The 72,089-nt window shown below is 32.4% G+C and overlaps 1 protein-coding gene across 2 annotated transcripts; it reads right to left on the minus strand.

The window, feature by feature from the left end:
* Positions 1-574: 574 nt before the first annotated feature.
* LOC127704695 (uncharacterized) lies at positions 575-32,819 on the minus strand. 2 transcript variants are annotated; one of them, XM_052208832.1, is made up of 4 exons: positions 32,429-32,819; positions 30,464-30,556; positions 30,003-30,089; positions 575-1,567 (listed from the first exon to the last, which is right to left on the minus strand). In XM_052208832.1, the coding sequence occupies exons 2-4, from the start codon at positions 30,552-30,554 to the stop codon at positions 1,137-1,139; spliced, it is 609 nt and encodes a 202-aa protein (XP_052064792.1). In that variant the 5' UTR covers positions 30,555-30,556; positions 32,429-32,819; the 3' UTR covers positions 575-1,136. The 2 variants fall into 2 exon arrangements, with proteins under 2 accessions (XP_052064792.1, XP_052064791.1); XM_052208831.1 differs by having other exon boundaries at positions 30,464-30,559.
* Positions 32,820-72,089: the final 39,270 nt, after the last annotated feature.

Below are 72,089 nucleotides of genomic sequence, written 5' to 3' on the forward strand. Positions count from 1 at the left end.
CTTACCTAAATTTTTGAATCTGCAGTACTCTTATATCGTTGCTTTTTGTTTATTGTTTTTGAACCTCGTACCGATCTTTTGAGTTAAGCCAGTTGCAACTGATTTTTTATAGTTTGTTCTTATGGTGTTCTGATACACCACTGTGCCTGTTCAGGGGGGTTGAGCGCTCACACACATGTTTAACCCCGCCACATTCTTTATGTGCTTGCCCAAAGTCAGGAGCCTTAAGTTCAGTGATTGTCGTTGGTTAACGTCTGTCATACTTGTTTTTCGCAATTGTTTTGTTATAAATTAGGCAGTTAGTTTTCTCATTTAAATTGTTTCACATTTTAAATGTCGGAGCCTTTTATAGCCGACTATACGGTATGGGTGTTTCTCATTGTTGAAGGCCGTACGGTACCTATAATTGCGTATATCAACTTCATTTGAACTCTGGTGGGTGATTGTCTCATTGGCAATTATACCACATCTCCTTATTTTTATATACAAATTTTTCAAATCTGGATTTTTATGCCTACAGGGTAGAACATCATAAGATCAAAATAAAAAATAAAGGATGAGCTGTAAACATTAAAATATTAATAAATATTAAATTAATTTACAAAAGATACATACATCAATGAATTTTAATGTGCGTATTGTTATGCGTTTACTTTTCTACATTGGCTAGAGGTATAGGGGGAGGGTTGAGATCTCATAAACATGTTTAACCCCGCCGCATTTTTGCGCCTGTCCCAAGTCAGGAGCCTCTAGCCTTTGTTAGTCTTGTATTATTTTTAATTTTAGTTTCTTGTGTACAATTTGGAGTTTAGTATGGCGTTCATTATCACTGAACTAGTATATATATTTGTTTAGGGGCCAGCTGAAGGACGCCTCCGGGTGCGGGAATTTCTCACTGCATTGAAGACCTGTTGGTGACCTTCTGCTGTTGTCTGTTCTATGGTCGGGTTGTTGTCTCTTTGACACATTCCCCATTTCCATTCTCAATTTTATTATAAATAAATAAATAAATAAATAAATAAATAAATAAATAAATAAATAAATAAATAAATAAATAAATAAATAAATAAATAAATAAATAAAAAGAAAGAAAAAGATAAATGAATACAATTGCATTTATATACTGTTACAGTTGTTTAACATTGACCACCAGTAAGATCTTTGTAAATATGATCATCATTCGACCAGTCAGCAGACACTGTTTGATAAGTCCTGTTGTCCTCGTCTTGTGTGAGATGATCCGTCTGTATGTTCTGAGATGATTCATGCTGTTGGACAATTTCATAAATCTCGTTATTTATTGTACGTCTCTCTATTCGTGTGGCTGACCTTGCATGCGTGTTGTCCCGAACGTTCTCACGTGTTTCATAAATTTCAATATTGTCATTGCCAATGTTGTTTATTTGTTCTTCTCTGTATTCTATTGAAATTGTATGCTCCTGATTGGCGTTATTCACAATATCATTTAATTTCTTTAAGTAGACATAAGAAAGGAAAACTGTAATAAAAACGATGACACCACTTCCGACCATACCGACTACCCAGTATATGGCTTCATTCTGAAAATCTGAAACATTTACAACTGTTATGTTGTATTTCAAAACAATTTACAGACATAAATTCGTTAAGCTCAGTATAAACATTTTGCAGGCTTGTTTAAGTTTTGATTATTTTTGGTCAAACTATCAAAATAGCGTTTAAGTAGAACTAAATTCCGCTTACGGAATAAGCGATAATATGTGATAAAGATAAAGATAAACACCTTCTCCCACAACATAGATTAATTTCAGCGAAACTCTCATAGAATCGTTCGTATTGAATGACACTGTGGATCTCCTATTCTTTATGCAAATTATGCTTGGGTATACCCATATCAAAACATGGACATAGGACATATTCAACTTAACAGAAACGTTCCTATAACCCTCTTAACATAAGAGTCTTTTGATGACGAAACACATATCGTATTTTCGCACACTATTCATACAAACTTTGTTTAAATAGACATTGCTGTTTATAACAGAAAATTAGCATACACACCTGACTGTTAATAAAGTCTGGCTTTGTACTACCTTTTAGTAACTGCGAGTACTCTCAGATCTGTACTTTGTGTTTTTGTTATTTGTTTTTTTTTTGTATCGATCTAACGAGGTTATCCTTTTTCATATATATTTTTTAGTTTATTTGTTATTTTTTTTGTTTTGCACCACTGTCCCAGGTTACGGAGGAATCCTGTGATTCGGTGGTTGTTGTTTGTTATTGGTTTTTCTTTTGTTGTTTTGTTCATAAACCAGGCCATTAGTTTTCTTGTTTTTAATTGTTTTACATTTGTCGTATCAGGGACCTTTATAGCTTTCCGGCTATGCGGAATGAGTTTTGCTCATTGTTGAAAGCTGTGCGGTTACCCATGTATGGCTGATAGCTTCTACGTCACGTGTTCTCGTGTGGAGAGTTGTCTATTGGCAATGTTTCCACATCTCTTATTCTTATATAAAAACCTAACGACGAAGAATACTATAGAACTGAATGATCCCTTTTTTCGCTTCATACACAATGTTCTTCGGTCAACGCTTTTACACCTCAATATATTACGAAAAGTAGCATTCAATACGTAAATGAATGATACCCATTGGAATGTTGAGATAAGTGTAAGAAAGATTAAATAAAAGGGGCACTCCATTAGAAAGGCAACCTGTTTAACCTAGTTTAATGAAGCAGAGTTTTTCGGAAGTGAATGTTTAATATGTTTGTTGATCACGGCAATATGGCTTTTGGTGGAAATCCTACACCAGAAATGCTTGCAGAGGATAAATTTCATCTAAGCACAAAGGGAATTGCTCAGTTAGCTAGCAATATAAAACGAGCCATACACTCAACATTGGGTGTTCCATTACCCACCCGACAAGATCGCAGTCGCTCTCGTATCAACAGAGGACGTGGTAGAGGTTCCAGAGGTCGTGGAAGACCAACAACTCCATCCTGACATTAATTACTACTTTATAAAAAAGAATTTCAATACTGGTTTTGTTAGTCAAGGCAATATAGTTTTTTTGTGTGTATATGTAACATTATATATTGTAACGAAATGTGGGTCCCCTGAAATGGAACTTGTTTCCCCTAAAATACACCTTATCGCTAATCCCGGCTGACCCGGCCGCTTGAACTTTTGACGCATACAACAATCACTTTTCCATTGTGGCGTCAGATATTTTGTTTTATGACGTCAAAATTTTACGGGAACCTGTGTGATATCCAGTAATGGCGGACAAATAGCAATAAGGTGTATTGTGTGATGACGTTGTTTAAATCTTACCGATAATTGACTTTTCTTATTATATATTTCTTGTATAACTATGTTTAAACATTGATAACTCTAAAACTTTTTATCATTCTTGCCTATGTTTTTACATAGGAACACCTGTGCATTGTGTACTTAAAATGACGTACAATGACGTCATTATCTATTTTGGTAATCACCAGTTCCGGTTTTGGTAATTTAGGTATTTTCCGAAATGGTAAATGGTAAACCAAAATGGTAAATGGTAAACCAAATCGGTAAATTGGTTTACCTAAGTATTAATACGGCGGAGAATACAGATAAGTCTTTAGCACGATTTTACCCTGGGCAAGTAACACACGTTAATTCCATGCTATTTTGATATACGTACAGATACCATGTACCAGACCAAGTAGTTAACCAGACAGCCAATACTATTACAATGTCAGAGGAAACGACGTCCGTATGATGTGGGTTTGTTAATTCCTTTACAAGTTTTTGGCATTGAATTTTATTTACCATTTGCCGATTACCAAACTACAATTAGTAAACTTTCTGGGTATATTTTTTTTCCGCTATCCATTTTCTTTAATTCACGATAGAAGGTTAATAAAGTATTTATCTGTTAGACTAGAATACTGTTAAGTTATTTGATATTTATATGTATTGTTGATATTTAATGCATCTTAAAGTTAATACAAGTTGATTTTTATTCAACGAGTCTGTTATTCTTACAAACATCGAGAGTTACCATACAAAAACCTATACTCCAATCTACCCTTTTATATCCGAGTCATTACCTTACCAGAGGAACCAGACTAACCAGTATGTATTCAGAATACCAGAGTACCACATAGTACCACGATACCAGAGTACCACGCTACCAATTAAAGAATGGTCACCAGTTATAACTTTTATTTCTTATATACTCGTACATTCTAACATAACACATTCTTATAGCAACGCACTAAGGGATAAATATTTATAGTTTACACTAAGGCCCGACCGCTCGGTTTTCGTTACAATATTACAAAATATCAAAGGTCATAGATATATATATATATAGAACCTTATCAGTTTCAATTTCAATTTTGTCTATTCTAAAACAATTGACCAGTATAATTATATTGTTTCCTTTTGTTAGTATACTTTTTTTGCAAAGGTTAAAATATAATAACCTATATCATGTCATTTTCAAATTTAAAAATGTGTTTTTGGAATGTTGGTGGACTCATTGCAAAGGGCTATGACAAAACTTGTGACCCCTTGTTCATTAAGTCAATAGACAAATATGATATTGCATTTTTGGCTGAGACCCATTTAGGATATAACTCGACATTAAAAATTATTGGGCCATTCCACTATCATCCTATCTGTAGAAAAGTGACCAAGTATAATAATAGATTTTTTGTGGCATTGCAATATAACGAAAACCACATGTAAAAGATCATGTTAAAATATTGAAAAACACTAATGCTGATTATCAGTGGGTGAAGTTAGATAAAAACCTTTTTATTTTCAAAAAGACCTGTTTATATGTGTGGTATTTTTTCCACCCAGTTTATCCTCTTAAACTAAGGGTCTTGATGTAAATGTTTTGGATTGCATTCAAAAAGATATTACAGATACATTTGGAGATGCCAATTTCTTCTCTGTGGAACAAGCCCTGATTATATCATGCAGGATGATAATAAATTCCTACCCTTGTTTAAATCATATCCTATCGACAAAAACATTACAGAACGTAACAATAAGGATGTAAAATTAGATACAAGAGGAAAGGAATTATTAGATTTTTGTATATCACATCAATTGAGAGTACTTAGTGGAAGGACATTTGGTGATTTACAAGGCAATTATACATGTTTTACACCAAACGGTGAAAGTGTTGTTGACTATACTGTCGTGTCAGAGGGTGTCCTGAAAAGTATTTTATATTTTAGAATATTAGATTTCAAACCTACTCTGTCAGACTGCCATTGTATGTTACAATGGGAATTGTCTGCTAATTATTGTATAGAAACTCCTATCCCACAGGAGCACTGTAATGTTTCTCCAATGCCAGTAAGGTATATATGGTCAGAGGATTCTGAGCTATTATTTCAAGAAGCATTATTATCATTACAAACAGACATAACTCATTTTTTAGATAAACCTATAATAAATACAATCACAAATATTAATGCTGCAGCCAATAAACTGGCTAATTTTTCACTCATGCAGAAGATATCTCACTTAAAAAAGCTAAAAAACCAAAAAAAACCTACAACTAAGAACAAAAAATGGTTTGATAAGGATCTGCGATCTATGAGACAAAAATTTATGAATTATGGAAAGGTTTTAACAAAATATCCCAAAGATCCATATGTAAAAAACTATTTTTACAAACTCTATCGTGAATACAACAAAAGTAGAAAAATAAAGCAAAAAACTTACAAAAATAATTTATTACAAGAACTTTAAACACTTCATGAAAACAATCCTAGATCATACTGGAAAATGCTAAGTGATTTACAAGGAAAACACACAGATACAGATGAAAACTGCATTAAACCTTCCAGATGGTTAAAACATTTTCAAGGATTGAATGAGGGAAAAGAACATTTTCTTTCAAGAATAAATAAACTTGAAGAAAAATTAAAAAGCTTGGAAAATGTAAAATGTTTCAACGAGCTTGATTTTCCAATACCTGAGAGTGAGATTGCAGATGCCATATCAAAGATTAAAAAGAACAAATCTCTAGGTTTGGATAAAATCACAAATAACATGATAAAATGTAGTCAGTCAGCTCTCTGTTTTAAGAAGCTATTTAATGCCTGTTTAAGCTCAGGAACATACCCTACAAGCTGGGCAGAGGGTTACATAACACCATTACATAAAGCACACGATATTCATGATCCGAATAACTATCGTGGATTGACAATTACAAGCTCGATAGGCAAATTATTTAATTGTGTTTTAAATTCACGTCTTGATAAACTTTTAATTAAATTTAATATCATAGATGAGTGTCAAATTGGTTTTAAAAAGAAAGCAAGAACTTCTGACCATATGTTTGTTTTAAAAACCATTATTGATAAGTATTGTAGTTCAGGTAATGGAGGACTGTATGCCTGCTTTGTTGATTTTCAAAAAGCATATGATACTGTTATTCACACTGGTATCAAATTGAAACTCTTGAAAATAGGTGTTGGATCTCTTTTCTATAATATTATAAAGAATATGTATGCATTGAGCAGATCATGCATAACAAAGATAAATAATAACATAACAGAAAGTTATGGTGTCAAGATTGGTGTTAAACAGGGCGATAACTTGAGTCCTAATCTTTTTAATATTTTTATTAATGATTTGCCAAAATACCTGCAGACTATAGATCATACTATAACATTGAACAACCGTTCAGTTCATTGTTTAATGTATGCAGACGACATTATTTTACTATCAAATTCTCCGGAAGGACTACAAAAGAAACTTGATTTACTTGATCAATATTGTAATGCTTGGTGTCTAACTGTAAATACAAAAAAAAAAAAGTATTGATTTTCAACAAGGCAGGTAGACATATCCATCATATATTTAAGATTAAAAATGTGTTGCTTGAATGTGTAAATAGATACAAATATCTTGGTATTCACTTCTGTGCATCAGGATCATTTTCCTTTGTGCAAGAACAGAAGAAGAACTCTATAAAAAAAACCTTAAAAGCATACTTCAAATTATCAAAATATTTATTGTCTCTGAATCCTTCTGTTAAAACTAGTGTGCATGTGTTTGATCATACAGTTAAACCAATTCTATTATATGGTTGTGACGTGTGGGGAATGTTTAACCCGTTCACATCTAAAATTAAGGAATGGCTTGTTAACCTTTCATCAAATTTATGATAAATGTCCTGCAGAAAAACTGCATTTAAAATTCTGTAAATATATTCTTGCAAATATAGCTGTTTTATCTGAATTGGGCAGACTTCCTTTATATTACAATATTGTAAAAGCTATGGTTAAATACTATAACAGGTTAATGAGAAATCAGTTCATATCTCTACTGCTAGATAGTGCCTTTCATGAATACAAATTTTTGACTGATGCCAAAAAAAAATCTTCATGGTATGTTTGTTTAAATGTGATGTTAAAAATAATTAAGTCTGCTAACCCAGTGAACAATAAAAAATTACTAAATGTAAATAGTAAGTTTATTAAGAACTGTTTTTACAAGAATGGGAACAGACATTACAAATACATGCTGGTAGTAAACTATGCTCTTATGTACTTTATAAAAATAATTTTGTCTGTGAATTTTTTTTTATCTGTAATCCACAGTGTTGATATTAGAAAAAAATCTGACAAGGCTGAGTGTTTCAGCACACTCCCTGGAGATTGAAAAGGGAAGGTATCAGTGTATTCCTCGACACGATAGAACTTGTCCCAGATGCTCCAGCTCTGAAGTTGAAGATGAGTTACATTTTCTTCTTAATTGTACCTCTCTAAATAATGAGAGAAGCAAATTAATACTTTGTTGACTATTAAAGGTCAGTTTATTTGGTTAATGAGTAATGATAACAAGGATATCTTGTACGAAATGTGTGCTTTCATAAAACAGAATAAAAAATACTCATAATTTATACCATTTTTTGTGTTTTCTGTGTAATTTTGTATATTTTTTTTCTTTCTCAGAGCATTGGGACAAGTTGTGCTAGAGGCTGCATCCAAATCCAAATAATTTTTGCACAAAAATTTTACACAACATGTTGCTATGTCCTTTAAGCACCTGCCCTTGGTGACTCCTGCATTTGGATAACTGCATAATAATCTTGTCTACAGTTGGGTGCAGACCAAGCATTACATAAAGTAAACGCAGGTTAACGCCGCGTGCACATATTTCGTTAGTGAACTTCAATTTTCGCGTTTACTAGTACACGCGCGTTTACTATAATTACGTTAACGCGGTCAAAATGGAAATTTCTAATGTCTACCCGAGTAAACGGGTGTTTACTATGTGTCCGTTTAGTCAGTAGTAAACGGGCGTTTACTTCAGATTTCACAAGTTTATTTTTACGTGCACTTAAAAGTAAACGGGCGTTTACTACAGATTTCACAAGTGTATTTCTACGTGCACTTGAAAGTAAACGCGCGTTTACTTTTCGCGTTAACTGATTGTGTAAATTAAGAAATAAAGTTTAACTTCGTGTTCATTTGTACATTAATTTTTAATTAAAACGACTTGTATCTTAATATTTTATGTACAAGTGTTTCAAACCAGAACAATTCAAAAACACTTTTAATTCGAAATATTAACTTTTATTAATTACAACAAATCAGTTCCAATAATTTTCCCGAGTAGCAGATTTTCTATATTTTCTTTTCAAAAGTTACATGTACAAATATCGAGGCAAATAGAAAGGTTACACATCGGATAAATATTTGTATATGATGGGATATAAACATCATGGTATACGTTGCTTCGTTCCCCATTTTTAACAGTCTCTTCCTAAATATAACTCTATGCATTTAATACATGGATTTTTAATCGTGATTCACCTTGTTTGCCTTGGATTTACATGATTTAAGATTCTGTTTTGCCAAATGTTCGATCGAGACAGACTTATCCATAACGATTATAAATGATATCTGGGACGTCCGAAAAATATACTCGTTCTGAACATGAAAAAAAATATTTGCCCCTGGACGTTAGGCTACAAACGAAATCTATCAACTGACATAATATATTAACAGTACACTTTTCCAAGAAGAGAACTTCTTATACTTTAGATACATGTTAACTCGTACTTTTCATTATAAACTACTTTAATCAGTCATGTCAGTGTTGGATGATGCCGTTAAATATTATAGTTTTGTTTTAAATACAAACCATCCCGAACTACTGACTTAAGTGACAGTTCATTATGCAACTATAAAGATTTCCATAAAAAATGCAAATATGGTCAATTTTGGTTGATGCGGACAAATAATTTTTTTATATGAGTCAGTCTAAGGTATAAAAACACTAAATTTGTTTATTATTCAATATTTTGAATAAAAAGAGTACATGCTGGCACTATAACTTGATGCGAACAAAATTGTGTAGTCATTGTTTTCTAATATTACTGTCATTCGTTTTATACAGATCCTCCTGACCTAAAAATATAACTAGTTTACTATGCAGCTTTATAGATTAGCATGATATAGTGCAAATATAATCAGTTTTGAATGATGCGTACCAATTATTTTCTTATACGAGTCAGTCTGAAGTATGAAAACTACTGATATTTCCTTACAATTCAAAAGTTTGAATAAAAACAGGACATTTTGGCACTCTCAATTGATGCGAACAAAATTTTGTAGTCATTGTGGTCCAATATTGCTATCATTTGTTTTATACAATCCATCCTTACATAAAAATATAACTGATTTACTATGCGATTATAAGATTTACATAAAAAAGAGCAAATTGGGTCAGTTTTGGTTGATGAGGACAAGTAATTTTGTTTTACGAGTCAGTCTGAGGTATAAAAACTACTGATATTTGTTTACGATTCAATATTTTGTATAAAAACAGGACATTTTGGCTTTCTCAATTCATGCAAACAAAGTTTTGTAGTCATTGTGGTCCAATATTGCTATGATTTGTTTTATACAATCCATCCTTACATAAAAATATAACTGATTTACTATGCAACTATAAGATTTACATAAAAAAGAGCAAATTAGGTCAGTTTTGGTTGATGCGGACAAGTAATTTTGTTATACAAGTCAGTCTGAGGTATGAAAACTACTGATATTTGTTTACGATTCAATATTTTGAATAAAAACAGGACATTTTGGCACTCTCAATTGATGCGAACAAAATTTTGTAGTCATTGTGGTCCAATATTGCTATCATTTGTTTTATACAATCCATCCTTACATAAAAATATAACTGATTTACTATGCGATTATAAGATTTACATAAAAAAGAGCAAATTAGGTCAGTTTTGGTTGATGCAGACAAATAATTTTGTTATACGAGTCAGTACTAGTCTGAGGTATAAAAACTACTGATATTTGTTCATGATTAGATATTTTGAATAAAAAGAGGACATGCTGGCACTATAAATTGATGCGAACAAAATTTTTTAGTTAATGTTTTCCAATATTGCTGTCATTTGTATCATACAATCCATACTGATATAAATATATTACTGATTTAGTATGCGACTATAAGATTTACATAAAAAAGAGCAAATTAGGTCAGTTTTGGGTGATGCGGAAAAAAAAATTTGTTATACGAGTCAGTCTGAGGTATGAAAACAACTGATATTAGTTTACGATTCAATATTTTGAATAAAAAGAGGACATTTTGGCTTTCTCAATTGATGCGAACAAAATTTTGTAGTCATCATGATCCAATATTGCTATCATTTGTTTTATACAATCCATCCTTACATACAAATATAACTGATTTACTATGCAACTATAAGATTTATATAAAAAAGAGCAAATTAGGTCAGTTTTGGTTGATGCAGAAAAATAATTTTGTTATACGAGTCAGTCTGAGGTATGAAAACTACTGATATTTGTTGGCAATTCAATATTTTGAATAAAAAGAGGACATTCTGGCACTATAAATTGATGCGAACCAAATTTTTTAGTCATTGTGGTCCAATATTTCTGTGATTTGTATTATACAGTCCCTCCTGACCTAAAAATATATTTGAATTACTGTGCAGCTATATAGATTGACTTGATAAAGTGCAAATATGGTCAGTTTTGGTAGATGCAGACAAATAATTTTGTTATACAAGTCAGTCTGAGGTATAAAAACTACTGATATTTGTTTACGATTAGATATTTTGAATAAAAAGAGGACATGCTGGCACTATAAATTGATGCGAAACAAATTTTTTAGTCATTGTGGTCCAATATTTCTGTGATATGTATTATACAGTCCCTCCTGACCTAAAAATATAACTGAATTACTGTACAGCTATATAGATGGACTTGATAAAGTGCAAATATGGTCAGTTTTGGTTGATGCAGACAAATAATTTTGTTATAAGAGTCAGTCTGAGGTATAAAAACTACTGATATTTGTTTACGATTAGATATTTTGAATAAAAAGAGGGCATGCTAGCACTATAAATTGATGCGAACCAAATTTTTTAGTTATTGTTTTCCAATATTGCTGTCATTTGTATCATACAATCCATACTGATATAAAAATATTACTGATTTAGTATGCGACTATAAGATTTACATAAAAAAGAGCAAATTAGGTCAGTTTTGGTTGATGCGGAAAAATAATTTTGTTATACGAGTCAGTCTGAGGTATGAAAACGACTGATATTTGATTATGATTCAATATTTTGAATAAAAAGAGGACATTTTGGCTTTCTCAATTGATGCGAACAAAATTTTGTAGTCATCGTGATCCAATATTGCTATCATTTGTTTTATACAATCCATCCTTACATACAAATATAACTGATTTACTATGCAACTATAAGATTTATATAAAAAAGAGCAAATTAGGTCAGTTTTGGTTGATGCAGACAAATAATTTTGTTATAAGAGTCAGTCTGAGGTATAAAAACTACTGATATTTGTTTACGATTAGATATTTTGAATAAAAAGAGGACATTTTGGCACTCTCAATTGATGCGAACAAAATTTTTTAGTCATTGTGGTCCAATATTGCTATCATTTGTTTTAAACAATCCATCCTTACATAAAAATATAACTGATTTACTATGCAACTATAAGATTTACATAAAAGAGAGCAAATTAGGTCAGTTTTGGTTGATGCGGACAAGTAATTTTGTTTTATGAGTCAGTCTGAGGTATGAAAACTACTGATATTTGTTTACGATTCAATATTTTGTATAAAAACAGGACATTTTGGCTTTCTCAATTCATGCCAACAAAGTTTTGTAGTCATTGTGGTCCAATATTGCTGTAATTTGTATTATACAGTCCCTCCTGACCTAAAAATATAACTGAATTACTGTGCAGCTATATAGATTGACTTGATAAAGTGCAAATATGGTCAGTTTTGGTAGATGCAGACAAATAATTTTGTTATACAAGTCAGTCTGAGGTATAAAAACTACTGATATTTGTTTACGATTAGATATTTTGAATAAAAAGAGGACATGCTGGCACTATAAATTGATGCGAAACAAATTTTTTAGTCATTGTGGTCCAATATTTCTGTGATATGTATTATACAGTCCCTCCTGACCTAAAAATATAACTGAATTACTGTACAGCTATATAGATGGACTTGATAAAGTGCAAATATGGTCAGTTTTGGTTGATGCAGACAAATAATTTTGTTATAAGAGTCAGTCTGAGGTATAAAAACTACTGATATTTGTTTACGATTAGATATTTTGAATAAAAAGAGGGCATGCTAGCACTATAAATTGATGCGAACCAAATTTTTTAGTTATTGTTTTCCAATATTGCTGTCATTTGTATCATACAATCCATACTGATATAAAAATATTACTGATTTAGTATGCGACTATAAGATTTACATAAAAAAGAGCAAATTAGGTCAGTTTTGGTTGATGCGGAAAAATAATTTTGTTATACGAGTCAGTCTGAGGTATGAAAACGACTGATATTTGATTATGATTCAATATTTTGAATAAAAAGAGGACATTTTGGCTTTCTCAATTGATGCGAACAAAATTTTGTAGTCATCGTGATCCAATATTGCTATCATTTGTTTTATACAATCCATCCTTACATACAAATATAACTGATTTACTATGCAACTATAAGATTTATATAAAAAAGAGCAAATTAGGTCAGTTTTGGTTGATGCAGACAAATAATTTTGTTATAAGAGTCAGTCTGAGGTATAAAAACTACTGATATTTGTTTACGATTAGATATTTTGAATAAAAAGAGGACATTTTGGCACTCTCAATTGATGCGAACAAAATTTTTTAGTCATTGTGGTCCAATATTGCTATCATTTGTTTTAAACAATCCATCCTTACATAAAAATATAACTGATTTACTATGCAACTATAAGATTTACATAAAAGAGAGCAAATTAGGTCAGTTTTGGTTGATGCGGACAAGTAATTTTGTTTTATGAGTCAGTCTGAGGTATGAAAACTACTGATATTTGTTTACGATTCAATATTTTGTATAAAAACAGGACATTTTGGCTTTCTCAATTCATGCCAACAAAGTTTTGTAGTCATTGTGGTCCAATATTGCTGTAATTTGTATTATACAGTCCCTCCTGACCTAAAAATATAACTGAATTACTGTGCAGCTATATAGATTGACTTGATAAAGTGCAAATATGGTCAGTTTTGGTAGATGCAGACAAATAATTTTGTTATACAAGTCAGTCTGAGGTATAAAAACTACTGATATTTGTTTACGATTAGATATTTTGAATAAAAAGAGGACATGCTGGCACTATAAATTGATGCGAAACAAATTTTTTAGTCATTGTGGTCCAATATTTCTGTGATATGTATTATACAGTCCCTCCTGACCTAAAAATATAACTGAATTACTGTACAGCTATATAGATGGACTTGATAAAGTGCAAATATGGTCAGTTTTGGTTGATGCAGACAAATAATTTTGTTATAAGAGTCAGTCTGAGGTATAAAAACTACTGATATTTGTTTACGATTAGATATTTTGAATAAAAAGAGGACATGCTAGCACTATAAATTGATGCGAACCAAATTTTTTAGTTATTGTTTTCCAATATTGCTGTCATTTGTATCATACAATCCATACTGATATAAAAATATTACTGATTTAGTATGCGACTATAAGATTTACATAAAAAAAAAGGGCAAATTAGGTCAGTTTTGGTTGATGCAGAAAAATAATTTTGTTATACGAGTCAGTCTGAGGTATGAAAACGACTGATATTTGATTATGATTCAATATTTTGAATAAAAAGAGGACATTTTGGCTTTCTCAATTGATGCGAACAAAATTTTGTAGTCATCGTGATCCAATATTGCTATCATTTGTTTTATACAATCCATCCTTACATACAAATATAACTGATTTACTATGCAACTATTAGATTTATATAAAAAAGAGCAAATTAGGTCAGTTTTGGTTGATGCAGACAAATAATTTTGTTATAAGAGTCAGTCTGAGGTATAAAAACTACTGATATTTGTTTACGATTAGATATTTTGAATAAAAAGAAGACATTTTGGCACTTTCAATTGATGCGAACAAAATTTTTTAGTCATTGTGGTCCAATATTGCTATCATTTGTTTTAAACAATCCATCCTTACATAAAAATATAACTGATTTACTATGCAACTATAAGATTTACATAAAAGAAAGCAAATTAGGTCAGTTTTGGTTGATGCGGACAAGTAATTTTGTTTTATGAGTCAGTCTGAGGTATGAAAACTACTGATATTTGTTCACGATTCAATATTTTGTATAAAAACAGGACATTTTGGCTTTCTCAATTCATGCCAACAAAGTTTTGTAGTCATTGTGGTCCAGTATTGCTGTAATTTGTTTTATACAGTCCCTCATGACCTAAAAATATAACTGAATTACTGTGCAGCTATATAGATTGACTTGATAAAGTGCAAATATGGTCAGTTTTGGTAGATGCAGACAAATAATTTTGTTGTACAAGTCAGTCTGAGGTATAAAAACTACTGATATTTGTTTACGATTAGATATTTTCAATAAAAAGAGGACATGCTGGCACTATAAATTGATGCGAAACAAATTTTTTAGTCATTGTGGTCCAATATTTCTGTGATATGTATTATACAGTCCCTCCTGACCTAAAAATATAACTGAATTACTGTACAGCTATATAGATGGACTTGATAAAGTGCAAATATGGTCAGTTTTGGTTGATGCAGACAATTAATCCAAACTAACTCTTTTGCTTCCCCTCCCCCCTTTTTCCCATTGTAGGTTTTCCCCTGTACTTATATGCCTTAATTGTCTCTGCTGTTTGTGTGCGTTTGTGACTGTTTAACAAAAAGGAGTCCCAACCAAATCCTGAACTGAATTGAATTACTAGTCCAGAGTCTGGTGAGGAAACCTTGGATATGCAATCAAGGCTTGAATAAATACCAAAAAACAGGTTTGGGCCAAGTAATCCACAGTTTAATTATAAATTCCAATTAGATGCAAACATATAATTGGCAAAATATAGGCGAAAGACAAAAATACATAGATCAGCAAAACTGTGGTACTCCAAAATTTTGTCCCAAACCTGTATAGAAGTAGTGTGTTAGGTGTGTTAAGAGGAGGTTGTGAAAGCCGCAGTAAAAGCTTGCATTACTTGATGACGGTATGATAGAGATGGGTCTATATATGCCTTGTATGCATCGCTACGCCAGTCGCCTTGAGCTTGTATGACCTCACTAGGGAGGCCACATTCCAAAGCAAAGGAAGCCCCACCCCTGCGAAAACTATGACCAGAATATTGGTTGCAATCAAAACCTAAGTGCTGCAAAGCCCGCCTTAAGCGACTTAAAAAGGCTGGATATGTCAGTGGCGTTACTAAATTTTTTTGTAAATAGATAAACGCAGGGGAAGGGGTTGTGGTCTTAGGGACCAGATTATGCAACAATAATAATGCACTTGCAGGACAAAAAGGGGAATCTTTTATCCTGGGAAGGGGGATCTCTAATACCCTTTGTGCATACTGAATGGTCTTGGTCTTATGGATTCTTAAAATAACCCCTTGCGGTTGGAAAATAATATCCTGTCTGCTCAAATGAACTTTTGGATCAAATAGTGCGGGTGAAGGGGGTAATAAGTTGGATTTCCTCAGAAATGAGAAAAAGGCAACCAAACAAGCAGCCCAGAAGGCCAAGTCCCCAGAACATGAAAGGTTAATTGTGGTAAAAATGCGTCGTAAAATAGATGGTGTAATGGGTAATTTCCTATTACTAACAGTGCCAAGTACCCTCTTAGCTCCTTGTAAAACAGAATGTACAAAATGACCAGCCAAAGGATCTGGTAATCCTGCTTCGACATGAATTAATTTAACAATGATCAAATAATTTGCAATAGAGTTAAATTGCAGCTTGCGAGATAAAAAGGCAATATACCGGGCAACATTCTTAGGTGACAAAGGAAATAATGGTATTTTATACCCTGTACAAAATTGGACATAAGATCTTAAATAAGTCATGTATGTCTTTTTAGTTGATTCCGCAAATGTATTTCCCCGAAAATGGAGGACCAGATCATCCAGTTCCTTTAAATTCCTGGAGCCCTGTGTGCCTACACAAAAGAAAAGAAAGCGCAGCATTAGACATATGTTTGTGCAAGTGAGAAATAAACAGGGGCTGTGGTAAATAATAACGCATAAAAATTTCGAAGGATCTGGGCTCATGTAGTCTAGAAATATGATCCGCTATCACATTGCTAGCACCTGGGACATGAACAGCTTTAATATGAAAATTGAACAACGCAGACAGCCAAAAAAGTTCTCTCAAAAAACCCATTAAAATCGGGTTACGAGACGTACATTTATTTATGCAGGCTACTGTGGTCATATTATCACAGAGAACTACGACCCTCTTGTTAGCCCAATTACTAGCCCATTTTTTTGCAGCTAAGAAAACAGAAAAAGCCTCAAGTTCATTTATATGAAAATTTGAACAAGCAGGAAAATCTTTGTTCCAATTGACATAGAACCAGTCTAAATCATGGAGGCCGCCCCCTCCTTCTCTACAAGCATCTGTTATCACTGATGTGACAGGTATTTTATCTAATATAAGAGATTTCCCATTAAAAGACCCCATAAAATCATGCCACCAAGAAATATCCGCTAAGAGTGCGCCTTGGATGCGTATTTTGTGCCAGTCTTGCTTAAGACGCGAAAATGCAGTAATGATTCTGCGAAGAAATACTCTTCCGCCATGAACCACTGCGGATGCCCAATTTAATTTGCCTGCTAAGGATTGGAGTTGCTTTTTTGATGCGCGCTGGCGCTGCAAAAACTCTGCTAAGTCTTGCTTTAGTTTGCTTAGTTTGTCATTAGGAATGCGCAATTCCATGAGCTTGGAATCTATTTCAATCCCCAAAAAGGTAATTTTTTGACAGGGACCTACAACTTTTGACCAGCTGATCAAAAATCCAAGCGCACACAAAAGATTTAAAAGTGTGTTTAGAGCATCTAAACACCTAGTTTTTGTAGGCTCGCATATCAAAAAATCATCCAAATATGCAATGATTGTAAAACCTTTACGTGACATCATTCGTCTGACAGCTTGTGACAACCTATGAAAAATATTGGGAGCTAACTTTGCGCCAAAAGGTAATTTGCAATCAACAAAAGTGTGTTGTTCACCATTAGGGAAAATCCAATTAAAACCTGTAACCTGTTGACTTTTCTTACTAATTCGAACAGATCTATAAGCTGACTTCAGGTCCACTTTCGCCAAAAAATAATTAGGAGACACCAATTTTGCAGCATCCTCAATGGTTTGAAATTTTTGTTTTGGGAAGTCACTTACGTGATCATTAACAGAAGAGCCCACCGGCCGACTACAGTCATGGATAATGCGCACCCCACCATCAGGCTTCGGTATTATGCCCATAGGGCTGATAATTTTTGGAGGTGATTTAGCAAATATGTAATTCCCATTTTCTATTTCTGTTAAAATCTGAGCATGGGCTTTTTCGTAAAGGGGGCTTTTTGGATTTGCTGATGGGTGATTTTTTAATTTCACTGGTGACAAAATATCAAAATTAGAAATAATGTCAAAACCATTTTCTATGCCGTTTAGTAAAAAGGATTTGTCAAAGTCGTTTTTGAGTTCAAGCTGCCAAACATCCAGATTAAGGTCACGTAAAGGCTTTATGCTGAGTTTTTTGACTGACCTGTGGAAGAATGTGATTGTGCCGAGTGATCTCTGCTACAACCAGGTACAGAACAAACATGTTCAAACTTGCAAGAGACTGACTGACAACCCCTTATTCCATTAAATCTTCTACATATCTCCTTTCCAGCATTGGGGTGAGATGCATAACCAGTTGGTTTAGATGCACCTTTCCCCCAAGACTTATTATTAATAGGCAAATTAACCTTGTTGGGTTGCTGGAATCTGGGGCGTAAGAATACAGTCTGAAGGTGGGGAACATCAGTACACCAGCGAAATTTGTGTTGGTGTTGTAAACACCTGTACTCTCTGTCATAAAAGAAGACAGAGATCATGTCATAACATGTGATTAACTGATAAATGCGCTTGGTGTATGACATGTAGTCCAAATAATTTTGAGCCGAAAGAGTCCCAGTTTCCAGCAACTTATACATTATGGAAATATTGGCCATTGACCATTGACAAAGAGAAATAGTCTCTAATTTTGGCTTTACAGGACCTGATTTAAAAATTAACTGCCCCCCACTAGCATGTGAAATTAAGCTTTCTGAATTTTCAGAAGATGAAACATTTATAGAAATAAAGTCAATAATGTCTAAATGTTTAGAGTCCACTATAGGCATTGACTTCAAACACAACTGTGGGTCCTGCCAGGAAAAAATGTCATTTATACCCGGAACCGTACCTTGGTGTGAGTTGTTTTGGGTTGGTCCTGTCATCCCCGTCGCACTTAGCTGGTTTGTTTTTAATTGCTCTAGAAATGCTCGGACGTAAGGATCCTCGGTATCATGTTGTTGTTGTTGGTGGTTTTGAGAATTACTTCCGGTAAACTGGTTCCCGGGATTCGTATTACTTCCGGATGACTGGATTCCGGAATGCGCACTTCCGGCCTGGTTATCAGTCGACTCCGCGTCTGTCGCCATGTTGGAATTCTCTGTTTCGGCAGTATCTTTGACGAATGTTTTTTCCACTGCGCGCATTAACATTTTTTGTTGGCCTAACGGCAGTTTTAAAGTTCTGACGTCTTCCATTGTTAAAAGCGATAACGACTCAATGGTTGTGAAGCCATTCTCCAAAAGTTCATCCGTCGTGCTTTCGTCGAGTTTCTTGGCTGCCGCCCACGTTCTTACTCGGTCTATATCTTCCATTGTGATGATTTACGCACAAAATCGTTAATAATAATGCAACTGCAGAACTAGCGGTTCAATTAACATTCATACACTAATAACTTGAATCAAATTCTAGTTGAAAATCTCTAATCGGCGCGAGGCTGTTTACATGTCACACATATCGGCATAATAGCATTTGTGTTGCAAAATATGCATCCCATGCAACAAGCGGCACAGTCTAGTTTTAAGGACCACAAAGCCCGTGAAAGATCGTTTTCTGTTTCGGTCAGGTAGTAATCCAATGATGAGATTTCTTCCTTGGACAGACGGAACCACTCTGGAATTCCCAATAAAAGATTAAATTGTTCCAAAACAGCGGCCATAGTAGGAAAATGTTCTAGACTTACATATCAGTTATGAATGCTTACGATTCCTGTATGTTAAATTCAAATCAAAAATAGTTTCTGCTGAAAACTTTGCTGCTTACAGCCACGCCAAAGTGAAAGTGAAGTGAGCGCACTTTGTTTCAAACAATTTCTTAATTAATCATGTGACTGGTCAACATGAGAGCCACCTTCCCATTGGTTTCAGTCAGTCTCTTGACCAAATATGGACTGACGTCCGAGAGGCAAACATGCCCCAACTGTAATCCAACACCACCTTTGTATGTTGTAGAGTTTCCCTTATCAGAGCCCCCTAGAATGCATACGTCTGATAGTGATTTTATTTTGATTAATAATATATTTAACTAAATACCCCAATAATTTTGTTATAAGAGTCAGTCTGAGGTATAAAAACTACTGATATTTGTTTACGATTAGATATTTTGAATAAAAAGAGGGCATGCTAGCACTATAAATTGATGCGAACCAAATTTTTTAGTTATTGTTTTCCAATATTGCTGTCATTTGTATCATACAATCCATACTGATATAAAAATATTACTGATTTAGTATGCGACTATAAGATTTACATAAAAAAGAGCAAATTAGGTCAGTTTTGGTTGATGCGGAAAAATAATTTTGTTATACGAGTCAGTCTGAGGTATGAAAACGACTGATATTTGATTATGATTCAATATTTTGAATAAAAAGAGGACATTTTGGCTTTCTCAATTGATGCGAACAAAATTTTGTAGTCATCGTGATCCAATATTGCTATCATTTGTTTTATACAATCCATCCTTACATACAAATATAACTGATTTACTATGCAACTATAAGATTTATATAAAAAAGAGCAAATTAGATCAGTTTTAGTTGATGCAGACAAATAATTTTGTTATAAGAGTCAGTCTGAGGTATAAAAACTACTGATATTTGTTTACGATTAGATATTTTGAATAAAAAGAGGACATTTTGGCACTCTCAATTGATGCGAACAAAATTTTTTAGTCATTGTGGTCCAATATTGCTATCATTTGTTTTAAACAATCCATCCTTACATAAAAATATAACTGATTTACTATGCAACTATAAGATTTACATAAAAGAGAGCAAATTAGGTCAGTTTTGGTTGATGCGGACAATAATTTTGTTTTATGAGTCAGTCTGAGGTATGAAAACTACTGATATTTGTTTACGATTCAATATTTTGTATAAAAACAGGACATTTTGGCTTTCTCAATTCATGCCAACAAAGTTTTGTAGTCATTGTGGTCCAATATTGCTGTAATTTGTATTATACAGTCCCTCCTGACCTAAAAATATAACTGAATTACTGTGCAGCTATATAGATTGACTTGATAAAGTGCAAATATGGTCAGTTTTGGTAGATGCAGACAAATAATTTTGTTATACAAGTCAGTCTGAGGTATAAAAACTACTGATATTTGTTTACGATTAGATATTTTGAATAAAAAGAGGACATGCTGGCACTATAAATTGATGCAAAACAAATTTTTTAGTCATTGTGGTCCAATATTTCTGTGATATGTATTATACAGTCCCTCCTGACCTAAAAATATAACTGAATTACTGTACAGCTATATAGATGGACTTGATAAAGTGCAAATATGGTCAGTTTTGGTTGATGCAGACAAATAATTTTGTTATAAGAGTCAGTCTGAGGTATAAAAACTACTGATATTTGTTTACGATTAGATATTTTGAATAAAAAGAGGACATGCTAGCACTATAAATTGATGCGAACCAAATTTTTTAGTTATTGTTTTCCAATATTGCTGTCATTTGTATCATACAATCCATACTGATATAAAAATATTACTGATTTAGTATGCGACTATAAGATTTACATAAAAAAAAGGGCAAATTAGGTCAGTTTTGGTTGATGCAGAAAAATAATTTTGTTATACGAGTCAGTCTGAGGTATGAAAACGACTGATATTTGATTATGATTCAATATTTTGAATAAAAAGAGGACATTTTGGCTTTCTCAATTGATGCGAACAAAATTTTGTAGTCATCGTGATCCAATATTGCTATCATTTGTTTTATACAATCCATCCTTACATACAAATATAACTGATTTACTATGCAACTATAAGATTTATATAAAAAAGAGCAAATTAGATCAGTTTTGGTTGATGCAGACAAATAATTTTGTTATAAGAGTCAGTCTGAGGTATAAAAACTACTGATATTTGTTTACGATTAGATATTTTTAATAAAAAGAAGACATTTTGGCACTTTCAATTGATGCGAACAAAATTTTTTAGTCATTGTGGTCCAATATTGCTATCATTTGTTTTAAACAATCCATCCTTACATAAAAATATAACTGATTTACTATGCAACTATAAGATTTACATAAAAGAAAGCAAATTAGGTCAGTTTTGGTTGATGCGGACAAGTAATTTTGTTTTATGAGTCAGTCTGAGGTATGAAAACTACTGATATTTGTTCATGATTCAATATTTTGTATAAAAACAGGACATTTTGGCTTTCTCAATTCATGCCAACAAAGTTTTGTAGTCATTGTGGTCCAGTATTGCTGTAATTTGTTTTATACAGTCCCTCATGACCTAAAAATATAACTGAATTACTGTGCAGCTATATAGATTGACTTGATAAAGTGCAAATATGGTCAGTTTTGGTAGATGCAGACAAATAATTTTGTTGTACAAGTCAGTCTGAGGTATAAAAACTACTGATATTTGTTTACGATTAGATATTTTGAATAAAAAGAGGACATGCTGGCACTATAAATTGATGCGAAACAAATTTTTTAGTCATTGTGGTCCAATATTTCTGTGATATGTATTATACAATCCCTCATGACCTAAAAATATAACTGAATTACTGTACAGCTATATAGATGGACTTGATAAAGTGCAAATATGGTCAGTTTTGGTTGATGCAGACAAATAATTTTGTTATAAGAGTCAGTCTGAGGTATAAAAACTACTGATATTTGTTTACGATTAGATATTTTGAATAAAAAGAGGACATGCTAGCACTATAAATTGATGCGAAGCAAATTTTTTAGTTATTGTTTTCCAATATTGCTGTCATTTGTATCATACAATCCATACTGATATAAAAATATTACTGATTTAGTATGCGACTATAAGATTTACATAAAAAAGAGCAAATTAGGTCAGTTTTGGTTGATGCAGAAAAAAAATTTTGTTATACGAGTCAGTATGAGGTATGAAAACTACTGATATTTGATTATGATTCAATATTTTGAATAAAAAGAGGACATTTTGGCTTTCTCAATTGATGTGAACAAAATTTTGTAGTCATCGTGATCCAATATTGCTATGATTTGTTTTATACAATCCATCCTTACATACAAATATAACTGATTTACTATGCAACTATAAGATTCATATAAAAAAGAGCAAATTAGGTCAGTTTTGGTTGATGCAGACAAATAATTTTGTTATAAGAGTCAGTCTGAGGTATAAAAACTACTGATATTTGTTTACGATTAGATGTTTTGAATAAAAAGAGGACATTTTGGCTTTCTTAATTCATGCGAACAAAATTTTGTAGTCATTGTGGTCCAATATTGCTATCATTTGTTTTGTACAATCCATCCTTGCATAAAAATATAACTGATTTACTATACAACTATAAGATTTATAGAAAAAAGAGCAAATTAGGTCAGTTTTGGTTGATGCAGACAAGTAATTTTGTTATACGAGTCAGTCTGAGGTATGAAAACTACTGATATTTGTTTACGATTCAATATTTTGAAAAAAAAGAGGACATTTTGGCACTCTCAATTGATGCGAACAAAATTTTGTAGTCATTGTGGTCCAATATTGCTATCATTTGTTTTATACAATCCATCCTTACCTAAAAATATAACTGTTTTACTATGCAACTATAAGATTTATATAAAAAAGAGCAAATTAGGTCAGTTTTGGTTGATGCGGACAAGTAATTTTGTTTTAATAGTCAGTCTGAGGTATGAAAACTACTGATATTTGTTTACGATTCAATATTTTGAATAAAAACAGGACATTTTGGCTTTCTCAATTCATGCGAACAAAGTTTTGTAGTCATTGTGGTCCAATATTGCTATCATTTGTTTTATACAATCCATCCTTACATAAAAATATAACTGATTTACTATGCAACTATAAGATTTACATAAAAAAGAGCAAATTAGGTCAGTTTTGGTTGATGCGGACAAGTAATTTTGTTTTAATAGTCAGTCTGAGGTATGCAAACTACTGATATTTGTTTACGATTCAATATTTTTTAATAAAAACAGGACATTTTGGCTTTCTCAATTCATGCGAACAAAATTTTGTAGTCATTGTGGTCCAGTATTGCTATCATTTGTTTTATACAATCCATCCTTACCTAAAAATATAACTGATTTACTATGCGATTATAAATTTACATAAAAAAGAGCAAATTAGGTCAGTTTTGGTTGATGCAGACAAATAATTTTGTTATACGAGTCAGTCTGAGGTATAAAAACTACTGATATTTGTTCACGATTAGATATTTTGAATAAAAAGAGGACATGCTGGCATCATAAATTGATGCGAACCAAATTTTTAGTCATTGTGGTCCAATATTGCTATCATTTGTTTAATACAATCCATCCTTACATACAAATATAACTGATTTACTATGCAACTATAAGATTTATATAAATAAGAGCAAATTAGGTCAGTTTTGGTTGATGCAGACAAATAATTTTGTTATAAGAGTCAGTCTGAGGTATAAAAACTACTGATATTTGTTTACGATTAGATATTTTGAATAAAAAGAGGACATTTTGGCACTCTCAATTGATGCGAACAAAATTTTGTAGTCATTGTGGTCCAATATTGCTATCATTTGTTTTGTACAATCCATCCTTGCATAAAAATATAACTGATTTACTATACAACTATAAGATTTATAGAAAAAAGAGCAAATTAGGTCAGTTTTGGTTGATGCAGACAAGTAATTTTGTTATACGAGTCAGTCTGAGGTATGAAAACTACTGATATTTGTTTACGATTCAATATTTTGAATAAAAACAGGACATTTTGGCTTTCTCAATTCATGCGAACAAAGTTTTGTAGTCATTGTGGTCCAATATTGCTATCATTTGTTTTATACAATCCATCCTTACATAAAAATATAACTGATTTACTATGCAACTATAAGATTTACATAAAAGAAAGCAAATTAGGTCAGTTTTGGTTGATGCGGACAAGTAATTTTGTTTTAATAGTCAGTCTGAGGTATGAAAACTACTGATATTTGTTTACGATTCAATATTTTTGTATAAAAACAGGACATTTTGGCTTTCTCAATTCATGCGAACAAAATTTTGTAGTCATTGTGGTCCAGTATTGCTATCATTTGTTTTATACAATCCGTCCTTACCTAAAAATATAACTGATTTACTATGCAATTATAAATTTACATAAAAAAGGGCAAATTAGGTCAGTTTTGGTTGATGCAGACAAATAATTTTGTTATACGAGTCAGTCTGAGGTATAAAAACTACTGATATTTGTTTACGATTAGATATTTTGAATAAAAAGAGGACATGCTGGCACCATAAATTGATGTGAACCAAATTTTTAGTCATTGTGGTCCAATATTGCTATCATTTGTTTAATACAATCTATCCTTACATAAAAATATAACTGATTTACTATGCAACTATCAGATTTACATAAAAAAGAGCAAATTAAGTCAGTTTTAGTTGACGCGGACAAGTAATTTTGTTATACGAGTCAGTCTGAGGTATGAAAACTACTGATATTTGTTTATGATTAGATATTTTGAATAAAAAGAGGACATTTTGGCTTTCTTAATTCATGCGAACAAAATTTTTTAGTCATTGTGGTCCAATATTGCTATCATTTGTTTTGTACAATCCATCCTTGCATAAAAATATAACTGATTTACTATACAACTATAAGATTTATAGAAAAAAGAGCAAATTAGGTCAGTTTTGGTTGATGCAGACAAGTAATTTTGATATACGAGTCAGTCTGAGGTATGAAAACTACTGATATTTGTTTACGATTCAATATTTTGAAAAAAAAGAGGACATTTTGGCACTCTCAATTGATGCGAACAAAATTTTGTAGTCATTGTGGTCCAATATTGCTATCATTTGTTTTATACAATCCATCCTTACCTAAAAATATAACTGATTTACTATGCAACTATAAGATTTACATAAAAAAGAGCAAATTAGGTCAGTTTTGGTTGATGCGGACAAGTAATTTTGTTATACGAGTCAGTCTGAGGTATGAAAACTACTGATATTTGTTTACGATTCAATATTTTGAATAAAAACAGGACATTTTGGCACTCTCAATTGATGCGAACAAAATTTTGTAGTCATTGTGGTCCAATATTGCTATCATTTGTTTTATACAATCCATCCTTACCTAAAAATATAACTGATTTACTATGCGATTATAAGATTTACATAAAAAAGAGCAAATTAGGTCAGTTTTGGTTGATGCAGACAAATAATTTTGTTATACGAGTCAGTCTGAGATATAAAAACTACTGATATTTGTTCACGATTAGATATTTTGAATAAAAAGAGGACATGCTGGCACTATAAATTGATGTGAATTAAATGTTTTAGTCATTGTGGTCCAATATTTCTGTAATTTGTATTATACAGTCCCTCCTGACCAAAAAATATAACTGAATCACTGTGCAGCTATATAGATTGACTTGATAAAGTGCAAATATGGTCAGTTTTGGTAGATGCAGACAAATAATTTTGTTATACAAGTCAGTCTGAGGTATAAAAACTACTGATATTTGTTGATGATTAGATATTTTGAATAAAAAGAGGACATGCTGGCACTATAAATTGATGCGAACCAAATTTTAAAGTTATTGTTTTCCAATATTGCTGTCATTTGTATTATACAATCTATACTGATATAAAAATATTACTGATTTAGTATGCGACTATAAGATTTACATAAAAAAGAGCAAATTAGGTCAGTTTTGGTTGATGCGGAAAAATAATTTTGTTATACGAGTCAGTCTGAGGTATGAAAACTACTGACATTTGTTTATGATTCAATATTTTGAATAAAAACAGGACATGCTGGCACTATAAATTGATGCGAACCAAATTTTTTAGTCATTGTTTTCCAATATTGCTGTCATTTGTATTATACAGTCCCTCCTGACCTAAAAATATAACTGAATTACTGAGCGGCTATATATATTTACTTGATGAAGTGCAGATATGATCATTTTTGGTTAATGAGGTCAATTAATTTTGTTAAACGAGTCATCCTGAGTCGGACAGTGTGAGATGTGAATAATGCTGGATTTTGGTGATGATTTAATTATTTTAATAAAAGAAGGACATGCTTGAACTGTTTGTTTCTGCAGAAAAAAGAAATTTACTATGATCAATTTTCAATTAATTTAAGAGGTGTTATTACATTATTAATTAACTGTTAATGTCTATCGAAAATGAACAGTTGGTCATTTAATTTTGATGTACTTTATCATTTGATATTTAAGGTCAGTGTATCCAGGATACGATGACAATTTGCGTTAACGCGCGTTTACTACAAACAGTAAACGTGCGTTTACTTTTGACGAAATTAGAAGACGGGCCTTTTTCACGTTAACGCGGAAGTAAACGCGAAAGTAAACGCCCGTTTACTCTTTACAAAATTAGAAGACGCGCCGATTTTGCGTTAACGCGAAGGTAAACGCGAAAGCAGGAACATATATATATATATGTTAGATATACTGTTCCCAGGCGAAAGTAAACGCCCGTTTACTTTTTATGTCTACTGAAATTTCTGAGTTAACGCACAGTTAACGCGGCGTTTACTTGAAGTGCACGCGAGTAAACGCCGCGTTAACTTATTCCGCCCGTTTACATGTAATGCTTGGTCTGCACCCAACTGTATGTGCATTAGCCACGAGGAGGACTATAATATAGTAATCCTTTTTTGGGTATTATAAAAAAGAAGATGTGGTATGATTGCCAATGAGACAACTCTTCACAAGAGACCAAATTAGTTTATGCTTGTGTTGTAAAGTGTTTTGATATTCATATTTCTGTGTATTGGCTGGAGTGTCCTTTAAGCACCTGCCCTTGGTGACTCCTGCATATGAACAACAATACTATTTGTTCATATGCATCAGCCACGAGGAGGGACTTAACTCAAAAAGCTATTTTTATAATGGATGTGATGCTGCTTCTGGTGCATGGTCAATAAACACTAAACATAATGGTTTACATGAATACATGTATTATTAACTCAATTTATATTTCATTTTTTTCAGTTGGTTTTTTTTCTTGTGTATTGTCTATATTGCAATTGTTTAATATAAAAATCACTGTACTGACTATGCCCATAATGGGTCCTCTATTGGAAATAAAATGTATCTATCTATCTAATGTTAAATAGGCGAATTTTGAAAATGTTAAAAAATCAAAACGAATTTTCCCAGTATTGCCATGGTGACCATAATACTCATTGTATTTTACATTATTTACTTTACAATACCAATAACATTTTTCTAGCTATCGATTCATTACCAAATAGGAAAATAATTGAATTTCAAACTTTGCCACCAAAACGTGACCACTTAGCAAGTAGCATATCTTTAAAATTTCCTGCGTACTAATTTGATTAACAGGGCCGGATCCAGGATTTTGGAAAGGGGGAGCGAAGTATGTAAACTTCGTAGCGTAGCGAGGCGAAAATCTTTTTGGCTAAAAAACATAAAATAAGTGTAAAATGCACTTTTTTAACGGTTCCTGACGTAAGGCATGTATATTTTATAGTTAAAGTGTAAGGGTTGGACATTTTTGATGCCGTATTCTCCCCATTAATTGCCCAATGATTGGATGGATCCAAAGCTATGTTCTAATATATTTGATGTGGGACTTGTCAGTAAAAAATTGACATGGAAAATTCTCGTTTGTTGTATGTTTAGTTAGCATAACGTCACGGATTTCTTGTTGTAAACAAGATATACGCCGGGCTATTCAATGAAATTTACAATACGACCGACACGAGTTAAGAAAGACAAACAAGCAATTTTTATCCAAATGTTTGGTTGAAATGTTTCACCCAACAAGGGAAGTGAGGGGTTTCGAATCAACCAAAGGCTACGAATGAATCTGAAATGACAACGAATATATGAATGACGGTCGACAAATGGAGACATAAAGGCCACACCCAGCAGGCAGGTTGCAGTCGGGCCTTGAAAAAGTATTCATTTTATCAGTTCGACGAAACAGACATTCCGGTCAGATATGGGATTTACATGCAAACCCCCCTGCCCCAAAAAAACTACGCCCGTTTTTTTATTCATCATGTTCATTTAATGCTAAATAATTCTGTTGGAAATATTTGTTTCTAATAGCAAAAAAAGTGGACAAGATTATTGTTTTCAATCCAGATACGGCCAGAATTTTTGTTTAAGGCAAAAATCAGGGTCAGATTTTTTTCATGCTCTCAAACATCTCAGACTGCCCCCTCAAATCAAATGGTCCGTACCTTAGACTTTAAATCTATCTAGAGCTAATTGACTGGGGATCATTATTCAGCTATGTTATTAATAGGCTGGGGAGTGTTGGGTTAAACATGTTTTCGTAGGTAAATAATATTGCTGTGGAATTTTTTTTTCATGAAAGTGTAATAGAGTATTACTTTCTGTTCGGTAGAATTGTGAAATAGAAGTCAATAAATACGTTCTTGCTCAATCCTTTGTCGCTTTGAAGGTGTCATGCTTGTCATCCTCAGCCTAAGCAATGTGTTACTGTGATTTGAATTTCAAAATGACTGAGTGACGTTTTTTCGAAGCACTGGTCAACTCCACCGTAGCGAATCACATGATTTTGACATAATCAATAATATATTACAGTAAATACGAGCGAAACATATCTTTATAAGTAAAGAATTGCCGCATAAAAATCAAATACGCGGAAATGGCAAAGTTCACGAAGTCTAGTCTGATTAATCATTTTACAAAAAAATTAAAAAAAAAGTGCAAGCAAAGGGGGCGTACGCCCTCTACGCCCCCCTCTGGATCCGCCACTGATTAGCATAACAACCTGGCCAAACCTCTCTTCGCGTCGGAGCAGTGAGCCATGATCCCAGGCTATAAGTTGATGAGTACCACGTTGGAACACAATATTTCAATGTTCTGCCTCGCCTTGGGTACTTCTTTGTGAATTGAGAAACGTATGAACAATGCGATGGTTGAAAAATTGGTCCCATTCAAATTCAGAGCAGCTATAAACTATTTTAGCACTACTTTCGACACTGTTTGCATCAATAAGATGTACGAGACATTATTCCCCTTATTAACATACTCGATTGATACTCACCTGTGTCAGATTTGGCCTGCTCATTCAATTTTGTGACATTTTTATCAGTTGTATTCTTGTACAAATCGGTGGATAAAGTTGTTATATCTAAGGGGAAAAATATGAAAAGATATTAATAAACTCAATTTTTTTTTATGATTCATATACAAGTGATAAGTTTATAAAAAGAAGCATAATGATTCAATTATTAAAATAATGAAATATTTGGTTTAAGCGATTAATTATTTGACGTAAAGTTTTTTGTCCAGTGGTCTAATGTAAGCATGTGTTTCATTTGCACATATTCATGTGTATAAATTTATATAGAACATGTACATAACTTTTATTCACGCCAGTTTGTGTCTTTTCGTGTAAATATAAAAAAGAAGATGTGGTATGCAACTCTCCACAAGAGACATTATATATAAGCTTATATATAAAACTAAATGTCTAAAAATTAGCGAATAACACTTTTTACATACCAAAAGATTGGTCTTTATTCTCTGTTTCCAAATGGTGTGTGGTTTTTGTATTGTTTTCAACTTTATAAACCGCAGTGGTACTCGGTGCCATCTCTTCTGAAAGAAAAACAATATTGTTTTATTATTATAATGATGCGCGACATACTGTCATGTCAATCAATTAGGTGCCTAATCATAAATGGGTTTTCAACAGATTCATAGCATAATTTTTACTTGAAATATGCATACACATATCGCGGTCTTCAGCAGGTGTGTCATTTTTTATATATTTTTCTTTTTGATATTTTTTTTTTATTAAAGTAAGTTATCAAATGTTCAGGGAATTCGAAGTTTGCTCTACTGCAGTTAGTAGGTTTTAAAACAATACCACTGAATTCATCTTTTTGGGCTTTATTCAGTATTTTGAACTTTGATTTTTCTATGGTATAGTTAAATATATTTAAAAAAAAAATTAACATTGCATATTTTCTGCATGAATTTCAGATATTCTTTTTAATTTTCAATCCCATTTTTTTATATTGTGAAGTAAAGATCGAAAAACAGTATCAATACTCGACTTATTTGATAAAACAGGCACACAAACAACAAAGATAAACACATTATCAAGATAGTCTGACTTGGTACAGGGACTACCTATGAGGCGGAGTTCCACATGCGCATGAGATATCACCGAATTCCTATCTAGATCATACAAACTGCACAGTGCAGATACCAACAGGATGACTAATAACTTGAACGAAATGAACGACACACAATTTGAAAATATATTTTATATATCAAATTTATCTGTGATACATACATCCAATGGTGTCAAGTCGTCATTATATTACCTTAAACCTTCTTAGATTCTCCAAAGTATTATTAGTTACACTAGCACACTGTGTAACGAATTTATCTTACCGACTATCTTAACATGTGGTATTTAGACTAGTGGCCTATCAGAGTGATTGAGTTAAGAACCTACTTCTATTTGTCTATACAAGAATAAATGGCAACAATATCAATTTGTTAGCTTTAAATGCGTTTTATGAATTTATGTCAATCGTTCATCATCAATTTCTTCGTCTGTTGAAACCTTTCAGATTTTTCCTGACCATCGTTTTGTGTTAATAAAGGGACGTAACACCACTACTAACCGTGTATAGAAATAAGCCCCGCCTACTAACCTAATATGAAATATGTACACGGTCTCCACGCGGTTGCTTTTAACCAATCATATTCCTAGAAATGTATAGGAGGTAAGATAAATTGTCATATCGTGTGAGGAAAATGTAATATCTCGTACAGGCAGGAAAGCAAATCCTTGAATTTTAAGATAATACCACTGATTATTATACAAAATAAAGGATTAGGACGGGATTACAGTTAATGTCATTGCTAATTTTAAAAGGAAAATGTGATAATCGGCCATATATTTTTTAATTTTTATGTTTAACCAATAAACCGATTCACTTCTTTTATATAACTTCTATAAATGTATAAACATGTATACATGAATTTACTCACACGGCTATACTTTATTTCACTAATAGTATTGTCCCTACCAAAATGACACTATATTTTTAAAATTCTCTTACCATGAAGATATATAAACGACAGCGTAAATAGTCTGATCAAATTTTTGTTTCTTTATATATATATATATATTTGTGTTTTTGTGCTTTGTCCTGACTTAAACAAATAAAGTTTACTGAAAAATAAAATGATTACATTTTTTGGTATACAATACTTTCATAAACTTATTAAACATATTCTAAATACTGATATATATTAAGACTTTTACAGATGTCATAACGAAAATGTCAAGTAAGATATGCCAATCAATGTGATCTTATCAACCGCTTAACGTATACTATTACTCGAACTGGAAATGTTTCGAATGACAAATGTTAAAGCTTTGGAACGTTCTTTTATTAATATGTTACGATTAACAGTAAGTCGAACATCAAATAGTATATTTAGTACCTTGAACAATAAGTCGAACATCATATTGTTGCGTCTCGGTTCCAGTTACACTGACACATCGGTATTCCCCTGCGTCAGTCTCCGTCACATTAACGATTTGTAGGTCATATGTTGTACCATTTAGAGAACTTATTGTACTTATTCTGTAATGGTGTGGTATTTCCTCATTAACAATACTTCCGTCTGTATATGTACTCTCAGTGACGTTTTTACTTGGATTTAATCGAAGCCATTGTAAAGCTATAATATTACTTCCAAGGGTAATTTTACAATTAAGCAAAGCAATGTCACCGACTACAGAGTAAACATAATCATTGACTGGGGACGATTCTGCTAAAAAGACACCAAATAATGCAAAATAGATTAAAACCCACAGTATTAAATGAAATATGTCACTTGACTTTTCAGAGAGTAATTATCGCCAATTGTCGATTCTCGCTAACGCACTTTATTTGTCATGAATAAGAATTAACTGGGCAAGTCCTCAGTCAGTATCAATAATTTGAAAATAAAAAATATCATTAATCCACCATTTTCTACATCAGAAAATGCCTGTACCAAGTCAGGAATATGACAGTTGTTTTACATTCGTTTGATGTGTTTGAGCTTTTGATTTTGCCATTTGATAAGGGACTTTCCGATTTGAATTTTCCTTGGAGGTCGGTATTTTTGTTGTTTTACTTTTTCATTAGCTTTTATATCTTATCTTAGTGTATGGCACACATTGCTTTGGTATAAAAAGACACGAGGTCTTAGGGTGTTACTGAAAGCTAGTTTAACGCCAATAGCAACACATAATTAATCATGTTCTCCCAGATTTGAGTATCAATCAGTACACATCCAACGGATTTAGTATAAGACGTCATAAACAATCTGAGAAAAGAATGACCTTGTGCAATACCAAATATAAGTACATAATAAATATTGACAGGATATAGGAAAATAAGTTTTCATAACTGTATAGCAATAAATATTTTGATTTATCAAAAACAAAAACATGTTAGCCCAGGGTAAAACTAAAGATCCTACTACTGTATTAAATTTGATAACCTTTAAGAATGAGCTTAGTGAAACGATAAATGAGGATCATAACTTTTACGGCCTCTATAAACAATATCACCAAAAAATAAGGATCTGATATCCCATTTGTAATAAGAGTTCTACAGGAACCGTCAAACTTCTAAACGAAATCTTTGTATCTATGAAAGTGACTGGATAAAATTGAATTGAAGACTTAACGTGGCCTCCAATATACCACTTTCGAGTTATGTCCTTCACCGGAAAATTTCGTCAATTATGCGCGCTTTTATGACGTCATTTACCAGATAGAGGGGTTAGTCTGTATCCCTGCACTATTAAAGTTCATCAAGCGTCTTCGTGATCGTCATTATGCAGGATAAACTAGAAATAATGTTTGTTCCATAGTTACTTAATCACAATTCTCTAATGACAGCAGTGCTGATTATCAATTATAAGAATTTAATTTGCCGAATAATTCGTGCAATTTAGAATCATATTTTTTCAACCGCTCGCTCAACATGGGAAGGAAGTGACGATGCCCCTAAACGCACGAATGATGTTCACTAAAACCAAAGTTTTTGACGAAAATGCAACGAACTCGAAAGTGGTCTAATTTTTTGGACTATTGATGTCGCTGGGTTGCTCTGAGTCTTTCATTGATGTTCATCACACATCTTTCATTCATATTAATACAGTGTCGTATCGTGTAGTTACTTATATGTAATGATAAAAAATAATTAATTTTTGAAACTATACCTGTAAATACCAATAGAATCTGCAGTAATTTAACAGTAAAATACATCGACATCTATTATATAGTTCCAGTTTTCATGAGAGTTTTAACATTTTATAGTCAATAAAACTAACCTAGTATATACCAACAGGAATAATTAATGACACAATTCAAAATTCACATAGGTACTTAAAGATCTTCCTCATGGTAATTTTATTTCCTGTGATAGATATAAATAGTTACACAAAATTGTCAACGTTGAAATTAATACCTAAAAGAAAGCGAGACAAAAAAAAAACAAAACTGAAACTAATGAAAAAAAAAAATCAAAAAAAATCTGCATGGATAATAAAATGTGAAAACAAATCAAATTAATTAATTTTGACCTCACATTCTCATTTATTGCCGGTAGTTACCATAATATAGAAAAGTTTACAAATTCGTTTTATAATGTAATATTTTCCATCTTTATTTGGAATTCAAATTCAAGTGGATACGCCCCTAACTATCAATTTCTATTTAGCGCGGTTTTAGCACTAGCGCGTTACTTAAGTTGCGTCTATTTATACTGCTATGTAAAATTGTACTGTTCATTTGTTATAATTTTCGATAATAAACACTGTTTAAACTAGCATTACTTACAAGATAGTTATATATTTAAGTATAATCGTGTGATTACACAGCTGTCTTTCGGTATATCGACAAAAATGATCATACTGAACTATTAGTTCGGTCAAGAAAGACAACTCGTACTAAAAAAAGGGAGGTAACTCAATTTTCTTATAAAGGGAAACGAGTTTATCAGTATTTCCAAGGAACATGTTGATTTTTGCACGCCAACTTGTGTACATAAATAATAAAATATCGGATCACAACAGGTTTTGAATGTTTGATGATCGATATCCACGCTTAATTCCAATAGTATAATAATTTGTAGTCTTAATAGGAAACCGAGTTTAGAATCAAATTAGAATTATTACGGTTTATATATAATAATTTCAATTAGTTTTTATTATACGAGATGCGTATCTATTGTAAAAAATTCTTTCTTTATCTTTGAACATTTTTCTAAACATGCAAATTCTGTTAAGAAAAATAGAAGTATTTGATTTTATAAGACAAAAAAAAAACACAGAGAAAAGAAAAAAAAAAAGAAATCTGCCCACCTAAAATATTGAATTTTGCCATGTCTGGTTGAATGACTATATATATTTTGATTCTCATACAGACAATGCATTACATCGGTACAGAGAAAAATTATAAACTCATATTAACTCAATTTAACTATTAACGAACTTAGTGAAATGTTTGTTTCTTTTTTCATCTTTGAACTGCAAGATGGCGAAATGCATCTAAGAAATCTAACAAATTTTGCAAGTTTAAAATAGAGAACGATTTAAAACAAAATTGATTTCACTTCTTCAATACATGTGGTATACATAACTTTGGCCACTAGTAATAAATAAAAAGTATTATGTAATCAAATTTGGTTAAATATCTATTTCAAGTTTATGATCTTTTATATGTAAAGGTAGTAAGGTAAACATAAATAAACAGAATTAACAGCTTTATGTTATTGCTTCGAAAACGATGATGTCCTACTGATTTTATGGCCATCATACTCATACTTATATTCCTTAACTTTAAGAAGACACATTTAACCAATTAACTGAATGGTGTGTTATAACTTTGGATATCAAAATAAAGGTAAATACAGAAAAGCGCTTTGGACGCATCAAAATCATTAAGTGATATTGTCAATGTTAGACATGAATTCCAAAGTTTTTCATTTGGAAAAGTTTTTTTTCTAATTTCATTTTACATTTTAGCAGATATAATAAGTACAAGTTGATTCGAAGGACTGTGTCATGACTAAACAATTGCAGAGATTGTTTAAACACTCTTTTTTTAGTTAGGCTAAATTCCTTTATAGAAGTTAAGCGGAACTTAACCTTTTTTCGCTTATATTTCAATATCTCAACATCTCGGGTAACTTTTCCCGTTTGTGCATCCAGATAGTACCACCGTGTCCTTTAACTATTTTCTTGATTTAAACACTCAGTATGTCCACATTCTAAAACACTAGCTCGTGGTCTTTATTCAATACCGTTTGAATTCAACTCTTTTTCTAACCTTCAGCGCACCCATCGCACATTCTTTGAAAGATCATATTAAGCGTGATAGAACAGTTTATTGTTGTTATTGATTTATTCAGTCGGTTGTCCATTGAATTAATACAAGCTTCCCATTAAGGGTTGAGACATAAAAAAAGAATGAACAATTTTATTGTGAATGCACCTTGAAATACAAATGAGATTTTTTTTCATTCTACTGCAAAGTTTTCTGCATCTAAAGGTGCAAAAGATTAATTTTATATCATGCGCGGATATGATTGACGTATTTGCTTGGCGTCGAGTGACGAATAGTTCATGCATATTCGGAACGAGAACAAATCAACAATAATTCAATAAGTGGAATGACTAGGAAGAACACGATGAAGAACAGAAATTTCGAATGCAACTCGAAAATGATTTTTTTGCCATCAAACCCCTGGAAGAGTTGTTGCAAGGGTATATATATATGCTAACGTAAAGGAGATATGGCATCGGACGTGACTGCGTGTTTATACATTCAGCACAATGAAGCGAATAGATATAAGAAGATGTGGTATGAGTGCCAATGAGACAACTCTTGTATTTAATTTGTAAAATAAAAAATTATAGGTCAAAGTACGGCCTTCAACACGGAGCCTTGGCTTACACCGAACAGCAAGCTATAAAGAATACCCATTTACTGCCAGATGGAAGAAGTCAATAGATTGTCATATATGTTATACTCCATTGCCCGTGTTGGGATAACTTTTATACTGGATATGATAAATTAACTAGCCACACACTAGCACAAAAGTCTTGTCCATGCAAAATCATGATTTGTAGAATATTTGTCATACAATAATGGAATTTTCCAATGTACTTTAAATCAATAGCTTTAAACATTAGCTTGGTTAAAAAAAGGGACATGTCGGTGAAAAGAGAACCATAGTTATTTCTGATGGGATTGCATATGGTCTCAGTTGAAAATAAAACGTCAACCTAACATAATAATAAAAAACATTTGGTCAATAAAAAAAAATCAAACATCATGTCAGTTTCACAGTTTCAACATTTTTGTCGAATTAAAGAGTTTATTTAAAATATGATTTGTCCGTTCCTAAAGCAAGACATTTGTTTTTACTTTGGCCTCTTAAAAAAGATGGACTTATAAGTCTACTTTGTGTTTAAGTTAATAATGAGGAATACGTGTGTGTATCTTTTATATGACACAGTAGATGTAAACCTCCATGCATGCTGCGAGACTTTATGATTTCGGTCGTTGTGTAATCAAGTAACAATCCATTATGCGATTTTTTAGAATTAAAACTTTTCAAAATATGTTTTAGTTTCGAGTATTTTTTATTTATTTTCATATTCGTTTTAATTAATCATTTTATAATTATGTTTATTTCTAAAGGAATATATGTAACGGATCTCCGTGAACTATGACAAAGTATTAAGTAAACACGGGGTATTTTCCAAATACATGTAGCTAACTTAGCCAAATCAAAAACTCGTCAAAGATGAAACCCTGAAAGATTTCAGCTTGAAATGATAAGAAAAGTGTGAGAAATTAATAATATATACACGGTCACTTTACACGCATCACTCCCTGTGGAGAACAATCTTAATGAGCTACTTGAATCACACAAATCAATGTTGGTATCCCGGGGTGTGTAGGTTTATGCAGTACATGTAGTCGTAAAAAGTTAATTCGTAAATATTTTTGTTAAAAACATATTTTAAACTTTATCATAGTATTGGGAAGATTATGTGTTTTTTCAGGGAAGATATTATTGTTAGTTAGCTTACGGTTATGGAAAAATTATGGAATAATAATTACTAGTATTTAAATTTTAATAATTAAAAAAAATCATGTCATTTGTTCTGTTAAAAAAATATAGCTGGTGCAACCAAAGAACCTAATCCAATTGATGTTTTATATGGTCACGATATATGGAATAACGATGAAGATTCTTCTTTTATGTCATAAATCCGAAGGATTTTAATTTCCACATGCATCCGCTACAATAACACCAGTCTAACCTAATAATAATACGTGTGTATTTTGTCAAAGTTTTTCTTTGAAGCTTTTAGCAAATTTATTTTTGTCATAATAATGAAAAGTATATTAAGATTGTTGATTGTTGGAAGTTCACTTTTCAACATAATGATTCCATTGTATACTTTATCCTCTCTCATGATTGAAAAGTGGAAAACACACAAAAACCATTTACCTTGTGTATTGCAAGTATTGCTACTTTAATGTCACATGTAGAGTAAACATGTATACATTCACAATTATATTGTTTATCAAAGTCTTAAAGGATATAATCATACTGATTCAATTCATAAAAGTATAAGTGTTTGCCGATGACTTCGTATCCAAGCGTGTAAAATTCTCTATTCCATGACAAATTAAAGAATTTTCAATTTTCAACCATAAAAAGACGGGAGAATTACAAAAGTTAATTTTTAGGCAAAAATATCATTTTATTTCCCTGTCTTTGGAGATAATGAAAATATCGACGCCAAAATAAGAAAATAACGAATACTATTTGTTATTGAAGCAAACAGATGTCAGGGGTTCGCAAAACAATGCCTTCTTTGTATACATTAAACGGGCTACTTCGCTATTTATAGTAGCAAATTTTATATCAAAAGTGACGGATGTTTAAAATATCTTATTTTCATAAAATTTACATCATAACACAGTTTAAACCTTTCATAAACTTTATTTAACGGCGCCAAGAAGAAATTCAAAAGTTAATATAAAGTAATACGGGTATAAAAACTATTTGCCCATACAAATCTATAGTAAAATTAATCGCTGTCTGTGGACAATTACTAGCGCATGCGCATTATAGACCGAACGAATTCTTGTACATGCGTGAAAGAATGAGTATGAAAGGCCGTTCATGTCAAAAAACCCGATAAAGTAACGCGTTAACTTTTAACGCGATAAAATCATATTTTACGCGATAAATACAGTTTTATCGCGTTATTCAATTATATAACGCGTTAACTACTTAACTACAAAAAATGACCGAAAAAACTTTCTACTTTCGCCTTAACAACGTTTTAAGGCGTCATATTTTACCCGAAACCTACTAAATTAATTGGCCGCATGTGTCATATCTTTGTCAATGAACGCGATAATGTTTACAGATTTTCAGCACATTTAAATATTATCGTCATTAATAACTTATCGAGTTATAATAAGATTTAACGCGTTAAATGAAGATTTAACGAGTTAAAAGAGGTTTTAACGCGTTAAAAGAGGGTTTTACGCGTTAAAAGCTACTTTAACGCGTTAAAAGCTACTTTAATGCGTTAAAAGCAATTTAAAGCGTTAAAAGCAACTTTAACGCGTTAAAAGCAACTTTAACACGGTAAAAGCAACTTTAACGCGTTAAAAGCAACTTTAACGCGTTAAAAGCAACGTGAACGCGTAATAAGCAACGTTGACGCGGTTAAAGCAACTTTAACGCGTTAAAAGCTTCTTTAACGCGTTGAAAGCTGCTTTAACGCGTTAAAAGCTCCTTTAACGCGTTAAAAGCACCTTAAACGCGTTAAAAGCAACTTTAACGCGTTAAAAGCAACTTTAACGCGTTAAAAGTCACTTTAACGCGTTAAAAGCAACTTAAACGCGTTAAAAGCAACTTCAACGCGTTAAAAGCAACTTTAACACGTTAAAAGCTCTCTTAACGCGTTAAAAGCTCCTTTAACGCGTTAAAAGCACCACAAACGCGTTAAAAGCAACTTTAACGCGTTAAAAGCAACTTTTAGGGCATACGCTTGCTATGAATGGACAACAAATTAAAGAAAGTACATGTGAAAAGGTTCTAGGTATTTTTGTTGATGCATGTCTATCTTGGTCTTCTCATATTGATTATATCATAAAAAGGGTTAACTCGATCTTCTTTAGCTTTACTTAAAAGGATAAAGAAATATTTAAATCACAAAGCTAGACAAATGTTCTATAACGCTTACGTTTTACCTCACTTAGATTATTGTTGTTCAATATGGGGAAACTGTAATAACTTTCTATTAGATAGTTTACTAAAACTGCAAAAGAGGGCAGCAAGAATAATTTTAGACGAACATGATTACACCAAACATTCAAGCGAATTATTTCACGAATGTAACATTGTGCCGATTACACAAAGAATACATTATCATAAATCATTACTAATGTATAAGGCAAAACATGGCTTAGCTCCAGAATATATGTCCAGTCTTATTTTATCAGCTTCTGCAAACCAAAAATACAATACGAGATTTTCGTCCTCAGATAATTTTATAATTCCAAAACCAAATACAGAGTTGTATAAGTCTAGTTTCTCGTACAATGGACCAAAAGTATGGAATGCTCTTCCTGATTCAATTAAAAAATCAAACACAGTATTAGAATTCAAACATAACTACAAATCTATGTACTTTTAACATTACCATGCTATTTGTACTGTAATGCCATATATAATAATTGTTTATTGTATTTAAATTGTATTCTAACATGACGTTCTTCTAACGCTTTGAGTACACACCCGTGGTAAAATATGAATATATTGTTTGGGCTGTTCCGATCGTACCCCCGCGTCATATGTTTTTTTATGAATGAGCTACCCGACGTCATAGAACGATGGCGTAAGAATATAAGCATTTTACGGGAAAATACACGCTTGTGAAACCGAAAATCATCACAACAAGAAAACGTAAACAAACGATGCTAAAATGTGTTATATAAGCCATTTTTTGTATACATATAAGACATATAAGTACAATTATCATTTAGATTCATCCAAACCTATCTAAATATTTTATTGTAGTTTAAGCATGTCATTTATTCAGTTTGCTCCGGTCTTTTATGTCAACTTAATAGTGCGTTTATTTATGGGAACGGCAAATAATGCCTTCATCTAAAGCGCTTCGATCCAAAATAATTGCCGTATTTGTCCTATTAGAATCAAAATAATTCATGGGGCTTGAATATATCGTGATTTTACCACGGGCTATCGCTCAGGGTAAAATATTTGTCATAAAGGGCCAACCCGTGGTAAAATCACGATATATTCAAGCCCCCATGAATTATTTCTTAATTACATCTTTATTTATCATTATTATTGAATATGTATTGTTTATTTTTAATGTAATTATTATTGTATTAAGAGAGCCTTATTGAAAATTGGTGTAATCCAAATGATTTACTCTCTCTAAATAAAGATATTATTATTATTATTATTATTATTATTATTATTATTACGATAGAGTTACAGGGGAGGTAATGACGTTGCAAACGTAAAATGTTATTTTCGCGACGTCAAACTGTGACATATCGGGAAAAGATAATTTTTCGACTGTTTTTTATGATTTAAACTGATTTAACTTGAAAACGAGTACATGGACCCCTCTTTTTTAAATGGCATTAGGTTTGATTACGTATGAAGATTATTCCAATTTTAATGAAAAAGTCAAAATTGATTTTTTTTTAAATTTGATAAATATACCGCAAAAAATGACTTTTTTTCCCTAAAATCCTGAAACTTTGTTAAAAATCAATTATTTCCAAAGAAGGTTGTACATATTAAGAGCATATTTATGTTAAAAAGATTTTCATAATGTTTCTACAAAAATCAGCTTGTGTTTATCTGTTGAAATGTCCAAAAAAACGAAATTTTTAGTAAATGTCTAAAATTTCGACCCCTTTTGTCTCTTAAAGCAGTACACGAAGGTATATTATTTGTTACATATTTGAATTGCTTAGGTGAAAATATATCTTGTATGCAAATTTTCGTAAATAATTGATCATGGGATCGAAACTGTATCATATGCCCTTAAACTAAAGTTATTGTCCGGAAACCAAATGTGTCGTCGGACGACGACGCGACGCAGACGACGACGACGACGACGACGACATCATAGCATTATACGAACCCAAAAAAATGTTAAAGGTCGTATAAAAATAGCTTGTATGCATTAAAAGCAACGTTTAATTAAATTTAAGCTTACTTTAATGTATATATATATGCACTGATTACGTTGAAAAAATGGTCATCTAGATTAACCTTTGTCAACCTGTCCCTACGTCCCGTCTTGAATAAATTTTGTTTATATGTCAGGTTTTCGGATACTTCACTCAATCTTTTTTCATCTTTAGATGTATGTATCTAACCTAAGGGTTCACCATAAACTAGGGTTGTTTGACGTATATTTACATAAGTCTCTGCAAGTGAAGCTTTTTTTCTTCTGAAGATGGTGACAATGTGACATATCTATACTTTATTTATCAACCAGACCTCAGTTAAATATTTCCATCGGATACTGTAACACGGCTGTCAGTCGGATAACCGAGGACATACCAGTTAGCAAGCTTGTGTGAATTGTGAACATGTATAAAACAAGAGGCTCTCAAGAGCCTGAATCGTGCATCTAGTAAACCATGCCCAATAAGGTTATGAATCTGTGCCAAAAGTTTCACCAGTAATAGGTGTAAGAGGACGACCATTTGATATTCCTGGGAGGGGGAGGATTTTATTCTTTATTTTCACTTCTTACTAAGTCGGTTCTTTTTCGCCGCGCCATCATTTATTTTCGACATTTTTTTACATCTAAATACTGCGTTGTTCTGTAATATGGCATGTACGGAGAACAGATTATTTATTTTTTTCCCTGAAATGGGCCCTTTTATTAGTGCCCTACCTGCAAAGCTGAAGAGACTGTCTGTCTCTCTGTCTGTCCGTTCGTCCGTCCGAGGAAATGGTTGACTTTCTGAAATTGTTTGATATCTTACCCCTTATTTTATTGATTTTGTATTTACATTGTGTCATAGATCAAATTTATTCGTTCAGTGTATATTCACTTGTTTGTGTTCAAATGTCTTTTGATTCAATTAAGCCATTCAATTGATATTTTATAGTGTGTCTTTCTATGTTGTGATGTTACACTATTGTTTCAGGTAAGGGTGAAGGTTGGTACCTATTAAAACGTTTAAACCCGCTGCATTTGTTTACACCTGTCCTTAGTCAGGAACCTGATGTTCAGTGGTTGTCGTTTGTTGATGTGGTTCATAAATGTTTTTCGTTTCTCGTTTTTTATATAGATTAGATCGTTGGTTTTCCCGTTTGAATGGTTTTACACTAGTCATTTTTGGGGCCCTTTATAGCTTGCTTTTCGGTGTGAGCCAAGGCTCCGTGTTGAAGATCGTACTTTGACCTATAATGGTTAACTTTTACAAATTGTGTCTTGGATGGAGAGATATCTCATTGGCACTCATACCACATCTTCTTATATCTATTTAGGCATACAAAAACCACATATTTCGAAATCATCATTTTTCAATTTTTGTCATCTGCGCACATACACACAAGTTGTCTAGTCTCGTAGGACCCTCTGAAGGATTTGCTTCGCCCGTACGTACAAATCGCCACCATGCGGCACGTCATTAATATCTTCTGTCACACGTAATTCATTCCTGAGTGTGCTAAAATGTTATCATCTTAATTGGTGTCATCTTCTTATGTTTGTGGTGGTATATTTTCATTTGCAGCACTTGTGTTTAGTTCTGAAAGTAAATCGCGTAAGCGATGCATTCAGAGTTCATGTTGTTTAAGATTCCTGTTACAAATAGGACGTTAGGACTTTTTTAGTTTTCCGTTGACAAACCGTGGTTGCTATTTTGAAATCTGGTTTGCTCAAGAGGATGGTTTAATCTTGGGAGGAAGACGAAATGTAATATCTTCATATCCTCCTCGTCTGTGATGTCCAGGACACCACGATATTCCAAAAAATGCGAACAGATCATAGTATTCGTTAACATCATTATTCCATACTTCCACCCAACTACGTTTTAACACGTTTAACAATATTTTAACGCGTTAAACAATGTTTTATCGCGTTAAATGATGTTTTAACGCGTTAAAGTAATGTAACGTAGTAACGTAATTGTGTTGAATTTAAGGTGGCTCGGCCCTTTAACAGTGCGCATATTTTAACGCATGTTACTAACGAGGAGCGCCTTGGAAACGGTCGCCTTGAGGGTTTTTCTCAAAAATAGTTTTGACGACATTGGAACGCGGGCGTGTATGAAAGCACCCTTTCCCGATGTCAACAGCATGTCAACAAACAATGCAAAACGTTCTACAAAAGCCACAAAACAGGAAATACGTACGATCAGGACTACAGAGTGGTTTGTTCATTTTTCACATAAAAAGGACAGAATTATACATGATATATTAAAGCATAAAATTAAAAAAAAGAAAATATATAAATATTGACTTGTACGACGGTATCTGGTGCGTTCGCTCCAAAAACACATTCTCACCCTACACGTTCGCCCCTTGGATCCGTTCGCACCCTATTTTCATTTAAATACTGGTTGAATATATCAAAAGATGTCTTTTAGATGTATTAGGTAGTATATATATGAAAATATTTTGCCAATGACGCAATGTTTAACCGTAAACAAAGGATAGCGATGTAAACTGCATGTCACCTTTCGGCTTTCAAAAACAAGTAAAACCCGTATAGTATGCTATAGTATAACGGCATCGGGGTTCATCTGCACGCTATAAATAATAAATAAATAAAAAATAATAAATAAGCTTTATTTAGAGTCGGCAAAGTGTACAAACAGAGTCAACATAAGCTCTAAAGAGCTTTTAACCGTTTTATCCGTTTGGCGTTTTATAACATTTTGTTACTGTCATAAATCTCTTTTTTACTTGAAATATCTTCATTTCCAAGTATTGCTGGGATTTTATACCGGAGTATGTGAAATATTTTCCCACTGCAAAATTTTGATAATATATATAGTTACGTATTTTTTATTTGCCAAAAATTTTTGAACATAACAATTCCGGAGTATGGGAAATATTTTAACACTGTTAAGTATTTTTTATTTTCAAATTTTTTTTGGACATTACAATTTTCAAACAAAGACTAAATACTTGACAGTCACACATAACATTTTTATTTAAAGATTTATATACTTTATCAAATAATGGGCACGAAAATATCTAACAAATTTTCTCGTATCATAATTCTATGAAATTTGGAACTCTAGTACTATAACATGAGACCTCGGGGCCAATGTTTTCTATTTATAATATTTTCCTTTTACTTATTTTGCTATTTGTTAATTTTCTATTTTCTGTTGTATCTATCAATATGCCAACAGAGTTCGCTTTAAAAAAAGAAAGAGGAAATATCAGCGTAAAAACTAAAATAATTGATTAAGAATGAGTTATTATAATAGACTAACGGAACTCGAGCAACACATTTTTTGTTTTACGCAGAAAAAAAACCGGACATTTCAATAATTTGCAGTTTTCAACCTTTGATCATGTAGATGAAAATTGGTCAATAGCAACCGGGACCTTACTAGTATTCCGGCCTTATATATCGGTATATGCTATTATCCCTCAATACCACATGCTTTGCGGCGCAAAATATTTGGCTTGACCAAGTCGGGATTTTGCCTAGGACACACATCCGCAGTCTACCGGGCAGTTCCAAACACTACCAGTTAAAGACATTATATATACACAAAATCTATACTACTTACTAGGTTCAGGAAAAGTTGGGATTGTAATTTTAAAACTCCGCCCAGTACACAGGGACGCTATAATAGTCGGTGATATTGGCAAACTTTAACTTCTGTCTTACTTTTTGACATGCGTTTTTTTCAAAAGGGAAGCCAATAAGGAAAGTTCTTGATTTAAAAAAATTAAAGTGGAGTGTGTCATTGCGGCAAGAAATATGCATGACAACTTTTTTAATGATGTGTGAACACTGGTTATGTGTATTGCAAAATAAATAAATATCGTATACAAATAGAAAAAAAAAGAATGAATGAGGACCCCCCCCCCCCCCCCCCCCCCCCCCCTCTTCCACACCTGCTAGCTGCAAAGAAACGTAATTATCGGCCTATGATGATAATATGGAGATGCAATTTTTTTTAATATTGACTTTTAAATTTGAACTTTGGTGGATAGTTGTCTCATTGGCAATCATACCACATCTCCTTATTTTCATATCGTAGGGTATAGAAATATGACTTCCCTAATCTGACAGATAATCCCTTGCTATGGCAGGGTGTTCATACAGCTGGATGTATAAATACCTCCGGGGGGGGGGGGGGTGGTAGGAGGGGGCACTTCAATACTTAATTGATAAGGGGTGCCGCTGGGGCCCACCTTTTTCAAAAATTTATATTTCAAAAATGTATACCTTTTCATATATTGCGTAGGTAAAAATGTAACCTTTTCCCTATAATGCTTGGGTTTCATGTAGTGTAATGTAACACTAGAATACCAAAGTGTTAAAAGAGAAAATTTGGTTGATAAAATCACACCCGGGAACACCAAGAAAGATGACAGACGAAGAAGTTATGGAAACTTTATTGACCTTATCATATATTTTCAAGCTTGAAAAGGTGACCTATTCCAGCGGCACGTCCCATCACCTTGAATATAGGAAGTGCCCCCTCCCCCGAGATAAATACGCAGCCTCGTATGGTAAAAAGGAGGAATTTTGTCCATACCAAGTATGCATTGTCCATTCATTTTCTAGCGACAGTCCATATAATTTTTGTGTTAACAAGAGTGCACAAGCTGAAATGTCTTACCTGCTTTACTAATCATCATTCATGATTGGTTTTATGTTGATATTCCCAAAGATAAAGTTTCACTACAAGTATCAGAAAATTGATCAGATTAACCAATCCAAGCTAGCCTTACACAGTGGCGGAGCCAGAATTTTTCATGAAAAAGGGGGGGGGGGGGTGTGACTGCCTAAGAGAGGCCTGCTCCAGTCATGCTTCAGTGATTCCCTATATAATCAACCAATGGGCCCTCCCCCTAAATCCGCCTCTGTTACAATCACCCCATCAACCAAATATTTTAAACATATATATAGTATGCCAGTAACAGACAAAACCATGAACATAAGGTTAAGTTCAGATAGACCCTGCAAGACAGGCATATTTGTTTTTCATTCATTATTTTGTACATAAATATGCCATTAGTTTTCTCATTTGAATTGTTTTAAATTGTACATTTGTCATTTGGAGGCCTTTTATACCCAACTATGCAGTATAGGTTTTACTCATTGTCGAAGGTCGTATGGTGACATTTAGTTGTTTATTTCTGTGTCATTTGGTCTCTTGTGGAGTGTCTCATTTACAATCATATCACATCTTTTTACTTAATATTTCAATATATACATTTAATAATCATACCATACACCAAATATAATAACCCATTGATTACACAATGTAGCATGTTAAAAGAGGACTTACCATTGACCAACGAACCATGCAAATGTGGTCAATGACAATTGCCAGACAGACATGTACTCCTTACATTTGTGAATCATTGCATACATATAGTTTATCTACTACATGTACTTTTAGTATTAGAAAAAAACAGACAAAAACACAAAAACATGACATTGTCAAATGACCTTAGTATTGCTAACAGTATCTGATAAACAACCCTAATCAGGTAACTTTAACCTTGATCACTGATCCATGAAATGTGCTTGAGATCTTTGTAGCAATCTGTATTAATTTGAGTGCATACCTAAATTTACAAAACAAAATTAATCTGGATTATTGTGATACTGTTAATTTAGAAATTATTGTGAGGTTATTATTAATGCAAATAATGCGACAGGGTGAATATCGCAATAATAAGAACTTGCATTCTGATAACTGAATTATAGATCTTTATGCAGATTTTTTTTTGTAATCGCAATAATTAAACTCGCAATTTAGTCCATTTGTAAAAAATCGCAATAATAAATTCACGCAATAATTTCTGAATTTACAGTAGGTAAAAATGTTGTCAGTTAATAGTGAGACACAAGTTTTCCCAGACAATATATAATTCTTTTGGTTGTTTTGTTTGGTTGCTGTCTCATTGAACAAAACTGTATTTTATTCCTCCTTTTATCCAGAAAATATAACTTTTGAAATAGAAACTGAATAGCATATGGATGGAAAACAAATGCCAAATGATGTAAAATAATTCAAGTGGCCATTTAGGTCAGGGGTTGGTGAGGTAGAAGATGAGGCAAAGGCATGTGCATTTACCACAACTGCCACTTGGAATTATGATTTCCAAAATTTCCAAATCTCATAGCTACCTTCTGTATTAAAGACAACTGCATATATTGCAGTTTGCATATCATGAATTGTGTTTGCAGCAAAATTCACTACAGACAGCAAAAAAAGCTCTATTAAAATTCATTTTTTGAAACATTTTTGATTTTTATTCCTAAAATGTCTATGAGATCAAATTTATAAAACATTTATTAGCATTGTAAATTTCAATATACTAGTAATTGTTGACATGTATACATCATGTACATGTACAATCATTAGCTGATCAGCTCTATATTTTCATTATTTTTATATCAATATTCTTCATCAGTGTTTTTTATAAGACTCAATAATCTGTATTCATCATTCGGACAGGTAGGTAAAGTAGGTCATTTTGATCTTGGATTTTTTTTTATGGATTTTGACAGCACTAAAGCATATTGTTCCAAATTATAGTTGATCTTGGCTTCTTAAATGGATTCTGACAACACTTTGCATATAGACACCAAGTGTAGATGATCTTGGGTTCTCTCATATGGATTCTGACAGTACTTTGATTATACATGTAGTTCCAAGTATTGTTGATCTTGGCTTCTAATGTTGTTCTTAAGTTTCTGCACTTTACATATAGTTCCCAATTGCAAGACAAGATGATACTGGCTTCTCGTGTAAATTCTGTCAGTTCTTTGCCAATAGTTTCCAAGTAAAGTTGAACATTCCAGGATCTTTCACAACAAATCACTTCTTCCTCTTACATGTACTTGAAGCCTGAAATTAAATGTCAGGGTAAATCTGTCAGAAAATCAACCATGATTGACATTTAAAAGCATAATGTAGTTCATATTTTAAATAAATGGGGAATGTGTCCATGGGACACAGATGATGCCCCCACTTGCATATAAAGTTATAAAGGAGCATAACTAAAGAACGGTAAGAGTGACACTACCCAAAGTTTTACTTGATCTGAATTTTGTTGTAATAAGTAATGTGTATAAGTTTCATAACATTTGGATGAGGCAAACTAAAGTTAGAGAACAGAAACAAAAAATTCAGCAATTTTTCCATTTGTAAAGGGGCATAACTCTAGAACAGTAAAAAAGACACCACCAAAAAAAAATTCAAACTTGATCTGTGTTTTTTGGTAATAAGCATTGTGTATAAGTTTCAAAACATTTGGTTGAGGCAAACTGAAGTTAGAGAACGGACACCAATTTTGGGACATACGTACAGACAGACAAGGGTAAAACCCCACTACAGCGTAAAAAAATGAAGAATTTGTGGCAACAATAATGAGCAAACAAAATAAAATTACATGCACAGCAAGTGTAAATAGTGATTTTGTTTTTATATATATGTTGAATACAGACTTCTCAGGGCATGCTGTTACGATGCCAGGGACAAGTTATTTCTATGCCTAAAAATTCTAAAATGCAGCTGAGCTACATTTGTACTCCTCGTCAACCAAATTATGCTGAGGTGTCTTGTAACCTGTTTGGAATATGGGATATACAAATTTTGTGTTTAAAAATACTAAGCACAAAACAATAAAGAATTTTTCAACTCAAATGTATGTGTTATTTGGTAAACAAGATAAGCCCTACGTGTATGTTTAAACCTGATATTTGACGTTATGAAATTTTTTATACAAAAGAGAGACAAGGGGGGGGGGGGGGTGTTTAATTGTAAACAAATTGTGATCAAGACGAATCCATCAATAAAATGTATTGCCTCGTACTGTAGTGGTTATAATTTACAAATCAGGCCATTTATATATTCTCAAGAAAACAAACGAAACAATCGAACCCCTTGAGCGGGTAGTCCGGGTAGTCCTATAATATATGCCTTCGCATTATATATTCACTATTTAACGTTTTCATGCTGATATTTTCATTTTTTTTTTGGAGGCACATTGACAATAAAAAAAAAAAAAGAAAAATAGCAAAATCAGTAAAAAGAAAACAGAAATAGAAAATAATGCCCCCGAGTTCACTTGAACTTTTTATATATGCCTTTGCATCATCTTTTCATTAAGGCCCCGCCGAATGGCGGACTCCCTATAGTGATCAGTCTGTCCGTCCGTCCTTAACAAATTGTGTCCGCTCTATATCTAGAGAACTGTTATGATTTCAAAGTTTATACTTGACATGTATATTAACCAACACCAGAGGGTGTGTCATAATGTATGTACAACTTCCTAGGTCAAAGGTAAAGGTCAAAAACTTTGGTTTTAGTTGACAACCCCATGTCCTATGGTAAAGATCATGTCCGCTCTATATCTTGAGAACCGTTATGATTTCAAAGTTTATACTTGACATGTATATAAACCAACACCAGAGGGTGTGTCATAATTTATGTACAACTTCCTAGGTCAAAGGTCAAGGTCATAAACTTCGGTTTCAGTTGACAACCCCATGTCCAATGATAAAGATACAAATTTTTTACCACACATTATTCACAGCAGGGCCCACAGAGATGGCTCCCATCTCAATGATATCTAGTTATTTAGTGTTTTTAAAGGGGCATTAGCTGTCAAATTCATGTTCACCGATATGACTCAAATTCTCATATTTGATTTATAACATACTAAAACTTATATCCCAATTTAAAAATAGTCTTAAATATACAATTTGCAATATATGAACTCGATAATATGTATCAGAATTTCGTGTATATTTTAGTCTAGACGCCTCTAATTAACCATCGAGGTGACCTCCAAGACTGCCGACGTTCATGTAACCTGATATAAACATAAATACAGATACAAATAAATAGCAAATACGTGCAATTGGATTTTTCTTGGTTGGTTTGATTTCATATTGTAGGTTAAAAAAAATATGTTAATCATCGTTTTTTCCTGTATAAGAATGAGTTTTTATACGACAGCAAAAAAATTTTTGTGGTCGTATATTGGTATGACATTGGTGTCCGAAGACACATTGGTTTTCGCACTCTAACTTTAGTTTAAGTGAATGGATCTCTATGAAATTTTACCATAAGGTTCAATACGACAAAAGGAAGGTTGGGATTGATTTTAGGGGTTATGGTACCAAAAGTTAAGGAATAAGGGGCCAAAAGGGGGCCAAAAATAAGCATTTTTATACACCCGTTTACGGGACGTATTATGGTATACCGTTGTCCGTCTGTCCGTCCGTCGTCAACATGTCGGACATTAACTCAAAAATGCTTTAATCAATTTGCATAAAACTTTGGTGAATTGTTTATATCTATTGACGTGAGCTCCCTTTCGTTTTTTATAGAATTTAGATTTTACGTTTCCGAGTTATGGGGTTTTATTCATTAAAAAAAGGGGGATTTTCCAGTTTTCGGACAACAAGTCAAGAATGCTTTCACCAACTTGCAAGACATTGTGGTGAATTGTTAATATCTATTGACATGAGCTTCTTTTCGATTTTTATAAATTTTAGATTTTACGTTTCCGAGTTACAGGGCTTTATTCATAAAAAAAGGGGGGATTTTCCAGTTTTCTGACAAAAACTCAAAAAATGCTTTCAGCAATTCTTATGAAACTTTGGTGAATTGTTTGTATGTATTGATGTAAGCTCCCTTTAGAATTTTATAAATTTTACATTTTACATTTCTGAGTTATGGGGTTTTATTCATTAAAAAAAGGGGTGATTTTCCATTTTTCGGACAATAACTAAAAATGCTGTCACCAATTCTCATGAAACTTTGATGAATTGTTTATATCTATTGATGTAAGCTCCCTTTTTATTTTCATAAACTTCTATTATGACATTGAGAATTAATTGAACTTTATTTGTTTATAGTCTGACAACAGATTTACTAAGTATTGCACAACAGCAAGAAATCTTTAATTGAATATAAATTCAATTCATATAACCAATTTCAAGTTCATTGACTACATTTATTCAGAAACCTATAATATGTCAAATATTTAATTACAATCCAAATTCAGACCCGAATCAAGCTTGAATATTGTGTCCATTTTTGCCCCAACTGTTCAGGGTTGGACCTCTGCAGGCGTATCTAGCTGCGCTCAGCGAAGCAGTTTATTGTAACTTCCAGACATAACTTGTGTGTTAGTGTATGGATCTCTCTGACATTGTACCACAAGGTTCCATATCACAAAGGGAATGCTGGGATTGATTTTTGGGGTAATTGCCTCCAAATTTTAGGAATTAGGGGCAAAAAAAGGGGCAAAAAACAAGCATTTTTCTAGTTTCATGACAATAAATTGTGTGTAAGTGTATGGATCTTTATGAAATTGTACTACAAGGTTCCATATCACAAAGGGAAAGCTGGAATTGAGTTTGGGGGTAATTGCCCAAAAGGTTTAGGAATAAGGGGCCAAAAATAAGCATTTTTCTAGTTTCCAGACAATAACTTGTGTTCAAGTTTATGGATCTCTGTGAAATCGTACTGCAAGGTACCATACCACAAAGGGAAGGCTGGGATTGAGTTTGGGGGTAATTGCCTCAAAATTTTAGGAATTAGGGGGAAAAAAGGGGCAAAAAAAAACAAGCATTTTTTCTATTTTTAGGACAATAACTTGTGTGTAAGTGTATGGATCTTTATGAAATTGTACTACAAGGTTCCATATCACAAAGGGAAAGCTAGGTTTGAGTTTGGGGGTAATTTCCCTAAATGTTAAGGAAATTGGGGCCAAAAAACAAGCTTTTTATCTAGTTTCCAGACAATAACTTGTGTTCAAGTGTATGGATCTCTCTGAAATTGTACTGCAAGGTACCATACCATAAAGGGAAGGCTGGGATTGAGTTTGGGGGTGATGAATCATAAGGGGGTTCAAAATATTTGGGGGAGGGGGGTTCTTTTTTTTCTTTAAAATTTTCCATTTTAAATTGGTTATTTCTGATTTATATAGAAAAGCAAATAATAATGATATGGTTTGAATAGGTAAATTAAAAAAAATTAAGTTCTTAGACCACATTCATTCAGTGTCAGAAACCTATGCTGTGTCAAATATTTAATCACAATCCAAATTCAGTGCTGTATCAAGCTTGAATGTTGTGTCCATACTTGCCCCAACTGTTCAGGGTTCGACCTCTACTGTCGTATCAAGCTGCGCCCAGCGGAGCATTTTATTGTTGATCGAATCGGTCAACCAAATGGTTTAGTTTTAGTTTCACTTTTTGAGTTTCAATGTTGACATTCTTTTCCTTTTATTAGCTGAACATTCCTAGTTTATGCCTAATCAATCTCTAGCTAAGGGGTTTTATTGAAGGTCACATAAAAATGGATTTAATGAGGTTGAATTATTCACTTGCAAGTGAATAACTAATCAGCGATGTTTCTTAGCTATTTTGACAAAATTGGACCAAACTGGCTGCTAAAAGCGAATTATCATTTCACCATTTCACTTTCATTAATGTTTGAACAAAATGGAGAAGTATTTTTTTCCATATATATCTCGTAGCTCATGCCTCTTTAAAGCTGATATTTTCATTTCTTGCTTTTTTTTTAATTTTGAAGCTTGTGACAGCTTGATTATAAAAGTTGAAAATAGCAAATAGCAAAATGAATGAAAAAGAAAATACGCAAAATTAAAGAAAATGTAAACATCGCCACACAATGTTTGTGTTTTAGGTCTAGGGTCAAGCAAAAAACGAAACATACAATGTAAATTAAGATGTAAAATGAATCTACCCACGGGATTGCAATTTCATGAAATATCTCCAAATAGGGTATATTTCTCCAAAACGAATAACATTGATGAAATTGCACCCTTTTTATGCGCCCGTTTGCGGGACATATTATAGTATACCGTTGTCCATCCGTCGTCAACATGTCCGACAATAACTCAAAAACGCTTTAACCAATTTGCATGAAACTTTGGTGAATTGTTTAAATCTGTTAACGTGAGCTCCCTTTCGTTTTTTATAAATTTTAGATATTAACTTTCCAAGTTATGGGGTTTTATTCATTAAAAAGGGGGGTTTTCCAGTTTTCGGAAAAAAAACTCAAAAACACTTTCACCAATTTGTATAAAACTTTATTGAATTGTTTATATCTATTGACGTAAGCTCCATTTCGATTATTATAAATTTTAGATTTTACGTTTCGGAGTTATAGGATTTTATTCATAAAAAAGGGGTGATTTTCCAGTTTTCAGACAATATCTTTAAAGTGCTTTGATGAGTTTTCATGAAACTTTGGTGACTGGTTTATATCTATTAAGATAACCTCCCTTTATTTTTTCATAAATTTCTGATATGACATTGAGAAGTTATTGAACTTTATTCTTTTAAAAAGCGACGGGCGTATCATGCGCTCATGGCGCAGCTGTTTATTTGATAGTGTATAGATCAGAGTGTTGTTCTATAATTATAATTCGATTTAATTAGTGGTTCAGATGTTTTTTTTAATAGATGTATCTGTGACTACGCAGAAGCACCAGACTTGGTATGGAAATCTTTGGTAAAGTGAAGTTTAAATGGAGGTTTTCTTCAAACAATCATGCATTTTCTTGGGGGTGGAAAAGGATGGGACGGTGTAAGTAGTTTTTTTTGCAACCACGAGAAGTCATTTTGAACATTGGGAGGAAAGCAATATATTTTTAACACTAATTAATTTTCTACATGAATATCTACTTTAAAAAAGTATTGTGTTGTTACAACAAAAACTTATTGTTGACAATCTTTCATATATTTGCAAGATTTTATATGAAGAATATAGAATCATTGAATGCTTGAGGCCAGTTTATATTTTACTGTGAATGTAAAACTAAGGAGATGTGGTATAATTGCCTCAGAGACAAATATGAGCCCTAATTGTCGTGGATGAAAGACGTAAGCAACAGGAAACTCATTATAAGCAATTTCTTTAAACATTTATATTGGTCAGAATATTTATCTGTATTAAAAACTATACTGTTTTCATTTCTCGTTTCAGTGTTTTTTAAGCAGTGGCTGTACCTTTCCGGTTACTATTCATGTGTTGTGTATTATGTATCGTAACACTTTATAGTTACTGGACAGGTTGAATTTAGGCGACAAAACATCCAAACAGCACCAGATCATTATGATCATTTGCGATTCCAGCTGATTTCAGATAAGTAATAAATGATAAAAGAAAGTTAGAAAGCTCTAGTTCATGTAACCGATTTTATTAGATGATTGATAAATATTGAATACAGAAAAAAGCTTAACAATGATCGTAATACTGAAAATGTAAGTTTTGTGATTGAAATGAAAGTAGATCATGACATGATGTGCCTACGCATGGGAAGTTGCATACAGCAAGTCCAGTGATATTGGCAATATCCAGTACGTATAATTAAAATTAAAATTTAAAAGATTTTGCATTGTTATCAAAGTGGTATATGCATGACATGTATTATTGTATGAAGGCAACTGGGGAAAACAGATCTCCTTGTGAAATGAAAACAGATCATGACATGATATGCATATAGCATGTCCAGTGATATTGACAATATCCAGTACGTACAGATGAAAGAGACCAGTACTGATAATTAAAATAAAAATTTTAAAGATTTTGCATTGTTATTAAACAAGTACTGTATTATTGTATGCAGGCAACTAGGGAAGACAGATCTCCTTATGATATCTTATATATTTAATGCCAATATATAGTTTAAATAAAAATGGGGGTTTGTCATAGACACAAAATTATAACGCAGGCGTACAGACTTCATATGAAGCACCTTAATAAAGTGCAGTCACCAATCTGAATAGGAGAGTATATGTCTATGATATCATTTCAGCAGGCTATGAGGTTAAGTTCACTTTCAGTAACCCCAAACACTCTTTAATACAATATAATATTGTATATTACTGTTTCGTTTTATTTGTATTTTTGTAATTCATTACAATAAAAGTCACCAGTTTTAGATTTATGCGCTTTTCCTATATATTTTTTATATACCGTAAATAATAAACAAACACCAAATATGTGAATTTTTTTTAAAAGATAAAAGACTTTTCAATTGAGCGATTAAACTTAAGTCACCTGGTCAAATATATAAAGAAACATATAATGCAAAGATGTCAGCCTTTAAACAAAACGGCCACCGGCTTTCACATAAACAGATGCCAGCATCCAAAGGAAATGACTGTCAGCATTCAATTTATAATGTGTTGAGACAACTTTTACTTACAACTGGGATTCCAGCATCCCTGAGATTAAGGATGAACATCCAATTTTTTTCATGGGATGGCAGCATCAAAAGAGAAAGTTGAGTCTGCATGCATATACATATAATTGGGATGCCAGCATCCAAACAAAAGGTATATCAAAGTCTATATCCAAATGATGGTGTGTTCAATATGGAACTTTATAAAGCCATATCAGCATCCTGCAAAGATGAAGATGCTATTTCCATATTTTTATGCCCCCGCCAAAGCGGAGGGGGCATTTAGTTTTACCCTTGTCCGTCTATACCAGTGTTCCAGCTAGGATTTCAAAAGGGCAGGGTGCCAATCCTGAAAAAGGGCATTTAACGCGTGATATGATAATATGAAAAGGGCATGTTTTAATAAAGATTATAATCAAACATTGTTTGTTCATTGAATCACTGGTTATAAATATACAAGAACAACATCATTAGCCCAGAGAAAAACTATCTTTCTACTTTTTAGGCTGAAAACTTATCAAGCAGCTTGTGACTCAAGTTTTAAATCATTGCTTGGCACAGTTAAGCTTTACATGCAGTATTTTTTGAAAAATGTCCTGCTTCATTCTGTTTCTATGGTCTGACACACTTTACAAGTTTCACCTTTCTACCTTTTCTGTGCTTAATGGCAATACAGCACAAAACAGCTGTAAATGCACAATGTTAGGATATAGTGAACAGTGAAAATTTGGATTGAAAATAAAAAATACAGAAAAAGATGACCAAGGCACCCTACCAACCCTGCTACTAAGACCCTCTTTAACTTTTCCCATAACTCAAAACACCTAAACATATAAATTCTAAAGCCAGAAGTATGAAGACATATTTTATAATATCTTAGTAGGTTACTCAATGCTAGGAAAAAATAAGATTGAGTTATCTTTCTTTATTTGGGTGTGCTCCTGCTTTGGAGGATAATAAACAGTACGTAGAAGATGTAAATACGATCAACAATATGGCGGCCGATTTTGTTATTTTCGTATAAAAAATGAAGGCAGTCAATGAAAAATACGTCTTAATTTGCTATTTATATCACGGAAAACAATAAGAGCAATGTTTTTAACGAGTTGATTATTGTTTTCGACTTTCTGTCAATTACGTTTTCTCCATGAAACTACGGTAAACATTGCTAATTGTGCCCAAGTTGTATGAACATTTCTTCCAAGTTCAAAGACAAATGCCGACTGACCGATTCTATTTGAATGAATTAATGTTGATGATCATTAAATGACCCATCCGATAAACGGATTACCTATAACAACAGATTATGACTCCTGTTGCACCGTTGATTAACTTGGGGTCGTAAACAAAGTCATATACTTGTCGCCAGGTAAATTTTCGTAATTGGCTGATCATATCAATACGAACAAAATAATATACCGGTACCATTCGATCTTCAAAAAAGGCAGGGCGCCCTGCAAACTGTAAAAAGGGCACAGGGCGGCACTCGTGAAAGGGCGGGTGGACCGCCCTGTGAAAACTACCTAGCTGGAACACAGTATACGTACGTACGTCCGTATGTCCCAAATTTGGTTTCTGTTCTCTAACTTAAGTTTGCCTCAAACAAACTTATATACAATGCTTATTACCACAAAACACAGATCAAGTTTGAATTTTGGTGGCGTCACTTTAACCTTTCTAGAGTTATGCCCCTTTATAAATGGAAAAATTGCAAAATTTTTCATTTCCGTTCTCTGACTTTAAGTTTGCCTCAACCAAATGTTATGAAACTTATACACAATGCTTATCATCACAATACACAGATCAAGTTTGAATTATGGTGGCGTCACTTTTACTGTTCTAGAGTTATGCCCCTTTACAATAGCAATTTTTCATTTTTTTCAAAAAATATCAATGATGCCATTGTTCAAGTAATTTTTATACGACCGCAAAAAAATTTTGCTGTCGTATATTGGTTTGACGTTGGCGTCGTCGTCATCGTCGTCGTCCGAAGACACATTGGTTTTCGCACTCTAACTTTAGTTTAAGTGAATGGATCTGTATGAAATTTTACCATAAGGTTCAATACCACAAAAGGAAGGTTGGGATTGATTTTGGGGGTTATGGTACCAACAGTTAAGGAATTAGGGGCCAAAAATAAGCATTTTTGTAACTTCCAGACATAACTTGTGTGTTAGTGTATGGATCTCTCTGACATTGTACTACAAGGTTCCATATCACAAAGGGAATGCTGGGATTGATTTTGGGGGTAATTGCCTCCAAATTTTAGGAATTAGGGGCCAAAAAAGGAGCAAAAAACAAGCATTTTTCTAGTTTCATGACAATAACTTGTGTGTAAGTGTAGGGATCTTTATGAATATGTACTACAAGGTTCCATATCACAAAGGGAAAGCTGGAATTGAGTTTGGGGGTAATTGCCCAAAACGTTTAGCAAAAAGGGGCCAAAAATAAGCATTTTTCTAGTTTCCAGACAATAACTTGTGTTCAAGTGTATGGATCTCTCTGAAATTGTACTGCAAGGTACCATACCACAAAGAGAAGGCTGGGATTGAGTTTGGGGATGATGAATCATAAGGGGGTTCAAAAAATTTGGAGGGGGGGGGTTTCCTTTTTTTTCTTTAAAATTTTCCATTTTAAATTGGTTATTTCTGATTTATATAGAAAAGCAAATAATAATGATATGGTTTGAATAGGTAAATTAAATAAATTTAAGTTCTTAGACCACATTCATTCAGTGTCAGAAACCTATGCTGTGTCAAATATTTAATTACAATCCAAATCCAGTGCTGTATCAAGCTTGAATGTTGTGTCCATACTTGCCCCAACTGTTCAGGGTTCGACCTCTGCGGTCGTATCAAGCTGCGCCCAGCGGAGCATTTTATTAAAATTGGAGTTATCTTCCTTTGTCCATGATTATAGTTGAATCAACTACAATCAATGCTTTATACAATGCAATGTTTACTTTTGCCTTCCACTGATAAAACACAGATCAAGTTGTATTTGGGTAGTGTCACTTTAACCATTATTGAGTGATGCCCCTTTATAAATCGAAAAATTGCAAAATTTTTAGTTTCCGTTCTGTAACTTAAGTTTGCCCCAACCAAACATGAAACCTATACACAATACTTATTACCACAAAACTAAGATCAAGTACAAATTTGGGTAGCGTCACTTTTATTGTTCTTGAGTTATGTCCCTTTATAATGTATGCAAGCAGGGGCATCATCTGTGTCCATGGGGACACATTCTCCATTTATTTTGTATAATCCGCCAACACATTTTTAAAATATCCTGTATACAAAAATAATAGTTGTTAATTGAATAAAACAACCTCTCAACTACAAAAGGCAATGAAAGAATTATATAGGCATCCGATATTTTTTAAAACCAATAAAATTTGTTCAGCAGAATCTGCTACAAAAGGAAATGAAATGGATCCGTGTGCTTGAAGTAAGATTAGCATATGTTGATACTATATTATCATATATGAAATTGAATATTATGTCCAGAACAATGCAAGACATAGAGGTGTATACGAATGAAAGTTATGATAGATCCGAATTTTATTCAGAATGCACCAATAAGAAACCGTAGTTTTTCTTCAATTTATTTACCTAAAACTATTATATCAGCTGCAAAATTATGATTATATGTACGCATACATTGCACTACACAATGGAAATTAACATGTATATTTATATAAACGATCAAACTAAAATAAATAAATAAATAAATAAATAAATAAATAAATAAATAAATAAATAAATAAATAAAAATAAAATAAAATAAAATAAATAAATAAATAAATAAATAAATAAATAAATAAATAAATTCCAAAGAACGTTTTGCACTCAAAGGATAAAACGAAATCCAAAATCTAATAAAAACTAATGATATATAAAGTCTTATTGTTTTTGTTTTTTTTACAATGACAGATTTGATAGTATTCTTAATTAAATTTAATTCTGGTATATACTATATAGGATCATATAGCACAGTAACAGGATTGAACTATTAATAAGCCGACCGTGCAAGGGCTTTATAGCCAGTCAAGGTCGTTAAAAACCCCTCAAGTAAATATTTTCAATGCATTTAAATCTGTTGTGACAACAATTTATTTCAATAAATGATACATTAGTTTTCCAATAATTTTATTCTAAATTTAATCAGCCAAAACCTGATTTTTTTTTATAATGGTTACTGTTTAGGTTTATTTTTTTAGCTTGCCTGACCATACTAGAAACATTGAGAACATATAACTTCAAGATGGCGTCGTAACAACGTTACCAAAAGCGATTGGAAATGGATCCAAATGATACAAAACGCTTATTAGAAGATACCAGTAAAAACACGTTGGAAGCAGATATAGAACCAAAAACTTTGGAGGTTCTGAATAAGATTCTAAATACTTTGCTATCAATGAACAACAGAATAGCAAAAATTGAAACCGAAGTCGAAAAAATTTATGATGTTAGTCAACAGTTATCATCGGTTGTCCAACGTATGGACCAAGTAGAACATAATCTGGCCGAATTACAACAACATAATAAAGAAATTGAAAACAGCTTTAAAGGCACGGGTCAAGTTGTTGAAAAAGTAATAGAAAAATGTGACTCAAATAGAATTAATATTGAAAAGATTGAGGAAAACACAATACAGGAAAAATCAATTATCAAGGAACTGCAGGAAACCATTCTAGACCTGAAATGGCGTAGCATGAAAAATTACTTGGTATTCAACGGTCTAACTTATCATCAATCTGGGGACTGTGAGGCAAAGCTACAAACTTTTATTAATAGGGAACTAGGAATAGAATACATGGTTACACTTGGAAATGTAAGGGAACTAGGAATAGAATACATGGTTACACTTGGAAATGTACACAGATTCGGCAAACATGGTAGAAATGGAGCACGCCCGATTGTTGCCAGATTCATCTATAGAAAGGAATTGGAACATGTTCTGAAACAAGCATATCGACTTAAAAATACTAACTTCGGTATCAACGAGCAATTCCCTCCAGAGATAGAAATTAGGCGCCGCAAACTGTACCCGATCTTGAAAAATGAAAAAAGGCTAGGCAAACAAGCGAGACTTGTTCGTGACAAACTATATATTAATGGCCAGTTGTACAACCCCCAAAAGACCAATATAAATCCAGCAAATAATGACAGAGAAGTTACCAACCAACGAGCTCATAGTACGCCACAACATAGAGAAGCAGCAAACAGTCCACCAATACCATCACGATCAAAAAGAACCCGTACTGAATCGGGTACTGCCGAAAAATCAAGATAGGACAGTGGCAACGCTTTTGTATAAAGTCAAAATTACTGAATCCTGATTTTCACCATCTTATTACACAGTATGATATCTTAGTGTTTTCAGAAACTAAATTGGATAAGTTTGATGTGCTGGAATTACCCAGAGAATATGACTATTTTGCCAAAAACAGAAAGAAATTTAAAAAAAAATCAGGAGGTATCCTTATAATCTTCAAAAAAAAGCTTAAACAATATTTACGGTTTTTAAAATCGGATTCTGAATATGTTCAATGGATTGAAATTTCAAAAAAAATATCCTCCCTTGATCAACATACTCTATTTGGTTATACTTATGTTCCACCTGAGTTATCAAAATATTCATTTCAGGGGGGGCTAGGATGAAAAATTTTGTCCTGCATTTTTTTTTAGTTGTAATCTCTGTCCTGCCTTTTTACTTTTCACTCTATTCGGTCCTGCCTTTTTTTTTTAAAAGTTTATCCTGACTTTTTTTTACCTAAATTGTCATCCTGACTTTTTTTTTGCAAGTGTCTCATCCTGCCTTTTTTTTTACTCAAAACTCCTGTCCTGCCTATTTTTTTTTCAAATTTCATCCAAGCCCCCCATAAAAATCAAATGGTAGCTCCCTTAACAGCATGTTGAATGAAATGAATGAAAAAACACAGGTTAATGTCGATCAGATAAATAGTCTTATAAATAACCTTTGTAAATTCTTAGTCAATAGCGCCACTAACGTTTTTAGTGATAAAAATAATATTAGGTCTAATAGGTCGCCTACATTAAATGCAAAACCTTGGTTTAATAAAGAGTGCAAAGAAAAACGAAATGCTTTTCATCGGGTTAAAAATACATATAAGCATAATAAATCTGTAGAGATCAAACAACTTTTAAGCACTTCTGCCAAAGATCATAAGAAAACACTAAACCAAAATTTTAGTAAGTATCAAGAAAAATGTGCTGCTGAGCTAAGATCCCACTCGAAATCTGACACAAAAGCCTTTTGGAGGACTCTTAAAAAAATATTCCGATTAAACTAAACAGAACCCTCCGATTCCTATTGACACATTTTATGAATATTTTAAAAAATTGAATCAATATGAACCCGATGCAGCTGATGATGCTATTGATATTGATTTTAACTCTATTTGTGATGATGCTTTGTACGATTCAATCTTGAACGACGAGATTACGGAAGCTGAAATAATTGATGCAATCAAAACATTAAAGAATAACAAATAACCAGGATTAGATAAAATTTTAAATGAATATATAAAACATTCAACTCCAGCACTGGTACATATTTACTGTAAAATATTTAACATTGTTTTAGACACCGGAATAATACCAGAGCACTGGACTATTGGAATAATAAGACCGGTTTTAAAAAACAAAGGAGATGCCATGGATCCTGATAACTTCAGAGCAATAACTTTAATAAGCTGTCTAGGAAAAGTCTTCACATCTATAATTAATTCTAGGTTAACCTTTTTTGCAAATGAAATTTCCTTAATTTCATACAACCAAGCTGGATTTCGAAAAGGTCACTCTACAACCGATAATTTATTCGTATTGCAAGCCTTAATATCACTGTATCAGTCTTTTGGGAAAAAAACTTTTTTGCACATTTGTTGATTTCCGCAAGGCCTTCGACACTGTATGGAGAAGTGGCTTGTGGAAAAAACTACAGAACAGTGGTATAAAAGGGAAAATTTTTACTGTTATTTTTAATATGTATAATAATATTAAATCATGTGTTAAATACAACAACCAACAGTCAGAATATTTCCCCTGTCTTACTGGTGTTAGACAGGGTGAAAATCTATCTCCCTTTCTCTTTTCCATTTTTTTAAATGACATAGAACAATTCTTTATTGATTTAGGTGGATGTCCCCTTGAGATAGTTAAAGAAAAATGTCAAAATGAGTTAGGGAGCTACCATTTGATTTTTATGGGGGGGGGGGGGGGGGGGGGGGGGGGGCTAGGATGAAATTTGAAAAAAGTTGGCAGGACAGGAGTTTTGAGTAAAAAAAAAAGGCAGGATGAGATTTTTTGCCAAAAAAAAGGCAGGATGACAATTTATGTAAAAAAAAAAATCAAGATAAACTAAAAAAATAGGCAGGACCGAATAGAGTGAAAAATAAAAAGGCAGGACCGAATAGAGGGAAAAATAAAAAGGCAGGACAAAATTTTTCATCCTAGCCCCCCCCCCATAAAAATCAAATGGTAGCTCCCTTAAATTCAATTATGAAACTGTTCGCCATACTGTACGCTGATGATACCGTCATTTTGGCGGATTCAGCAGAAAGTATGCAAAATGCACTAAATATTTTTCAGAATTACTGTCAATTATGGAAACTGGAAGTAAATGTTACAAAAACAAAAAGTATGGTTTTTAGCAAAGGCAAAGTGCGACGGAAATTTGAATTTAAATTACAAGGCAAAAATATAGAATTAGTCGATACCTTCTCATATCTTGAGCTCATATTTAAATGTAATGGTACTTTTACAGAAGCGAAGAAAAAATTGGTTAATCAAGCACAAAAAGCATTATACAGCTTGTACAAAAGTATTAGAAATCAAGTCATCCCATTAGATTTACAGCTTAAACTTTTTGATGCCATGGTAGAGCCTATTCTTTTATATGGCTGTGAGATTTGGGGATACGAAAACATGAAAATTTTAGAACAAATTCACTTAAATTTTTGTAAACGTATTTTAAGAGTAAGATCTTCAACGCCTAACTATATGGTATATGGAGAATTAGGCAGATTTCCATTAGAAATAAAAGTTAAAATAAGAATGACATCATTTTGGAGAATTATAATGCATGGTGAAAAATTAAGTAGTAATATGTATAGATTATTATTAAGTTTAAAGCAAAATAGCTGTCAGTCATTCAAATGGCTGAATTTTATAGAATCAATATTTAATGATACAGGACTAGGATATGTGTTTGTCAATCAAGATAGTACTGACTACAAACATCTGATAAAACAGGTTTTACAAGACCAATATATACAAAAATGGCATCAAGATGTTCTATTATCTTCCCGAGGTATATTTTACTCTAGTTATAAAAATTATTTTGGTTTTGAAAATTATTTAATAAAAATCCCGGAAAATGCAAGAATCGGGATGACAAAATTAAGAACGTCTAATTTAAAAATTCCCATTGAAACTGGGCGTTGGTATAATACTCCGGCGGAGGACCGAAAATGTCACATATGTAAAGAAAATGTAGGAGACGAATTTCACTATCTTTTTATATGCAAGTCTCCCCAACTGGTTATTTTTAGAGAAAAACATATCCCTAGTTATTATACAAAGCATCCAAGCAAGCAGAAATTATCTGTTATGTTATCTTATTGCAATGTTAATTTATATAGACAGGTGTCATCTTTTATTAGAAAGCTAAATAACTTATTGTGATATGTATATTGATTTGTATGAATTTTTATTTGTTTTTATTTTTAAATGTTACCATTGTATTATAAATCATGTTTATTATTGTATATTTACCTCATGTTACACATATATGTGTCTGAGCGTTGCTTTACAATAAATAAAAAATAATAGTTATCTTATCTAATTTTTTTAAACATATTTATAACACTGAACAATAATTGCTACAGAAAATGCCACTATGTCAGCGTAATGCTTTTTCAAGATTTAGATGTGATGCAGCACCGTTAGAAATTGAAACTGGTCGATATGAAAAGGAATATTTCAGAGGATGAAAAACATGTACTTTTAAATTGTTCATTATATGAGGATCTACGACATGAAATGTGTATTGATATATTGTATCATAATGATATGGTTTTCAATTGGTCTGATGAAGAAAAATTTATATATCTTTTTAAACATATCCATATTTGTTACATTGTTGCCGAAACCTGCAATAACATTTTAACAAGGAGAACCAGTATTTTATATCATTAATTGCTCTTTGTAGTATTTTATGTATAAATTGGTATAGATTTTTTTTAAATAGTCTCTCTCATTCTTTTAAGAATGGCACATACATAAATTTTACTTGTTTTTATATATGTTTACTTTATATTTTATATATATGTATCTGGTTTTAAATGTATGTTGTATGTGGTGAGACTTTAATGAATTATTGAATATGAATCTGAATCATGTGATCTATTGCTATAACTTGTTGTATGTTGAAGAGATCATAAACTTTTAAAAAATTCAAATCCACTTGTCAGGTCCTATTTCAACCAAACTTGGGATGAAAGATCCTTAGAATGATCAAGTATAAGAATATATGTTATTTTGTGTTCCTGTCTATGAAAATAACAATAACTGAACATTTTATTTTACTCATATCTTAATAATTCATCATAGTTGAGATACCAAGTTTACTATACTATCTACTATGTGGTGTGGGCTTTGGTCATTGTTGAAAGCTGTACGGTGACCTATAGTTCTTAATTTCTGTGTCATTTGGTCTCTTGTGGAGAGTTGTCTCATTTGCAATCATACCACATCTTCTTATTTTTATATCTAAAAGATTTTCAATTAAAAGAAGGCATATTGGCATTCTTAATTAATGCGGAAAAAAAGTTTAGATCTTGACATATTATACAGATATCTAAAATATGACATAAGAAATACAATTGATCCTCAGAAATCCTCTATTTCAAAGTTCATTGGTTTTTAAATACTAGTACACCATTTCAATAAAAAGAAAGAATATAGTCATTTTTAATTAATGGAGTCAACAATGTTAAAGCACCTGTTCAGCTATTAGCATATCTATGAGAAAAGAAAAATAACTTTATTAATAAATAAGTTTTAAAATAATCTGAACATAAGGTACCATTTAGTGATCATATATTCAATGTAACGATAGAAAAATAATCATTTGATGTATAAGATTTCTTAAAGTCAGTTAACCTATATGAGTCTGTGTCTGAAAATAAGAGTTAATTATCAAATAATGCAAGGGCTTGTATAAAACTGTAAATATTTTGTACAAATAAAAATTTATGAAGTTTTTTGTTGAAAATAATCCTTCTGCATATATTAAATGTACTTTCAACAGAAAGAAAAGGAACAAATAGCATACTAGATTAGTATAAAATGGTCTTAAGCCTTATAACGCTGGAAATAACTGTGGGTCAATTTAAGTGATAGCACATACTTACTTATAAAATGCATACAGATGCCATAGAAGTAGAAATTTGTTTTTTTTTTACCCATTTCTATGCTTAGATGTCTTGATACAAGAAGCCTGAATGGAAAGAACTCTTGCTTTATACTTTTCTTCCAGACAGTATGGTCTGAGGCAATGTTTCACTTTGTGGATACTTGATTGAAAGCATATATTTGACCCGCTAGTTATCCTACAGAAGTTAGATGTGAAATAGATCAGGCAAAACAATTATTCTTAAATTTTTATAAAGATTTTGGGAAAATTTTATGAATGACTTCATCTTTTTATGTAAATTAAACACCTCACATTTGAATAACTTTAAACACACCAGAACCAGGACCATAAATACATTTTTCTCAATGTTAATCTACTTTTCTCTGGATTTCACAAATATTGAATAAAAGTTGACACCAGCCTAGACACATCAATATCAGAACATTAAAACATTTCAGATAGAAAGCCTCATTGTACATTTGGATGAAAACTTGAAATGGAAAATGTTCGAGGCTGTATTTTGGGCATATAATTCTAAATTTATATACATTTCTACAATTTTCTATAAAAAAGTGGAAATCCATTACATATTTTTTTGTTTAACAAATAGATACCAGTAGTTGACAAAACCAGTTTCATGTTTAATTAACACAATTCTTAAGCCTAAGAACACAATAGATTAAGCACAAAATGCAGTGAATTTCTTTATATTAATGAAAATCAATTTAGAATAAAAACTATTTTCTTCAATATCAAATATAGACCGGAACAAGATTTATTTTAAAACTAAATGTTCTATTTATTTTATCATTATTTTCAAGGGAAACAAACTATTTTTTTTCACTTCCCTGTATAAATTAACTTATTTTTTTCAGAAATTGAGGATTAAACAATTTATCCCCCCCCCCCCCCTCTTGTGTTTTCTCAATAATCTATAGACTAATAAGACCTTAACAGTGCATGTTGTGAATCCTTTTAGGATATACACTCAAATAACATCTACCTGCTCAAACTCAAGTCATGGATAATTGTATGTCATAACTGACTGGACAATTTAATTCAGTTTGACGAAATTGACTAGTATGCATGTTGCGTGTTGCATGTTGCGTGTTGCGTGTTGCATGATCTTCAATTATTTCTTTTACAATTTTTGTAAAATTGGAAGAATTTTTAATTTGGATATACATATACTTTTTGTAAAATTTCTTATCAGTCATCGTATTTTCACCTTATTTCTTTGACATACATCATGGAGTTTGCACTTTTGTCAATATCTGTCTTTTAATTAAAGTTTAAAATACTGTCATTGAGCTTAAGTTTGTAAACTATATCTTATCTATAATCAGTATTTAATTGCTGACAATAATTTGCTATTTTCAGGAGTGTTGAGATTACTAATAAATTGTTTTCATGTACTTTAGCAGACTGACCCATTGACCGTTAAATTTAATGTATGGTGCAGCTGTCATGGTTGTGTTTCAACTCTAATCAATTCTCATTACTAACCCTATATTTTACGACTTCTTTGTTTTTATATCCTGTTCCTCAAGTTCTGTGATCTGGAACTAAATGCTACTTTTAAATTGATGCATGTTAGAAAGTATCCAAGCCCTGGTCAAAATTAACAATAAAGTTTTAAATGTTAAAATGTGAAAAAGTTGAGTATGTATAGTGATGACTTTTCGAAAAGGGGAGTGGGGTGGTTGGTGGGACAGGCCCGCTACATTTTTTAACTGGAGGGGGCAGAACCAAATTTAGCCCCAAAATCCTGATTTTTAAACAGATTTCCAAGATGAGGACCCCCACACTTACGAGATTTACTTTTAGTCGAGTAGCAAGTATCAAGTTATAAAAGGTGAGTATCAAGTAGCTTAAAGTGAGTATCGAGTTGTAAAAAGTAAGTATCGAGTAGCAAAAAGTGAGTATCGAGTTATAAAAAGTGAGTATCGAGTAGCAAAAAGTGAGTATCGAGTTATAAAAAGTGAGTATCGAGTAGCAAAAAGTGAGTATCGAGTTATAAAAAGTGAGTATCGAGTAGCAAAAAGTGAGTATCGAGTAGCAAAAGTGAGTATCGAGTTATAAAAAGTGAGTATCGAGTAATAAAAAATGAGTATCGAGTAGCAAAAAGTGAGTATCGAGTTATAAAAAGTGAGTATCGAGTAGCAAAAAGTGAGTATCGAGTAACAAAAGCTATCATTAATATGTTTGTAAAGATAATTATTTTAACGAATGATCATCTCATGGATTGTTTCCCTTTTTATTACTCGGCTTTCAATTAACTTCTTGAAATATTTCAACAAAAGCTGATACATTTCTATTTTATATGAATGCATTGCAAAGGATAGTCATTTTACTTCCATTTATTTAATTAATATTTAGGCGAGACACTGGGTTCCGCGGAACCCTTACGAATTTTTGTTTCTTAAAAAAGATTTAAGTTGGTCTGTGTTATTGCTTGAAATACACTATGGACACTATGGGCGATGGTCATCACTAGCGCATAGGGCACTAGCTACTAGCGTCTCTGTGTGTGCTCTAAAGAGACAAATATATCCAAGTAAGGTTGATGATCAGTTTCATGTTTTATGTCCCGACAACATTGTTGCGGTAAATATAGTTTTTAGGTCTGTTCGTCCATCCGTTCGTTCGTCAGTTACACTTTGGTTTACCTTTGCGTTTACGATGATTTCCTAAAAAGTTTCAAATCGAATCTTCATGAAATTTTGTATCGTACTCTTTATTTATCATGATATGGACTAACAACTGTGTAAAAATGGGGGAATTCCATCGAAAATGGAAATAAGCGCCGAGCGGGACACCCCTGTCTTCAAAACATTTCCTTGTTGCCATCAGTCTACAGATCGTGTTCAAAGTATCTCAGTAGGTAAATCCAGCTCTACATCCCCGATGATTTTATAAGAGTCCTGGGGACTTGCTCAATATGAATATTGTGTTGGATTAGTGAAATACTGAATGTTTGGTTGAAACTACTGTTCTGAATAATCGAAAAATTCATATCCTGTTTTGGTCACAATATGGAAAAGAACGGATATGGGTTAATGGCACGAAGACAGCACATATTGATCATTAAATGCCACACAAAAATAAATCTAGAGCTGACGACACGAACTTCAATAGAGCAGGAACCTCCCACTTACAGTCAGCCATCTCTGGATGGCCTCAAACAGTACAAGAACAACCGAACCCAAGGGCACAGCAAAATGTCCAAATATCTAATTTAAAACTAAAAATTTTAATCAGGAACATATATGTCCCTGGTTTAATAACACTAGAATCGACACAACACTGACTTAAATGGATCCTTTAATATAAAAACGACTTCCGACCTCTATGTTGGAAAAAACGACCTGCGACCTGTACATTTCCCTTAAAAACGACCTCGCGACCTTGCTACGAATTTAAAAGCGACCTTGCGACCTGAGGGGGTACCCTGTGGGAGCCCCAGTTAAAAACCTTTTTCTACAGAGTTTTACTTGGTTGTTCTTATGTTGTGCGGTAACGCCACTGTCCTAGATTAGAGGGAGGGTTACGGATCCAGCACATACGTTTAATCTCCCTACATATATACTTAACTTACCAGTCCCAAGTAAGGAGCCTGTAATGTTAGTGGTCGCTTGTTACTGTAATTCATATTTGTTTTAACGTTGATTGTTTCGTATTTAAATCTGGGCGTTGTTTAATCTCATCTGATTTGTTTTACACGTGTAGTTTTTTGGGGGCCTTTAAAGCTTACTTTGCGGCATATGCCAATGCTTTATGTTGAAGGCTGCACTGTGACTTATAATTGCTTACATCGACGAGATTTTGTCATGGATGGAGAGATGTCTCATTGGCAATCACACCACATCTTGTTATTTTTATATTTAACGGACAATTATCAAATTGATTAAAATTGAAATGAATAATTAATAATAATTAAAAGAATAACACTAAATTATGTTGAAGCTGTCTTAGGTAAAGATGACCGGAAAGTGTCGCAGATCCAATATTAACGAAAATTTATAAACAAACTAATATAGATATAGTATATGTTTCCCCAATTATTGCTAAACGTTTTGATGAATATTCCCATAATTAGATAATTTGTAAATTGATTTATAAAAATAAAAAGTGTAATTATGAAGAATCTTTCAATTAAACACCAATATAGAAATGAAAATTAAAATAAAAGTCGCAGTCCTCCCCAGAGTAATGTTGTTTCCAATGCAACACTAGCATGTCAGAAAGAATACTAATTCATCTCCAAACCAAAAGCGTTACGGTATGGTTATAAAAAAGTATTTATAGTATCATACCTTTTATAGCCAATCATGCAGAGGGTTTGGGTTTTTCAAATTGTTGAAGGTCTACGGTTTCCTACAATTGCTTACATCCATTTCATTTGGATAGTTGTCTCATTGGCAATCATACCACATCTCCTTATTTTTATAAGGATTCAATTTGGTTTATTGTTTTACAAAATGTATTTAAAAATAGATAGAACTATGTTAGTTGTCGTTGATCTGGGACAAGGTTATTTTGTACATGTATGTCAATAGTCAGTGAACTACTTGTACTGAGATATTCAAAAGGTCAAGTTTGTTTATTAACTCTATAATTAAAAACTAACTAACTAACTAACTAACTAACTAACTAACAAACTAACTAATTTTATTCAGTATAAAATCCAGTACAAAAGGATCATCGCTGAAATACACGAAAACATATAAAAAATAAAACAAAAATGAGACAGAAATTTTGTGACTATTACAAATAATAGACAAAACACCCACATCACTATTATGCAATTATTCCCACTGATGAATTTCTAATCATGATACATTTGTCTATATATAAAAGTAATCTGTTGAGAACAGTTCATTAAATATCTAAATTAATCAATATTATCTAAATTACAAAAACATGGTACAATACTAACAATTTCATCATAAAACTTATTCCTATCGTCTTGATAGAGGTTGCATTCACATATGAAATGAAATTCATCTTCAATTTTGTTATCAATACCATGTTTACATATTCTTTGATCCAAAGGTGTATTATTATATCTGCCTTTTTCGATGTGTAAATTATGGTTAGAAATTCTTAATTTACAGAACTGTCTAATATATTGTTGCGAGATATTCAATTTTGTATAAGTCTTAGGTTTATATTCCTTT

The sequence above is a fragment of the Mytilus californianus genome, unplaced genomic scaffold, assembly GCF_021869535.1.
Source record: "Mytilus californianus isolate M0D057914Y unplaced genomic scaffold, xbMytCali1.0.p SCAF_6, whole genome shotgun sequence".
In the NCBI taxonomy this organism is placed as follows: Eukaryota; Metazoa; Mollusca; class Bivalvia; order Mytilida; family Mytilidae; genus Mytilus; species Mytilus californianus.

What these genes read in the sequence shown, in the direction of transcription:
- LOC127704695 (XM_052208832.1), bottom strand. Translation starts at nt 30,554, where the DNA reads ATGGCACCGAGTACCACTGCGGTTTATAAAGTTGAAAACAATACAAAA. An exon ending in GAATAAAGACCAATCTTTTG is followed by an intron (nt 30,090 to 30,463) that starts GTATGTAAAAAG and finishes TTTTCCCCTTAG; the next exon opens with ATATAACAACTTTATCCACC. An exon ending in GCAGGCCAAATCTGACACAG is followed by an intron (nt 1,568 to 30,002) that starts GTGAGTATCAAT and finishes TAAATGTTTCAG; the next exon opens with ATTTTCAGAATGAAGCCATA.